The sequence below is a fragment of the Tripterygium wilfordii genome, chromosome 13 (genome assembly GCF_013401445.1).
Source record: "Tripterygium wilfordii isolate XIE 37 chromosome 13, ASM1340144v1, whole genome shotgun sequence".
In the NCBI taxonomy this organism is placed as follows: Eukaryota; Viridiplantae; Streptophyta; class Magnoliopsida; order Celastrales; family Celastraceae; genus Tripterygium; species Tripterygium wilfordii.
The window spans coordinates 9692156-9764244 of NC_052244.1; the positions used below are offsets into that span (position 1 = coordinate 9692156).

Genomic DNA, 72089 nt, shown 5'->3' on the forward strand with positions numbered 1-72089 from the left:
AGGGGGACCTATTATAAGGACCCAAATTATGAAATGAACAAAGTAGACGTAAAAGATGATTTAGAATATGAGAAAATTCAGGCAGATGTGTGTCTGTTCGAATTAGTACAAGGAAAGACGTATATGTGCAAGACTTTAATTAAAAAAGAAAATGTAGAGAAAGAAGAAGTGCCAAAAGAAAAGAAAAATAGAATGTTTTATTTTGATTTGTCAAAAGCAGACGAAATATTCGATCAAATGTATAAGGATAAACAAATTAAACTGAGCGATAAACATAAGCTCCCTAGCCTAGAACAAGTTCATGGGAAAAGATATTGCAAATGACATAATGCGTGGTCTCACACTACTAATAGTTGTTTGGTTTTTCATAACATGCTACATGATGCCATTGAGTCTGGACGAATTGTGTTTGACAAAGGAAAAACGAAGGTGGACAAAGACCCTTTCCCAAAGACAAACGGGATAAACATGGTTACGTTGATTTGACCAAATTGAGTCTACCAAAATTTAAACTAGTACTGGATGAAGGAATGGATGAGAAACGTCCTAGCGTTTTGAATAGGATCGAAGCCAAAGGGAAGATGGCCTATGACCCTGATAAAGCGGGAGATTTGTGCATAAGATGTCGAAATAGCATCAGGTATTTAGGTTGATATAGAAGTTGGATGATGAAATGCGACGAGAAGAGGAGTATGCTAGAAGCGGGCAGCCACTTGATTGGCAACCGAAGATGCTGGAGGAAGAAAGCTATATGCGAAGGAAACAGCCGTACACGTGGGATCCAAGAAGTTACTCACCAAGATTCTATGGAGAGCATTCGAACTTAGTCCAGAACGTCAAAACTTTTTGGCCCAACTACACAAGGCCGACACATGGCATTCCTACAATGCCCAAATACGAAAGTCAATTCCCTTTGACGAGATGACACGCACTCAACATAGGAGGTATTAGAGAAATTATGGTCAAATGATGAGAAAAAAGTATGGCCATGTTCGCTCTAAAGTTAGTAGTGAGATGGATCGCTTAGGAACGGATAGTGGAGTATTCACTAATACCACTAATATCACTGCTGAGAATCAAGAAGATGAGACTAACATGGAAATAGATATTCCCCAGAAGTCAACCAGTAGTGGAAAGTCTAAGTTCGAATAGAAAGAGGGATGATGAAAGTGAAGACACCACACCTCCAATCCCCATATGCTTTGGGACAATGCCACCGATAATGGCCAATAACTACCTTTTGTCTAACAAGTTTAAAAAGGCAACACCCTTAGATGAGGAAGACAATAATGGAGAAAATGAGCAAGAAAGATGTGAAGAAGCGACAACAGCTTTTGTTATAGATCAACTCGAAGAAGAGGATGAAGGGATGACTGATGTCGAAGAAGAAATCGACATTGTAGTAGAAGCTCAGAAGAGGAAAATTTCATTAGACCGTTTGCTAAAAGAGTTGTACAAAGAGGGAAATCCTGCTATAGGACCTTTGGAGAATCAGGGTATGAATTCCTCATTTTGTATAACACACCAAAAGTTACAAGGCGAGTGCCACGAGCTATTGAAAGGAAGGCCGAAACATCCACTGGCCAGCCAGAACCTACGGGATGGGAAGAAACCAAAGATGACTCTGGTTATCCAGAATCCTTAGACGTCATGGAGATTGAAGCAAAGAGAAAAAGCAATAAGCATGTAGAGGAAGAAAGGAAGATAGAAATCAATGAAGCTAAAAAGGTGGTGCTTAGTAAACCGTCCAGGAAGTTGACCAAGCACTTGCGCCCTCTTTATGTACGAGCTACAGTCAATGGGGTTCCAGTGACTAGACTACTGGTGGACAATGGGGCAGCCATCAATACCATCCCGTATGGCATGCTTAAGAAATTCGCTAAGTCAAAGGTAGATATGATCCCGATCGAAGTAGTGTTGACCAGTTTTAGTGGGGGAGCTTCGTCGACCAAGGGAGTAGTGCCGCTGGATATAACTATCGGAAGTGCAACCAGGACTATCATTTTCTTCTTCATTGATGGACCAACTAATTACAATGTGCTGCTGGGAAGGTATTGGATACACGGCAGTCGGTGTATTCCCTCATCATTACACTAGTGTCTGATCTTCTGGAATCAGAAAGATGAAGCCGAGGTAGTCTAGGCAGACAACAAGCTTTTCACAGCTGAGGCAAACCTAGCTGAGTATCATATGTATGAGGGGAATTATGGGCCGGTTAGATTAATCTAGGATGGAGAGAATTCCACAATAACGACCATAAATAAAGATTGCTCTATTGAGCAACTGATCGATTTTTTCAACTCCATGAGGCCAAACCTAGTGGCCTCTGAAGAGCCAACAAATGGCCCACACGCTGGTAACATTTTCCAATGATAGACGACTAAACAGTGAAGCAGGCTGCAATAACGACCACCAAAGCCAAACTAATGGCTTACTATCAAGAACATGAAGAAGAAGCACGAGCTGCACAAGAAAGACGGCTTGCTATGCAAGGTTTAGAGCCAGACTCATAGACTGTTTGAAGGAAGGCAACATCATGGATGAAATAAACTTGGGGGGTACCATGGATGAGGCAGAAAAGCAAGGATTCGCCAAAGCCTAAGACCCATTGATAGAAGTGGAACTAGGACAAGAGGGAGGTCATTGGCCAACCTTCATCAGCAAATTGCTCGGCACAAAGGTTAGAGTTAAACTTCTTGTTTTACTTAAAGAATATATTGATTGTTTTGCTTGGGAATATGATGAAATGCCTCGGTTAGACAGACAGTTAGTAAAGCATAAGTTACCAACTAGGCCGAATTTTAAGCCTCACAAACAGCCTCCTAGGAGGTTTGCCTTTAATGTTGTTCCAGATATAAAGAAAGAAATTGAACGATTATTAAAAGCCAAATTTAACAGAACTGCTAGATATGTAGAATAGCTGTCTAATATAGTCTGTGTGATGAAGAAGAATGGAAAATTAACAGTATGTATAGACTTCAGAAATTTAAATTTGGCTACGCCCAAATATGAGTACCCAATGCCTACAGTAGATTCTTTGATAGATACAACTGCAGCATATGAAATTTATTCTTTTATGGACGAATACTCTGGGCATAATCAAATTTTTATCGATGAAAATGATGTGTATAAAACTGCCTTTAGATGTCTGGGATCGTTGGGGTGTTTTGAGTGGGTGGTCATGCCATGCGATTTGAAAAATGCCAGGGCCATATACCAAAAGGCCATGAATTTAATTTTTCACGATATGATTAGTCAACATGTTGAGGTTTATGTAGACGACATAGTGGCCAAATCGGTCAAAATTAATGACCCTTTCGGCCAGTTGCGAGAATTATTTGAACGGATGAGAATTTATAAGTTAAAACTAAATCCACTCAAAGTGCCTTCGGTGTAAGTGTTGGTAACTTTCTAGGATTCCTAGTGCATCAAAGAGGAATCGAAAACTGGAGGCCCAACCACCCAATAACAAAAAAGAATTACAACGATTCCTAGGGCGAGTGAATTTTTTAAGACAATTTATTTCTAATTGCGTAGGATGAACAAAAGTGTTCTCCACCTCACTGAAGTTGAGAAGCCAAGATGAATTTGTTTGGAATGGAGATCCTCAAAAGGCTTCTAAAAGCCTGAAGGACTATCTATCACAGCCACCAGTTATGGTCTCACCTGTGCGAGGAAAATCATTAAAGTTGTACATATCGGCTGAATATCAATCTATAGCAGGGCTGCTTGCGCAAGACAACACCCAAGGCGAGGAAAGAGTCATTTATTACCTGAGTTGACAATTACTGAAATATGAATGTAATTATTCTCCACTAGAGAAGGTATCTTTGGCTTTTATTTTTTACATGTACTAAATTAACGACTTATATAAGGCCTATGACAGTGTATTTGATTTCTAAAGTAAATTTAATAAAGTACATGTTTTCTCGCCCAATTATACATCAAAGGGTAGGGTATTGGGCATTAGTCATGTCCGAATTGACATTCAATACATACCTCAGAAAGTGGTAAAAAATCAAGCTTTGGCTGATTTCTTGGCCGATCATCCATGTTTAAGTACCACCAAAGAATTAGAACAAGATTTATATGTGGTGGACGTCAGCCCATGGGTTATGCATTTTGACGGATCAAAAATGTCAAAAGGAGTAGGAGTGAGAATTGTTATCATAACACCGGTAGGTCAAACACATCAATTTTATTTCACATTAGATGAGGGGTGCACGAATAACCAAGCCGAGTACGAAGCATTGATCATCGGTTTGGAGATTTTAATTGAGATGGGTGTAAAAAATATAAAAATTAAAGGAGATTCCCAACTCGTTATTTGCCAGATAACAAGAAATTTTAAGTGCCAAAGCCATTCACTATTTGCGTTGCACGAGATGGTACAAAATTTGTTGGATGAATTCAACCAAACTGAGGTGCAATTCATCCCAAGAATGTATAATGATATGGCAAATGAGTTAGCACAAGTAACATCGGGATTTACGGTAGTTAGCATGCTGACCCATGACGTTACTAAATTCGGCCAAATTGAGTAGGAATCATGCAGAAGTCTTGAGTATAGAATGTCACGACGAATTAGACTAGAGAATGGAAATACTCACATTTTTAAACAACCCGAGTATAATGGTAACTAGGAAAACAAAGTTGAAAGTTTTGAATTTCCTATTAATAGAGGATACATTTTACAAAAAACGTCTAGATGGGGTCCTACTAAAATGTGTTAGTATGCAAGAGGCCAAAACAATAATGGCTGAAGTCCAGGAAGGGATATGTGGAGCCCATCAAGCTGGTATAAAAATGAGATGGTTGATAATCGAAAATGGGTATTTTTGACAGAAAATGGGAGAAATGTGTGCTCGGTATGGTAAGGGCTGTCAGGCTTGCCAAAGACATGGATCCATTTAAAGAGCACTTGCCAAAGAGATGGCACCTATCATCAAACCACGACCGTTCAGAGGTTGGGCCATAGTTTTGATAGGAAAAATACACCAGTCATTGTCTAAGCACCATACCTTTATTATAGTGGCCAAAGACTTCTTCACCAAATGGGTTGAGGCCATACCTTTGAAGGAAATAACTTAGGAGAATGTAATCGAATTCATAAAAAACCACATTATATGTAGGTTCGGAACTCCCTAAACTATAATGGTTGACTACGGCACATCGCTTAATGTGGAAAGGGTAAGGAGCTTTCTGGACGAATTTGACATTCAGTTAGTTAATTTACCTCCTCCCTACACTCAATCTAATGGACAGGCTAAATCATCCAACAGAGCCTTAAAGAATATTATAAAAAAAATGATTGAACAAAATATCAGGCAGTAGCACGAAACTCTAGCACAAGCATTATGGGCACATAGGACGAGTCCTCATTTAGCTACCAATGTTACACCTTTTCAATTAGTGTATGGACAGGAAGCGATTCTGCATGAGGAAATAAATGTTCAATCAATGCGGATAACCTTGCTGAACAACTTAAGTAAAGAAGATTACACCGAGGCTATGATGCAAAATTTGTTAGAATTGGACGAAGTCAGGTTAGATGCGTTAAATAGAATTGAAGTACAAAAGGCTAAAGTAGCCAGGTGTTACAATAAAAAGGTAGTAGCGAAGTTCTTTGAACCAGGAGAGTTAGGATGGAAAGCCAGACTACCCCTCGATCTCAAAGACCCAAAATATGGGAAATGGTCTCCCAATTGGGAAGGACCATACCAAGTGGAGTCTGTGTTACCTAACGGTACTTATCACCTAAAGGACCTGGATGGGGATATGCACATTCGTGTTATTAATGGTAAATATTTGAAAAAATACATTCCATCTGTTTGGGAACATGAAAATCTGTAAAAGGGGCGAACACGTCCAAAATATATTTTCTAGAAATTATTATTATTCAAGGTAAAATATAACAAGGCTAGGCAAATAGATTGGCCCTTCCATAAGCAAAGACTCATGCAAAATGACTCCCTAGAACACAGAGCCTTATGCAAGATGAATTCCCGGACAAGGCCCCAAGTGGCAATGAGAATGTGGAGTCGGAAGCACCATCGGTAGTATTAAGAGCTAAACGATTGGCAGACGTCACGATTGAAAAGAGGGAAGGGATCTCAGAATCGTTAGACTAACCAAGCTGCCCCTTTTTCGAACCGTGGCCTATGTGAACCAGTTAGCAAGAGAACCTTGAGAAGATTATCAATGGATGAAGCTTGATAAGTCAACATGGTATATAGCTACAAACGTCTAAGAAAGTCATATGCATTTAGACATTTGCAAGCTATATACCATGTAAACTAGCTATCCTCTAGAAAAAATTATGGCCTCCAAGAAAACTTGAAGAAGATTTGGAGGAATTTAAAAGAGAATAAGGTGAAAGAACAAGAGACCCCATTTTATAGAAAGTCCAAAAGGGGGGTAGGTTAGAAAGAAATAAAGATTACATTTATGAGCAAAAGGTATGGCGTGGATAACTATAAGAAGTTGAAATGCCAAAAGACAATGCTATCATTATATAAGGATAAATACGTTGGAAAATGGTGCTTATCGTAAATGCAAGAGAAGCTAGTTCATTTAAGGAAGGGACGGAAACGTCCATCTTACGCATAAAAAAAAATTAATGGCCTAGGGACAGCTGAAGATTCAAAATATCAGCACGAAGTGTCTGCCAGTCACTAAGAATCACACCATTATCAACAGCTGGTTCGGCCGAAGTACTGGCCTCCCTTAGAGTCGTAAATTCTTCAGTCAATCGTAACACTGCCTCTAACTCTGTGGCCAAAACTTGTTGAAAGTCGCCCCTCTCTCGCTGAATTCTATCGACTTCATGATAAACATTGATATGTTGAACTCTAAGAAGCTCTAGAGTGGTCTCCTTCATAGCAAGAGTGTCCAACAATTTCAAAATAGTTTCTTGTTTGGTGTTGATTGCATTAGACAGGCTCGACCTCTAAGTAGTGAGCGTCGCAGTTGAATGGGATTGGCGATGTCTTTCAACAATGGCACGAATCTCTTGTACGCTGTGGATTATCAAGAGTCGTGCACTCAGAAGAAGAGCATTAAGGATGGTAGTAGGAGGCATAGAAGCTTCTATTAAGCCAAGACGCATGTCATTTTCGGGCAGTGAAGCCTGGTCGAGACTTAATTCAAGATAAGCGACAAGCATGAATACCACGTCACGGGCCCCTTCTAAGCTAACAGCCTCATCCGGGGTTGGACAAACGTTAGGAGAATCAAGCTGCAACTTAGCCTAGGACAATATCCAGCCCCAAGCACGATCTTTCAAGTAAGCTTCACCCTGCCAAGAGAAAAAGGTCAACTTTATTTATAAGAAAATAAATTCATACATGCATAATATTACTTGTGGGCCAGAAGAGGAAGCAACAGAGTGTGTCCTCAATTTTTGCAAGGCACAAATGACAATTACCATCTATCAAATATCAGTCATAAATAGTACAAGGGATAAATAGGTACCTTGCGACGAGCAAAGCTGGCCGAATCATCTATAGGTCGTGTTCTCTTTCGTGAAGGTCCCATTAAATTGGCCAATGGATGATCAGGAGACAAGGTCCTCGAAAGACCAAGCTTAGAGGCCAGACAAAGATGGCTGACAACATAAAGAAATAAACGTTGCCTAACTTCAGGCCAAAAATTCCTAAACATAAAGTGAGGAGATGAAACGCTAAACAAAGGAGGTAGAATGGGGAAGGAAGAGAGAAGAATTTCAAATTCAGAAGAAATGACGGTAAAGTCATTAATGGTCAAACAAGAAAATTGTTCAGAAGATCGCAAGTTATGGTTATAAAACAATGGAACAGGCCAAGCCGAGAAAGCCCAAATTGGCCTACAACAAAGTTAGGAGAATAAATCTCCACACCCCTTCTACCGTCTACAAAGTCATAAAAATGTTCACGCCTAACCAAAAATCGGCATCAACTTTGAACGAGCAACTCGTAATCCATAGAGGAAGGATCAGTAGGAGGAAAAAGAAAAGAAGGATAGTTGGAGCTAGTGAAAGGGAAAGGTGGTAAGAGCTCCAGAGTGAAGAAATGAAGAAAAACATCCTGTAATGAAAGATTGACAGGAGGTAAATGGCTAAAAATACTGGCAGAAAACTCAATGTTCCCGGGTATGGGGCCAAAGAAAGGAAAATAGGCTCTTAGCCAGAGCTGAACGAGCTAAAGAGGGCCCGATCCAGCTAAATCACGACCAGAACGTAATAAGATCAAGTCAAAGAATGTCTAGAATTGAATACGGCCTAATTAAAGAAAGTTTAATCAGGCCGTATTGGGGGTAATTGTTGCACATAAAAATACACCAATACCACGTGGCACAACGATGTCATTTGATTTGTTGAACGAAGGCTGAGTAAACGGCCAGGTTTGAACAAAAGTTGATTAAGTGGCCGAGCCTGAGCGAAGAATGGAGTTTGAGCGAAGATAGATCTATCAGTTAACTATTAAATGACTGAAATGCACAAGAGCAGTTATCCAGGTATTTCAACGTGTAGAACGAGGTGGGCAGCACAAAAGTAACTGTTTAGTAGAAGTCTTGCAACAATAGGACGTGGGAGACACATGTAAATTAGAAAGAAGGCGGTTACTCCCCACTACTCCATAACTGAAGAAAACGTGGGACATGTGGCAGTAATCCAACGGATCCAACTGTAAATATTAGTGTTTACAGTTTTGTAGAGCATGTATATAAGCCTAGATTTTATATTTTACAAGGTTTGATCAATCAAAGACTCAAATCGAGCATGTAATTTTCAATTCATAGCGTTTAATCGAATTCCCTGTTTTTTCATTTCCTTACTAGTGTGCTTGTGCCCCTTGGAGGCCAATCTCTTTCTCATTTTTGTGGCCCATTTTGGGACTTTGTTCCAAGAGGTTTGTTCCTGCACACATCGTCTGATCTTATTTGTTCGCAACACTCAAATTCCGTCACGAACACAATTATTTGACAATAGCATATTTGGTTAGTTCTCTGAATTTAAGGTATACATACGATGATCGAGATTGGGAGTTTGAACCAACTAACAATGATATTTTCTTATAGAATCGTGGCTATGTGGGCTTGTCCCACTTTCGGATCTCTAACCACATGAGTGTCGATCTAGTCTTACCTGTGACCACATAGTGCAGGTAGGGCTGTTATTGGTACGGTTACCGTTACCAAACACAGAATACCGTTACCATACCAATTCTTTCAGTAATTCAAAAAATGTTACCATTACCGTTACCGGAAGAGTCGGTATACCGATCGATCGGTAATGGTAAGTCGGTAATTGGTAAATTTACCAATTCTTAAAACCTATTTAAAAAAGAGAAGAAAAAAAATGCATCAAGTAGCATTGTGCTTAATAGTCATTATATGAGACTACAACACTTTCATCTTGCCTACAATACCAATAATAAAAATGATAGATTAATGAGAAGGATCATTGTGGTACATGTGAATAAGAGAAAATACCTATCAATCGGAGAAAAAAAGAAAGGAGAATTCACATAACATTATTCCAACAATCTATAACGGAAAATCTTTCATTTCATTAATTTCTAATATTTTTAGTATCCGAAGTGTTTTAAACTCCATAGCAGGAAAGCTAGAAGAAACAAGATAAATAAAGATAAAAGATCATAATGGAAAGGGAGAAGAAAAGCATGTAATCAATACCAACAAAACATTTTGTTATGTAACAAATACTGCTTTAAAGTTAATGAAATTGCTACGAGTGATATATAAATGATAATCCTAAAAATAATCAATGGTCTAGATTAAATTAGATCAATCTAATGGTCATAATTAAATAAAACTAAAACTAAAAATAATATTAATATATATTTAATATATATGTCGGTAATCGGGAAATTTACCGGTTTTGAACTTTGTTTACCGTTACCGTTACCGAAATCATCGGTAAATTTACCGTACCGAACAATTGGTAACGGTATACCAATCTTCTGCTATTTTCGGTAACCAATTCGTCGGTAATGGTATACCAATGAATAATTTACCATACCAGTAACAGCCCTAGGTGTAGGCTTCGCTTTTTTGCCGACATGATGTTTACGTTAACTTAATTATGGGAAGGACGAGCTAGACTAGATGGTTCTTCGGTTATCCAAAAATGATTAATACTCTCCTTTTAAAATTTTTTTTCCTTGAATGACTGTGATCACTCAGAGTAAGCCCAATTAATTATGAATTGATGGCATCATGTGCTTGGTCTTTATCGCATACTATTCCTTGTTGTGCCGGCATGAGTAGAGAATAGTTGAAGGAACATGACAATGAAATGGTTTTTTTTAAAATATATTTAATTAGATAATAATTAATGATGGGTTTTCCAAGTAATAAGACAACATGGCATTCATCTGGGAGAATCTTAATGTATATTTAATGAATCTTGTTGACTTCAGTTTGAACCGATACTCATACTTGTTTATATTTGAGTTTTTCCTTAATCATTAATTAATTCGTGATATTGGCTAACAAGACCAGATCAGTTTAATTAATTAAATGGGGTATGATACCTTATATTCCCTGAAGTTAAATAATTTATAAGTTCGTTCATACAACATTTCTGATTGGACGGACTAGTTGAAAGGCATCCAATTACGGTTTAATTGTTTTGGATTAGGACAAACTTGTTTCAATTCAATTTTCTTTATTAATTTGTGATCATGTATAATCGTGCGGATTCTTGCATCAACAAACTTGATGACGTTTAAAACTAGCTTTGGTCTTAATTAAGTATAGGACTGATGCTAGAAGTTATCCTCGGTGCTGATGAGGATGACATGTACAGGAGAACACATACATTTAAGTCAATAACTATAAACGAGAATGTTAGGAGCTCTCTCTTAAATAGCTAGAATAATGCAAGAGTGCAAAAGTTGAGATTGTTTGCCTGTAGTGGGATTCCCTTTTATATGAGTCATATGAATTCTAATTTTGATAGGAATATGATTTCATCTCCATGATCTTATGCGGATTTACAGGAATGTGAATCCAATCATGATTCCTTTACTACATGGAGTCAATATCTCTTTGGATTCTTGATTTTCATATGGTGTTTGGTCATCATTGAATACCGAAGAGGCATGCTCGGTATTACACCTAGAGGGACCTCTCAGTCTTGTCGAGATGCTCTCTCCTAGGACACTGCGCCTTATATTGACTTTTCTGATGCTGCTTCCTTGGTTGTTGTCGGCTAGTCGTCAACAATTAACCAACGCACAGGGCAAATTGAGGCAAATTAATTTTGATTTGTTCCTATAGGAGCTAATATCATCCTAATAAAATCTAGTGCAAATTAAACAATTGTAGGCTCCTTTGTTTTCTCAGGAAAAACGTTTGGCCTACTGAGGATAGAAAACTATATTACACCTAGAGGAACCTCTCAGTCTTGTCGAGATGCTCTCTCCTAGGACATTGCGCCTTATATTGACTTTCTGATGCTGCTTCCTTGGTTGTTGTTGTCGGTTAGTCGTCCACAATCAACCAACGCACAGGCCAAATTGAGGCAAACTAATTTTGATTTGTTCCCGCAGGAGCTAATATCATCTTAATAATATATAGTGCATATTAAACAACTGCAGGCTCCTTTGTTTTCCCAGGAAAAATGTTTGGTTTACTGATGATAGAAAACTATATCTATCTATACTATATATAAAAGTAAAGACTCTAACCAATTGTTCTCTTTATTTGACACTTGGACAACCTATTTGTAAGATTAGTTGCCACGTAAATTCATAAGAATTCTCTATTTCTCATCTTTCAAAAAAGCTCTATATACATTAATTGTCATAGTCAAATTGATTTTTTTTAAAAAAAGATTTATTTGCACATTCAATTACAAAACCGTTCAAAACCAATAATATAAATTGCTCTTTAATTACACTATAAGTATGAAATATGTAGAGTTATATTTATATAATTTTATAAATATGCATATTATAAAATTTTAAAAAAATATTTTTTAATCTCATTTAAAAAAAAGAATAACAATTTTGGTATGAATACTTTTAACATTTTATTTTAATGTAAAATGGAATCAACACTAGCTTCTTTATAGAACAACAATAAAAATGTAAAATATAATAGAATCAATAAAAACCAAGAGACATATATTGAAATGCTATAACTTTTGGCCAACTAAAGACAAAAAAATGACAATGAAATGTGATTAAAAATATCAAACACTCAAAGAGGATTTAATAAAAAAAAAACAAATTTTTAAAAATAGTACCGTCTATAACGGACAACTGGATGACTTCAATTATATTTGATACAATTTTTCATAAATAATTACTAAAAATCAAATCGACAATCAAAATAATTACTCTCTCTTATAAAAAAACTTGAGTAAAGAAATTGAAACAAAACATAAAATATGAAATGCAACATCCAAAAAATATGAGTTAAACAAAAAAAACCGCGCATCGCGTGGGATTTCAACCCTTCAACTAGTTTATTATGAAGCATAAGGTAGTTAATGGTGGCACTAGTGACGGTAGCCCATTAGTGATAGTAGGCGTGTTTATGTGGGGATTTTGGACTGATGGTGAACCTCCTAGATCCTGCAAGAATATGAAACAACGGCTCTTCTTGGTTTGGGAATACTCCGATGCTCAAGTCAGTGTCTTTCGCAAGAATAGGTTTAAGACTCTAAGTATCAAATGTCTCGGTTGTAAGACCATACCCAAGATGAGTATGGTCATCCTTTTTTTATATTTATAGGGGTTGAAAGATCCCGTCTTTTACAACGTTAATTGGGTGTATTTAATAAAATGTGGGATGTAAATACTGTTTTTTTTCCAGATTTTTACAAAGTTAAAAGCACGCATTTATCTCGTTTATGAAAAAAAAAACAAACCCTTATGCTGTGCGTATCCCAACTGCAAAAACTGGAATTTACCCTTATATAAGATTTTTTGGGGACATTTAATAGATTTATGTGGTCGTATACATCAGTGATTTTGTGAAATGTCGTGTTTTTTTAGTATCCATTGTGTCCAACACTGTAAAAATCTGGAATCTCGGGAAATAAAATTGGGTGGGGACCACAATGTTCTGATAGAGAATCTGTGACAACGTGGCAGAATCACATGGTCATGATCGGGGCAAGGGTGCCGGGGCTCTGCTGTAAAAAAATTACAGCAGACCCCGCTGTAATCACAATTTGGGATGAAAAAAAATTTTATTTTATTTTGAAAAAATTATAGATGTGTAGTTTATGATCTAACGAATCCAACGATATATTTTTTGTTCAAAACAAAAATCATATGCTATATGAAAAATGCTTAACAATTTTAGACCGTCGGATATAAACACAAAACATTCGGTGTCTGGATCAAGATGAATTTGATTTTTGTTTCGAACAAAAAATATATCGTTGGATTCGTTAGATCATAAACTACACATCTATAATTTTTTCAAAATAAAATAAAAATTTTTTGCGACCCAAATTACCTACAGCGGGATCTGCTGTAGTTTTTACTACAGCAGACCCCTGCCACCCTCGGGGCAAGAGTTGAAGCTGTCTCAGTGCCCTCTGCTTTCTTTATTTCCTATACAAAATTTAATTTATTTTTTCCTTAAAAAAGGAAAAGAAAAAAAGGCCCACAACAACGTCACCTGAGGTTGACGTCTCCGTTACCCGAAACCCGCAAACTCACACGCCACTCCGCACTCGGTGGACTGTCACTCCCAAACGCCTTTAAATTTTGTGGTGGTCCTACCATCGATGTTGACGTCTGAATCCCCCACCCCCGTCTCTCTCTGGTTTTTTTTTTAATAAAATGCTATAATTTCGAGTGGGATCAGACTTGGCAAAAATCGGACGGTCATGATGATGTGCTTGATCTTCTTCTCTAACAACTCACAAGCCACATAGAAGTGCGTGACGTCACGTGGTTCTAATTGTGTCAACACTCAACACAGGTTTCCGTAAAGCCACTAAGCTTTGTGCGATTGATGTTTGTTTTCTCTCTCACTTGCCGTGACGAAGCGTTCCATCTTAAATTTGACCACCGCAGGCGCAGATGATCAGAACTCCATCAGCTCCTCTCGTCTTGGGTAGTGGAAATCACAAATCTCACTCACTCTCTCTAACCGAAAGAGAAATCCGCGTGACATTCAATCGCCTCCTACCCTCTTTTTACAATTTGACACTACGAGTGTGGAAAAGACGCGCTGATAAAGGCAAGCATTCACATGCTGACCTGGACCCCACATTTCATTCAGAGTCCCAAAACCCTCGATTGATTAAGAAAGCGGTAGGCCCACCTGATTTTATGTTCTTGGGGACTATGCACTATTTTTAATATTTATTGTTAAATCTGTAACCAAAAAAAAATAAAAATAAATCAATAACAGCATCTTTTTTAGCATTGCGGTGCTGCTACTTCTGTTTGATGCTTTTAAGTAGTTGCCGAATTTGATATTTTATTAATTATATATACATACCATAAATTAAAAATACATTTTCCAAAATAAATAAATAAATAAAAGTGGCCTCCATTATCTCTTCCATTCCCACTCTATCCTGTTCCTCCATTGGACCTTCCCATTCCTCCTTTCTTATCAAATTTTTTTCTTTCTTTTTTAAAAATAAAACCCAACGATTCTCTGCCTTAGTGCCGTCCATGTCCGATTAAATCTAGTATCCATCAACAAGAAGGAAGAGAAGATAAAACTCCACGATGAAGAGAGATCACCCAGACCCAGACCCAGACCCAGACCCAGACAGTTATGGTAGTACGAGCTATGGCAGTTGTGTCAAGGGTAAGATGTGGGAGGAAGACCAAGATGCAGGTGCTGTCGATGAGTTGTTGGCGGTTTTGGGTTACAAGGTTCGCTCCTCCGACATGGCTGACGTCGCACAGAACCTTGAACGCCTCGAGATGGTCATGGGTTCAGCTCAAGAAGATGGGATTTCTCATCTTGCTTCTGATACTATTCACTATAACCCCTCCGATCTCTGCGGATGGGTACAGACCATGCTCTCCGAGCTCAACACTACGAATCTTGATCCAGGCTTGGATCCTCTGCTTGGTCAAATCAGTTCCTCCAATTATCAACAGCAACATCGGTCTCGCGTTTATACGGATGATTCCGATCTTAGAGCAATCCCTGGTCCGGTCGTTCTCTCCCAGCCCGATTCAGAAATTGAAAATGGCAGGAAGCGTATGAGAACTTCAATTGGGTCTGATTCTGCGGCGCTGGTAGTACCGCAATCATCATGCGCTGCAACAATTGCCGTCCCCGGTGGCAATGATTCGTCCGAATCAGCCCGACCAGTGGTGCTAGTTGACTCTCAGGAGACGGGGGTCCGGCTGGTCCACACTCTCATGGCTTGTGCAGAGGCGGTTCAGCAGGAAAATTTGAAGCTCGCGGATGCATTGGTGAAGCACGTCGGGATCCTAGCAGCTTCACAAGCCGGCGCGATGAAGAAAGTCGCCACCTATTTCGCCGAAGCCTTGGCTCGCAGAATTTACAAGATTTACCCTCAAGACTCCCTCGATCCCTCCTGTAATGATATTCTCCAGATGCACTTCTACGAGAGCTGTCCGTACCTCAAATTCGCACACTTCACAGCCAATCATGCCATTCTCGAAGCTTTTGCAACGACAAACAGAGTCCACGTCATCGATTTCGGGCTGAAACAGGGAATGCAGTGGCCGGCACTTATGCAAGCACTAGCATTACGGCCTGGCGGCCCACCGGCTTTCAGATTGACAGGGATCGGCCCACCACAGCCGGATAACACCGACGCGTTACAGCAAGTCGGGTGGAAATTGGCCCAACTCGCTGGAACAATTGGGGTTGAATTCGAATTTCGTGGATTCGTCGCGAATAGCTTGGCGGATCTGGAACCGGATATGCTCGAGATCCGACCCGCGGAGGTAGAGGCGGTGGCGATTAACTCCGTATTCGAGCTTCACAGCCTACTCACTCGTCCTGGTGGGATTGAGAAAGTCCTTTCGTCTATCAAAGCCATGAAACCGAAAATCGTAACCGTAGTCGAACAAGAAGCCAACCATAACGGTCCGGTTTTCGTAGACCGGTTCACGGAGGCATTACATTATTACTCGAGCTTGTTTGACTCGTTGGAGGGTTCGTCAGGGTTGGCGCCGCCGAGTCAAGACCAGATTATGTCCGAGTTATATTTAGGAAGACAGATATGCAACGTGGTGGCATGTGAAGGAGCTGAGCGAGTTGAGCGTCACGAGACATTAACTCAGTGGCGGAGTCGGATGGAATCGGGTGGGTTCGAGGCGGTTCATCTGGGATCGAACGCTTTCAAGCAAGCAAGCATGTTATTGGCTCTGTTTGGTGGCGGAGATGGGTACAGAGTGGAAGAGAATAATGGTTGTTTAATGCTGGGGTGGCACACACGGCCGCTAATCGCCACCTCAGCCTGGCAACTCAATAATCATCCGAGTTGAGAACCAAGTCAAATTTGTGTAATTCTAGTCAACTCCTGTTTAATTTTTAAAAAGCAAATTTAATAACTGAATTTCATTTCTTTAAATTATTATGGTGTTAATTTGGATGATGAAGGCATTTGATGCGGTTTTGTCATACAATTTGTTGTTTTTCTCTTCCAAGTTGTTGTGCAGTTACAGAAACAAATTGAGATGACGATTATGGATTGTCATATATGATGTCCGAACCACCCGTATGAGTCAGTAAGGGATGAATGAAGCTTTCACGTGGCTGTTTCTTCACGAAAATGTGAAAAGATAATCTCGTAGTCACGTGTTAGGGTTTGATTCAGTTTATCTTATAGTCAGATAAGAAGTTTTTTCATACACGGATTTGATGGTCTGAATTTAGGTTTATATCGAATATCAAAATGAACGAGTGAGATTTTCCTTGTTATTTCTGCTAATTATCGTAGTTGATGGGATGATATGGGTAGTCATTATAAGGTAAACAAAGAGAAATTATGGAACGGCCTTGCCTCACTAACCTTGAAATCTACCTAACCCTAAATACTATTAATTCAAGAGTGGACAATTAGAATATAGCCATCTATATATACAGCAAATTAAGATATATGGTAGGCATAATAACTGTTCTCAATCAATGTATCTGTATACTCTTTGTTCTATAAATGGTACATGACTTTTTAAGTATTCACATATCACTGCATGACTTCAAACGCTTAATTTAAGACCCAATCAATTTTTGCAGTTGAAAGATTATATATCACAATATATGCCTAAAATTAAAGTGTGTAGATTTTCGGCTGAGTTTGAGACTTGCAGTGGTCGGCCTAGGCAAGTTGTGCAGCGTAATGGAGGAACTAGTAGTGCTTGGTCTGGCCCAGGTTCAAGTATGATCAAATTAAATATTGATGGAGCTGTTTTCTTGGAGAATGATGCTATTGGAGTGGGTGCCATTTTGAGAGACCATCATGGTAGTCCTTCATTATGCTTTTCTGAGAAAGTTGCTGGGCTAGTTGATCCCACCTTTGTGGAATTGCTGGCTGTTAATCGAACCCTTGCCTGCATCGAAGAAAGAGGCTACCGTGATTTTATCCTAGAGCTGGATTCGTCCAATATTGTTCAGGCTTTAGGTACTGATGACTGATTGGACTCTCGTATGGGTCATTTTGTGGAGTTGTCAAGTGTCGACATGTTTGTCTATCGAATAATGAGGTTGCTCATACGTTAGCAAGAATGGCTAAGTTTATGCATGAGAGTTCCATCTGGGTTACTTTTTGTTCAATGAAAATTGTCCCTTTTGTTAGGAAGGATATTTCCCTCCTGTGTAATGTTGTTGATTGTTAATGAAGTGTTTTTCCTCAAAAAAAGAGAGTACAATTTAATAACCAATTCACTTAATCACAATATCAATATATATGTATGCCTATGTATGATAATGTGGCCAAACAACAAAAGTTTTGTTTATGCGTTTTATCTTTTGAATATTCGATATGGGTCTAAACTTGAACTATGAGACTCGCACGTACATAAAATTCTCACATAATGTTACTACATTCCTACAATGTAGTCGTGTGTGTGTGAAGTAAACTAGTAAAGTGTGGGATAATAATCATGGTAAGCTTGGTGTGAAAGACTTTGATTGACCCCATAATCATTGAATTAGCGTTGATGGCAAACAATGATAAGTAGATGCTTTTCAACATGGCAACCTCCTGTTTTCCTTTTAGCCAATCTAATACTCCTACAGTAGCAGTCACCCATTGGGTTGGGTGTCAGTATCTGTTCAATGAATTAGTAAACAACTTTTTCCCAAATAATTGATTAATGTTGGCAGTGACTAGTGAGTGTGAGTTCCATTTCGATGACAAGTACGAGTGTAACTTTATACACTCCTCCACTATTGGAAAAAGCCTTGCAATCATTTCAGAGAAGAATTAGTTTGAGTCGGTGTTCCCTTTGCAAGGAAGTGGAGGTTTGGTCAACTACAACTCTCATATTGACTGTTGACATGAATCAATAATGGCTTTCGTGAGTGTGTGTGCGTGTGTTTTTTTTTTCCTTTTTTTTATATGAGGATAATTATGAACCTTGAATCAAGCAAGGGTTGCCACGCATGTATGTACGTGTCACCACGCCGCATGTCGCATGTACGTCTGTGTTGCCACGTCATGCAAGCTTTAATAAGCACGGTTGTCATCCATGTTGACGGTTTGACCGCCAGTATGGTATGATTTTTAAAACTATTAGATATCAACTTCTTTATCTCAAAAACAGGGTGAGAGGGGAGAATGGAAGCTCACAAGGAGAGAAGAGAGCAGGTGGAGAAAGATGAGAGAGATGGCAAGATGATCAAGGATCATGATAATAAAGAAACCGGTCTCGATCCAATGGCTAAGAATATCATACGTGAATCTGTCATCACTACTACTACTACTACTACTACTTCTAGAGGTGAAGATAATAACAAGGAGGAGGTTGTAGGAGCAGCTAATGATCCTGACGACCTTCTTGTCTTCTTCCGGTCAGTACACAAGATAGACTCTTCACTTGAGTGAAACTATCTATGCATATATACACACACATACATGCATATCAAATATCAAATATCCTACATGTATTGTAATGTGATGTAATGATGCTTCCATTAGTGAATTTTAGTTTGGAATGTTGAGAAAATAACAAAGATTTGATCCACTAAAGACACAGCTTTTATGATTTTCTCGTCATAAAAAAAGGGAAAATAAAGCTTCCCCGGATTACTATTCACCAGACGAAAGGGAAAAAAATTAATCTGATAAGAGTAAAATATCAGAGAAGGTAGTCCAGGAAAGTAGAGAATTATACACAGATCTGCTCAACATATAACGATATGGGAAATGAAACCTGGAGTTACTCAACTATGATAAAGTTATTCTCTGTTAATCCTTCACCAACAGTGGGGAATTCTGGAGACAGTTGCCACTCTCCGTCTACCAAGAACTTGATTTCATACCTTTCAACACATGAAAACTAATTAAGAATGATGAGAAAGAGATGAAATTAGGAGAATAAGAAACTCAATAGATTGATAGTTGATACCTTCCAGGTCTAAGCATCAATGTTGTGGAGAACTTGGTGAATGAACCATCATATTCTGGAGATAAGTACTCCCCTTGACTCCAACCGTCGAAGGAACCCATCACTTGTACACTCTGTACATGAATACCAGTACAAAAATTATGCCAGAATACATCGTATGAAAGAATGATATAAAGTCATTTAAGAATGTATCATCATCATTAAATGAGCCTTTATCGAAAATCAGCGAGTCACCCCAAAAGTTTAGGTTCGACTGCACGAGTCTACGTATTCGTTTCCGCGATTCATGCCATGTATTTCTATTTAGGATGACTCCATTTTGCATGTGTATAGAAAAGAAAGATTGAGGTACATGAAGCAAATATGTTGCAAGCTTACCTCTGCCATTCCACTCCAGAATAACTTAACACCCTTGGACCGTGCAGCCTCCACATCCTTTATCTGCTCTTCCAATTTCTCATGTAGAACTTTACAAAAACAAATGATTGTTTGTCAGGCAGAAAAAAATCTCATTAATTAACAGAAAGCAGGTTAGACTCTATAAATAAGTTAATTTCTTAGACATATGTTGCATTTATTCGTTATGATAAAATTCGCAAAAGTTGGAAAAAGAAAATTGGCCTACCTCCTAGGCGTGAAAGAAGGTGAGATTGAATGTATTTCCCGTTTATCTTCCTTGAACCTTCTGGAATGCTACCTTTAGCTATTTCCTCAGCCAGTGTGGCTAAAGCCTGCTCATTTGATACAAATGCAAAAAACTTCGACGTTGAAAATGTCACTCTATTATAAGATGCAAACGACAAAAGCATTAACAGAGCTCCCCAAGAATGAAAGAACCCATGAAGATACGTTCAAGGGAGAGATGGAGACGGCTTTCTCTAGAGAGGACAGAGGAGGCTCTAGCAAGTTGCTAAAATGGCTACAGTTTTTCCATGTCGCTTTAACATAATGCCAGTCAAATCAATCATTGTTTTAGTGAAAATGATCGAGAATCCGTATTATTTGCGACTTCACAATGTTTAATTTTGCATAGAATCACCATCTCCGTAAGATTTAGAGACTTGATTGAACAATTACGAAGTTCAAGGAATAAATTAAGCATAGTCCCTACTTTCAGGGATAAAAAAATGTCAAACGATCCGTAACATCACAAATGGTCCTTCAAAGTCAGGACAAGATCCAACGTAATTATTTATTTTTTAAGAAAATTAGACAAACATGGAAGGCGAAATGTTGATATTTCTGGAGAATCAGGGACAAAGCAAATATTGATACATTCTTCACTAATTTAGAGTAAGTATGATGAGGCCAGAAAGAATGTATTATTACATTAGAAAAAGATATTGATGCTGGAGAGAGAGAGAGAGTAGGCAATTACCTGAACTTCAAGTTCCATCACAGCAAGTTCACTTTTAAAGTTAACCAAAGTCGCCTCCTGGTCCTGCAGCTGTTGGGAACATGGATAAACAGGATGTTAGTTCAAGCGCCTTTTCCAGGAGAAAAATCCTCGTAAATAACTTGGATTCGAAAGTCTGTTGTTTGAATATGAAAAACTGAGCTTATTAACCCTGTTAGAAGTTGAGGCAAATTTCAGCATTATATCAAGCTGCATTCTATCATTAATCATAGACTTTTATCATTACTTTGAAAGAAAAGAAAATTGTGACGCATAACTACTCAAAAGGGTAAGCTATGAGAACAGAGAAATAAGAGCGACCATGAAGATGATATCTTTAACTATTAAAATCATACAATTAAAGTATATTACTACAAGGAGGTTTGGAAACCCAAACTTGGCTCTAATAGCCTAAACTACTTGAACAAGAGAATTCATGTGCACATTCGACAAAAGGAAAAATATTTGAAACTAGGCACTAATCATTCAGTTAGCATCAATATAATTAAATATATTTAACACTTGCAACATCGCTGAGACAAGTACACATCATTGATAGAGCCAACTTAATGGAAACTTTATTTTCAAAAATTTCAGGGCAATAACCAGACAAAATATTTCTTATAGGAAGTAAGTGTTCTAACAAAAAGGGTTAAACTATACACAGCTGTTTTTATGAAGGAAAAGAAAATAAAACAATAAATAAATTATAAATGTCAATGCATACAAACCTGGCGTTTGAGGATACGATTTTGTTGATTGGCTTCACTTAATTTGCTTACCAACCTCGCTCTTTCAGAATCAACCAGCAGCGTCTTCAACTGTCAAACAATTAGGAAATACGGCAAGTACCAATGCTGATGAAAATAAGCACAAAATTTATCCAGGAATATATTTAAATTCTTGCATCGACAACAATTTATCTGATATTATCAGAATAATCTGACAGTTAATGATGCCGCATTGTTTGGCAGTCGTAGTTAATCTCAGGTCACAGCATCAAAATAGCTAGGTATGAGTGTCTTTTCCACCCCACCTCTAGTGAATGATCATTAATTAGGTCAGCAGAGTGATCAAGCGAAGCATAACTCTAAGAGGAAGTATTAGAAACGAGGGAAATAAACGGGGCAAAAATGCATGTAATATACCATTTATTTTGCCAATACATAAAATCAGGAGAATAATGTACTTGAGCTAAATATGACACATGTAAAGTAACTATCATCTCCACAGCCCCTCCCACAACAAACTTCATAATGCCACACTCAATTTATCAAGTTAATTCTGGCCGACGACATGAGCACAACTAGTTGAAAAAAATTTGTGGCACCTAGCAAGTGATAAAATCTGTTCACATGGATGCAGTACATATAGCTCTAGCTACAAGAATAATTCGAGGAACCATTTCCCTTTCGCTTCTAGTGTAGGGAAGAGAAAACAAAGATTAATGATCAAGTTATCAAACAACAAAGTTAATGATGATAAATAAAAAGTAAAAAAGAGAATGAAAGTAAGAGCCAGATAAACTGAAGAATAAGATGTGAACTTCACAAAAAAGAAGATAAAAGAAATGCTTAAATAATGTCATCTATAAAAGGAAACAAAAAAAACATATATTCTACGCGTGTTTATGCAGTCCTACTTGAAATTTTTAGAGGTAAAAGGAGGATGGGCATGCTTGCCATCAAAACAACCTTGATGATGATGGTAAATAATCCTAGTTTAACAGTGGAAAAGAAAGCCCACTTAATCATTTGACATAATTAATATATCAAGTTCAATTCGAGAGAAAAAAAAGCTTTTGCAACAATTCTTGTTTAAAGGTCCGCCATGACTGCAATGTGGCAGAAGAAAGCTCAATACATGCTCTTCCTATTTGCAGAATTTAAAGCACATCTCACGTATAACAGTGAAGACATTTATTCATCTCTGAAGTCCAAGCACAATTACTTTCGCTACACCTTCTTCTACCCCAAACATTTTTCAGTCCTCTATAAATAAACCCAACAATATGTCATCCTTGATCTAAGCTACACATCTCCGACTCCTACCTTAAATTTAAAATATGGTGCTAATGATGGAAGTCAACAAATGGATCCCTTTTTTTCCCTCGTTGTTTATCTCCATGATAAAATCTCTTTGAGCAAGATACAGACCCTCTTGAAAAACCAATACATGACTGTGAACTCCAGAAATGTATCTGGTAACAAGTACTTAAAACGTCTATTCGTCTAACAAAAATGTTGAGAGTGACCAGATTTAAATTATAAATATATGATTCTTACAGAGACACATATACAAATTTGTTTTCAGAATGACGTAGAAGCATAAGCCCCATATCCCATGTCAAAAAAAGAAAAAAAAATAAAAAGAGAAAGATGACTAATTAATAAAAACAAAAGGAAACAAAGTCAATGACACAAAATACCAGAAGTTTGTTCACTGACTGCAGAGCAGAGGTGCCATAAATTTGCAAAAGTGGCAAAACGAAGATAAAAGAGACCATGTATTTTCTATATAGCCTGCAAAGAGAAAACTATAAGAACACAATTTTAATTCACCTCATCACTGCTCAATGGTTGAGCAAGAAGCTCTGCCGGCGAGTCCTTAGAATTAGATGCATCATCATCCGAATAATCTTCTGACTGCAGCGATGAAGATTGCTCCATATCAACAGGCAAGGAGTCTGTTATTGGGAATATGTGGCTCGGTCTATCCTTCCCGGTTGAAGCAAGACGCGAGTGAGTAAGGTTTGGATAATTAGTCCGGCAATTTTGGGCACTAACTGTAAATGGAAGTTTATGAATAGCTGTCCAATCCAAGATTTGTGAATTCCATGAAAACTGTGGAACTTTTTTGTCAAGACCAAACCTAACAAGTCCAAAACACGAAAAAAAGAGAGCGAGAGGGGTCATGAGAAAGTACCTAATCAGATGCTAAAAGCAACGAAGAAGATTCAAGGGGAAAAGAGAAGGAAGGGGAGAGATAAGGAGGAACCAAATTCTGCATATTGGTATTGCAATGAGTGATTTAGTTGACTGTTCATTGGTAATAACAACTTCCACCACCACTAAGTGCTTTTCTAATGGACAAAAATGGTGACAACAAACGAGTAATTGATAAAATACAAGTATATAAACACATACACACACGGTAATGATCGTCAATAATTCTCACCTTCTAATGCCTATCTCCATGTTGAAAAAACCCTTTTTGCAAGATATGGATAGCAGACGCTAATGGAAAGACTCTTGGTCAAGCAGCAGCAGTCCTAACAATTAACAAAAGCATAGGAGGTCAGAAGAAAACCTGGATCTCTGACAAAGAGGATCACTTTCACTGTTACTGATAGGCACTGGAGAACAGACTTACATCTTGATTCATAGTACCGAGCATAAACTAATAACGTACTAGCCATAATGAAGATAACACATTTAGTCACTTTTCATAAAAGAAGTGTACACAACTAACAAATAAATGTTTTCAACATCTCAAACTGCTTTGCCTCATCAACTATAGACATTCAAGTTAAGGCCTTGATTGGCGGTTCCACAGACTTCTAAATTATCGAATTGCTTCGTGAATTGAAAAATGTTTTTGTACTTCGTAAGCACATCAGTGCCACTTCAAAGATTATTTTAACTGATTCAAACAATTGCGTTTGTCAAATACGGCTCCCATAGTCACATTACATGAATATTGAATTGAAGGCTCATATTCCGACTCTATCAATCAATGAATCATTTTGTCAAACACATTCAATGCAACCACGATGCAGAAAGCACTTCAACAGTTAAACACTTCACCCAAATGGGTTTCTCATAAACACAAACATAAACGTTTAACAAAAATAATTGAGCACTCTAATGAATCCACTCAAATTTGGTTTAAGAACTCACCAATTTAAACGGTGTGGAGTCGGGAAGTTAGCCGTGCAGAGCCTGAATCTGGTTTATGCGTTTTCCTGGCATATTTGTGCACAGGGACGAACTGAGAACTAAACGGAGAAGTCCAAGTGCACACGATACGACAAAGCAAAGCCACGTGACCATTCGAATGTGGTGGAGTTTTTTTCTTCTTTTCTCCAGAAAAGGGTATTTTTGTCTCTCAACTATTCCAAATTTCATTTTCTTCTTCTCAGATCTTTTTGCTCCCTAAACTCTAAACTCTAATCAAACAAAAACCAAGCTCAAGAACGTCACTGTCTTTGACTCTTTTTGAAGCACCATGTTCCTGTTGGGTTTTCTTATTTTTTTCTCCTTTAGATCTTGAACTGTTACTGATGGCCACGAGATGATTACAATCACGGAGAGCATCGGCATCCTATTCATTGGAAACTTTTTGCGCGATCCATTTGTCTTTATGTAATAATCATTACTTGTAATGCCTGTTACTCTGTCTACCCTGTATTTTGAAATCTCAATGGTGCTTGTATATGCTGTAACGAATGAATCTCTTGATTCCTGGTCATTGCTCACTTTTCCTACTACATTCCAAATTATTGTATAGGCCAAAAATCGTTCAACCCGAAATATTTGAACATATGTTGAAAGGCCCATCGATGCCCTGGTTAGATCGATCCAAATATGCATTCGAAGGCATATTTGGCCCAAGTCCAAGCGAAGCCCAAGGCCGATGTCAGGAATGTGTGCAAGAATAGGCGTCTAAAGGCCCAAGACTTATAATGCCAAATAAGTCCCAAATTGGGCCACAAGCCCAACCATGGCCCGACTAAGAAGCCCGTTCAAACAAGTGCTGACCATGTGCCTTGAAACACTATAAATAAAGGAGGACCCCTCCTCATTTACTCTCTCAACTACCTGATATCTCTCTCTCTAAAGGCCATTCACTTCTCTCACAAAAATATTTCCCACCGTTGATTGACTTGACCGTCGGAGCTCCTTCGGTCGGCACCACACCGGTGACCTAGCTTCACGGTCGACCCTACCTTTGATTTTGCATGATTTTCATAGGCCTCAATTATAAGTTGATTGCAGATTTTAGGATCTATAATTATTTCATGATATCAGAGGTAGTTGATTCTTGACCGAAGAAGTGCTTTCAGCTGCGTTGTCACTGACCGTCTATGTTTTTGAGGGTGGCAACAACACCGTTGTGTATTTATTCTGTTGTGTGGTCTCCTCTTCATCTTTCACTTGATCTCACTCGACCTAGTCGAGCTACGTCTTGGCTGGGTAGTTATCATGTATTCGTGTGTTCTTTTCTCGATTCAAGATCATTCGAGCAAAAGAATTGGTATCAAAAGGAATGATTGGAGTCGTCGGGGGTGGAGTTCAAGCCCTCTCGAGTGTCGGAGAAGTCAAATTGGAAGAGAAATATTCAATTTTTTTAATGTGGAGATAACATGGCGAAAGTTATTGCAGCTAGTCCTTGTAATGATTGTTAATTGTAATGCTCGTTTATTAAGTGGTTCAAGTGAGGTAATATTAATTTGTTTATAAATTACATATGAATTTTCTTGATGATAATCCTTGTAATTCATGCCTATGTATTTTATTTTTTAGGATGGTTCGTTTACAAAAAAAACACGAAATTAACAACCCTTTAGAAAGGAATAATCAATTAAAAGTCTATTACACAGATCAATTTAATACAAATACAGTATGTTGTTGATAAAATTTTTTAATTTATAGTTTATAAAAATAGTAATATAATGCATATTAACATTTCTATTCTATCCAAGTATTTATTTGCCATGAAAACTTGATTGAATGGGTGCGATCTACTGGACAAGCTCTCAGATTTGTTTTAACTATTTTTAGTTCATGGCAGGGTGGATTAGATAGACAACCTAAATTGCTTATGCAATGTGAGCGAAGTGGAGAATATCGATTCAGTAAACCTTCATCGAAATTGACAAGCAATAAAAAATGCAATTGTCCACTCTGTTTAAAAGGAATGAAGTTGAAAACTAGGCATGACTTAATGTTAAGGGTTACTTGTAGAGTTCATGATCATCCTGCTACAAACTATATGGAGGGACATTCATATGTTGGTAGATTATCACAAGAAGAAACTAGTATATTGGTAGATATGTCTAAAAGCCTGGTTCAACCTCGTGATATATTGTCTACGTTAAAGGAGAAGGATCCACAAAATCTGTCGACGTTGAAGACAATTTACAATGCTCGTCAAAGATATTGGGTTGCAGAAAAAGCTGGGAGATCTCAACTACAACAACTTATGGTTGAGATTAGCCAACATGACTACATATGGTGGCATAAAAGTGATAATGAGTCGATTGAACTTCAAGAGTTATTTTTTCTTCATCCTCGTTCGCTAGATTTGCTACGTGCCTTTCTTTTCGTTTTGATTATGGACTCAACCTATAAGACCAACATATTTCGTATGCCTTTGTTTGAAATTGTTGGCATATTTGGGAAGAATGTATTGATGGACCTAGGTTACACAAGAGGGGGGGGTGAATTGTGTCCCCAAATTCCGAATAGGAATCCCCTTATATCAATTTCGCAAATCAAGCACCACACCAAGCACACAAAGTGAGTCTTACTAATACAATTTCCCTAATTTATTTCCAAGCAAACTTGTAACTTAAGTGTATAATGTGTCTAGATGCAAAATCCTATGAATTTAATTAATGGCAAAGTATAGTTGCACACAAATGAACCTATATGAGCAATATGAATAAATTGCACAATAGGAACTAATTGAAGCAAAGCTTCTAACAAGATAAGCACTAGAAAGTACTTAACTTGCAATTTTACAGAACAATAGCAATATGAACAGAATAAACAATAATGTAAAGTAAATAAAATAAAACAAGTTATGTTAAATTAGAAGAGTTAATGAAAGCTGTAAAAGTAAAGCAAGTAAAGAACACACAAGTAATTTATAGTAGTTCGGAGACCCTTCTCCTACGTCTACTACCTAGGTTCACCACCTAGGATTTTCAAACCTCCACTAAGGTGTGGCTTTTCAAGAGCTCCACAAAACTCTTACACAAGGGTTTCAAAATTACCCTAACTCTTCCAAAATCTCACAAATATAGTACCCGGTTTGGGTTTTACAAAGATAGGCTCAATGATTCACTCACTCAGTGTTTGCACTCAACAAACTAGAAGGAACTCTCAAGAGATTTTAAAGTGAGGCTCACGAATAGAAAATCGGATTTGAGTTTAGAAGAGCTCACAAGAAGAGAAGATTCTTCACACCTGGAATTGCAATAGCAATCGGTGAAGATGAACAATGAAGATTTAGTTCTTCACACCTGTGTTTGCACTAAGCAAACGGTGAAGTAAGATAGAAGAATATTATATGAGCTTGGGTGAGAAATTGAGAGCAAGTAGCTTTGATAATTCTAACTCTTTCTTGTGTGTTTTCTCTTGTGCTAAGGAGCTGCTTATATAGGCCAATAAAAATCATGTTCCCACGATTTTAGCTCTTGAGATAATCATCCATAAAGTCAGCAATAATGTCTTGATTCTTCTCTTTCAATTATGAGATTTTGCCTTGTAAAAGTCTTCGGAACATGTGATAGAACCAACTTCTTTTGACTTGTATAAAAAGCTCCATGATTTTCTCTCAATTAGACGCATTAATTTGACACGTCAAACTATGTATTCAGCTTTGAATTTTGCACTTGTAACATAATCAACTTCAAATGTCAAAGTCTTCCCTCCAATTTTGAAAACATCCTTGAATTTTCCCCTTCTTTATTCATAGAAGAATCAGCTGCAAGATCTTCTCAATTTATTGTGATTTTGGGAAGTCAAAAAGAGAACTCCTTGATTTGATTTCCTTCTCCATAATTCATGGCTTAATGGCTTCAATCAAATATGGTAAGTCTTTCTTTATTTGAAATCAAATGCCAGCCAACTCTCTCTCCAAATATCTTTGCATAGATAGGCTAATGTGTATGTAAGTTTCCAGCTCAAATAAATATCATATAGTCATATAATAAGTCACATAAATCAATTGAATAATAACATTTCGTAGCAATTTCAAACAGATATTTGGGCAACGATTTTGAGTAAGAAGAAGTCAACATTTCTTAGTCATGTCTTCATGAAAAATGTTTATTATGATGTAAATAATGTCTCTACCAAATTTCAGATTAATCCGAATTCATTTGATATAAAAATGATCAGTGAGTTCACAAGTAGGTTTAAACCTTATCAATAAAAACCAATTTCAAATTCAATCTTAAATTCATTACATAGTGCATGTAATCAAATAACACAATAATATTGAATCATCAAAATTAAAATGTAGGACCTTTGGTCCAACAGAATGTTCTTACTAGTTACAAGAAATAATTTGAAGACAAAAAGACGTGGGTTGGATTTTACTCGAAGTGGCATGAATTGGTTGACTTTGAATCTCTCGAAGAATATGCTCATAGATTTGAACAATTGAAGGATTATTTCACCAGTATCCCACATGTATCAATTATATAAAGAAGGCATGACTTGACACTTACAATGAGAAATTTATTGCTTCCAAATCTGATAAATGCATGCACTTTGGAAATAAGACGACTAATCGAGCTGAGAGTCAACATTCAAAGTTGAAAAGGTACATGGGAAATTCACAGGAAAATTTTGAGTTTGTATGATCATTCATTCATAACCTACTGGAGAGACAATCTTCTGACATAAAGGTTTCTTTGAAAAAAGTATCAATGTGGTGCAACATGATTTCAAATAAGAGATTCAAATAACTTATAAGTTTTGTTTCATCTGCAAGATTATATCACATTTTAAATGAGTTGCGACATACTGACAACGTTGGCATTGATGCATAAACTTGTGGTCGTAGAATCCGATGCATACAAGGTTTACCATGTGCGCATGAGATATCAGTTTACATTCTGAAATGTCTTCCAATTCCGCTTTCGTGTGTCGATTCTTATTGGAGGAAGCTAGACTTAAAAGGAAGTCTCGATCAGGTAAAATTGGATCGTTAAGGAAACTACTTGAAATTATCAATCCTTCAATCAATTCACTTGTAGAGTCTGAGGTAAAGAAACAAATACGCGGTAGACCGTTCTCAAAGAAAAAGGTTGATACGTTAACTCGAAGAAATCCATCTGCTTTTGAATATGTACTAGTTGAAAATTCTCCAATTGCACCATATAGACATAGTTGTTTGTCAACTTATGTTCCCCCGTCAATAAAAAGCAGAAGAATGTCGTTTCATGAGAAAGAAAGCAATAATATATGGATGGGCTCACGAAGTTATATCAACCAATTTTCAATTCAATTGCGGCCATTTATTAGGTGTCACAGATGCTGTTGCTGACGAAAATTATGGTTTTCATGCAATTGCAAACTTGTTGCAAACTAGTGATTGAAAGGTCCAGGTTCTTCACTTGGAGAGTAAGAATAATGCATGTGCTTATAAATGGGCCCTCAAAAGAAACTCAACATCATTGCTAGCTTGTTCTTCATAATACCAAAAGGGTAAAATCCTCAAATTCAGATGAACGAAAGTCTTTACAGAAAGCACGTGTAAATCCCTCCCATGTAGCTAGGTGTAGTTTGTAAGCAATTCATCCATCCAAACCATTGTAATACTTCATTATCCAAATTAAATGAAACAACTACTACCTTTTGATACTCTGATGTTCCATGGTAGGAAATATATATATATACACCTTCAATATACTTTGGAAAATCGACACATTGCTAGGAGGCCTTGGTTTGTGAACATCGATGCTCAGGTTCATCAAATCGTCGGACAAAACGAATATGCCCTAACTCAAAGTGATCATCTTCTTCAGCGGGTGTAGAATCTTGATCCTTTTGCTTCGATAGTTCTTCGCGAATCAGATCGATGCTAGCGGATTGCGATTCCAAAGAATTCGTGATGATCGTCATCTGTTTGGCAAAAGCCACAGAAAGATTTTCCAGGTTTGTCTCCAAAGATGACACACTATCATGGCGGAAGTGTCACAACCCAAATAAGGCACGTGACCGGCACATGACCCCAATAGACCCGGAGGCACACTGAGATCACGCAAGCCTCAGATCAGATAAACAAAATATACCAAATGCGCAAAAATATTCAAAATATAGAAAAATCTAAATACAGTTAGGACGTATGGCCTTAAAGAGCAAAATATCCTATCTGTAGTTAACGGAGCTTCTAGATCATATGTAGAGTTAAAGTCATGGAAAAGTAATTCTATCTTGCATGGAGTAGGTCCCCCAATCCTATGGCTTGGAGTAGGTCCCCCAATCCTATGGTAATAATGTTGGACCTATGGTCCTATATGTCTAATTTTGATGATATTAAATCAATTATAAATGATAATGAAACATTAAAGCAATATTTGATTTATATGAATTGAATTTAAATGACTATATATTTTTGAGATAGTGCTGGAAATTAAGTTTTGAAAACAAACATACATGAACTAAGTTAGAGCATCAATTTTCCAATTATCATATCTTAACCAACTTAGGTCCAAATGACTTGAAACTTGAACCACATGCACAAGAAGGTTTAATATATGTTCTAGGACTATATTCATGAGAAATTAAGTGCATCACATATATATTTGGTTATATGCTTAAATTCCGCCAAAACTAGGTTTTACCTAATTTTGTGCATATGTGTTCTTTGTGAACGTGGTGAACCAAATGAACTCCGATTTAAATGCAATTTCGTGTGCATCTTAGTTTCATCACTATGAACATATTTGATTTAGTAAAGTTCAAGAGAAAAGGTCATTTACACTGAGTTTGCAAAATGATTTTGAATTTACACTTAGAATTTATCGGTTTTACTATTAGTGATCTAATTGCTTGGTTGAGTGACCAAACGATTTCCGATTGTTATGAAATTTTACATGGACATTCTAATACATATAAAATGATTTATCATCCAGTAATATGAATTTTATGGGTTGTTTTTCTAATGTAATTAACCTATGCGCTCTATATGAAGCTCTTTGAGCTTACATGCAATTGGGGAGTTCTATCTCCTATTTCCTTGTAGGTTAATCATCATTGTGGTCTCATATGGCTCAGAATTTAGTATGTTCAAGAGTGGTCGAAGTCCTGTTTCTAAGAATGAGCTTGGAGCTCTAGGAAACAATGAAAAATCCTATATTTGCCAACTTTCCACTAAGGCATTTAATCAAGTTGAATGAATCAAACATTGAGGCTATTGGTTGTGGTCTTCATGGAGATACAACTCTTTTCAAACATGTGGGACAAACCTTGTCCTCTCTATCATTAGTGATATATTCTTGTTTGACATTTTCACTCAAGACATGTGCTACCAAGAAAGTTAGATTGGTGCAATCAAACAAGATCCTTGACATTTTCACTCAAGACATGTGCTACCAAGAAAGTTAGGATTGGTGCAATCAAACAAGATCCTTGACATTTTCACTCAAGACATGTGCTACCAAGAAAGTTAGGTTGGTGCAATCAAACAAGATCCTTGACTAAGGGATCACTTTTGAAGTCTTTGATTCAAAATGAAGGGACAAGATGGCATAGTACAATTTACATCCATGGTTGAGAATTAAAGAGAGTTTGAATGGTCAAGATTTGAAGACGTACATTGATCAAAGGGTTGTGCTTGTGACAACACTTATGGAAGAAAGGTACAACTTGACTTCTCTCAAGCTTCCAACGTCTATATGCTCTATGGTGGAGATTTGTTTGCTCAAATCATCAATGAGCAAGATTAGGAGCTGCAATGGATGGTAGAGATCAACTCTTGAAGTTTGATCCAATGGCTGCAAGCATAGGAGAGAATTGCCTTTAAAAGAGGATCTTCCCTTTCATTCCAACTTGGAGAAGCAAATTGAAAATTATCCTTGAGAGAAACCTCTTGCTATCAAGTTCATCAATCATCAAGCTTTCTTGCTATTTGCTACAACAATCTTCTCCAATACAAGCCTCTACAATCAAGGACTTCTCACTACTCTTGCTTTTGTAAAAGGGAAGTTCCTATATCCTTTAGGCTTTGTTTACTTACAATCTAAACCTCTCTTGTTCTTAAAATCCTATCTTTGAGAGTGTTGCTGTAATCTTGAGAGTTCCACACCAAATACCTTTGAGGTAACCTGTGAGAACCTTGGCTGAAAATCCCATTGAGAAATTCCCTTTGTTAGGGGAAATTGTAAACATTGAAGTTTGAGGGAGTTCTTAGAAACCCTTGGTGTAAGGAGTTTTGTGGGTCTCTTAAAACCACACCTTAGTGGAGTTGGGAAAATGCTAGGTTGGTGAATCTAGGTAGTAGACGTAGGAGAAGGGTCTCCGAACTACTATAAATCGCTGTGTTGATTTCTTTGTTTACTTGTTTATATTTACTACTTGTTTCAAACTGCAGGATTTTCAAAACCCTAATCTGTCCGAGATTAGCAGACTGCCTTAAACTTTGAATTTTGATCTGAAATTTTGATATAGTGTTTATTAAGGTGTTTTGACATTGCATATAAAATTTCGTTGCATTTTGACATCATTTGATAGGTAAAATCTGAGTTGAAAAATCTGTGTGCAGTGTGTTGCTTGAAATTCTGTTTTGTGCAATTCTTGATTATTTGATATTTGGTCATTCACTATATTGTATCACATCTTGCATTGGATTGAATATTGATTAGGAAAATCATTAGAGTCCAAATTTGTGTGCTACTTGTTAATTGCCATTAATTTGTTTAAATTGAAAAACGGATTCCAATTGGAATTTGGGGACACAATTCACCCCCCCCTCTTGTGTTAAACTCGATCCGTCAATTGGTATCGGAGCAGGTTAGCTAAAACTAGGAGTTATATCCTATTTGGCATATTTATGGCAAATATTAATTCTTATGGTGAGGCCGAAGGCCTATCCATGAATAGACCACCATTTTTCAATGGCTTGCAATACGGTTTTTGGAAAAATAGGATGAAAATTTTTATAAATTCCATTGATTATGATTTGTGGGAAGTTGTAGAGAATGGTCCTTATGTTCATAGGAAACTTTTGGGTGATGAGATGGTAGATAAGGAAAAGAGTGAGTTTACTAAGGAAGATAAGAGATTACTTAGCCTAAATAATAAGGCAATCAACACTTTGCACATTGCACTTATTAGGAGTGAATTTGATTACATAGCTCAATGTAAGAGTGCAAAGGAGATTTGGGATATGTTAGAATTGAAGCATGAAGGAACAAGTCAAGTGAAGGACTCTAAGATAAACGTGCTAGTCACCGAGTTTGAGAGCTTTAGGATGAAGAAGGGTGAGAGCATTAGGGAGATGTTTTCTAGACTTACTTGCATATGTAATGAATTAGAAGCTTTGAACAAACCATATGAGGAAGTTGATAAGGTCCAAAAGATCCTTAGGAGTTTACCTAGGATTTGGAAAGATAAGGTAGTAGCCATTAAAGAGGCTAAAGACCTTAGGAAGCTTAAGATAGAGGAATTAATAGGAAGTCTAATGACACATGAGTTGGAGATGTCAAGATTAGATGAGGAAGATGCACCACCTAAGAAAAATGGCTTAGCTCTTAGGATCAATAGTGACACTAGTTCGGATTCTAGTGATGATGATAGTGAAATAGGGGCAGCCCTATTAGCTAAGCATTTCAAGAAGTTCTTGAAGATGAACAAACGTGGAGGATTCAAGAATAGAAAGGCTTTTAAAGAAAAGAGAGAGGAGAAAGAGAAAGAAAAGAGTACTTGCTTTAAGTGTGGCAAAGTAGGTCACTTTATGGCCGATTGCCCTAAGCTTCAAAAGAAGAAGAAGGAAAAAGGGAAGAAGGAGAAGAAGGCATTCAAGGCCACTTGGGATGATTCTTCATCATCATCTTCAAGTGATAGTGAAGAGGAACTCCAAGCCAACTTGTGTCTCATGGCAAATGAGGAAGAGGAAGTGTCCTCATCAAATTAGGATGAGATGGTAACATCTTCTAAACCTTCTTATGATGAGCTCTCTTGTGTTTATGATGAACTTTATATTGCTTATGAGAAATTGATGCATAAACACAAGCATGCCAAGAAAGAAGTTAGTAGACTTTCTAAAGTAGAAAAAATGCATCTAAATGAGTGTTGTGATTTGAAATCTAAATATGATGATGTATGTTTTTCACTTGATGCATTAGTTCAAGAAAATGAGGATTTAAAAAATCAATTGAAAACATGTGTTAATTCTAGTAACATTGCATCATCTAGCAATTCACATGACTTAGATGCTTTGCATGCTAGAATTCATGAGCTAGAAGGTGAGTTGGATACATGGGATGATCATGAGTGCATTATTATGCCTAACTCTTCTTCTCTACAAAAAGAGCTTGATATGGCCAATGAGAAATACAATATGCTTGAAAAACAATTTTCAAAATTTTCTATGAGTTCTTCTAAATTGGATGAACTTCTTGCATCTCAAAGACATTATCTTGACAAGAGTGGATTAGGATATGATCCTATGAAACTTAAGGACACCCTAGAGGCTAAGGAGGCCACGGTCAACGTGAACAAAAATGGTACCTACCCCAAGGGTAAGGCTAATGTTCCTAAGGGAACTACACCTAGGAAGAGAAAAGTTTATGTGAAGAAGGTTTGGGTGCCTAAAGGGTTGAATGACTTTGAAAAGAAAGCATATGTGATGAGAACTTTCAAAATTGATGCATATGCCTTTATTGCTACTAACCCCAAAGGATCCAAAGTTTGGATACCTAAGGTATATTAAACATGTGTTTATCTAGGTGTGCTTAAAATCCAAATCCGAGTCATGCAAATGGTATTTGGATAGTGGTTGTTCTAGACACATGACGGGAGATGCTTCATTATTCACATCCTTTGAAGCAAAGAAGAATGGAGGATTTGTGACCTTTGGAGACAAGGTCAAAGGTAAGATCCTAGGCTTGGGATCCATAGGTAACTCTTCTTTCTCCCTTAGTGAAGTAAGATTGGTTGAAAATTTATCTTTTAATTTATTGAGTGTTAGTCATTTAGCCGATAAAGGCTTTGATATTCTTTTCAAAAATGATAAATGTTATGTGTTTGATGTTTATGGTAATGTTGTGAAATTAGGAAGTAGAAGTGGTGATATGTATGTAATGCATTTTGATGCTATGAAAAATTCTAAAATATCTTGCTTGCTTGCTAAGAATGATGATGCTTTGCATTGGCATAGAAGATTAGGTCATATCGGAATGTCTACATTGAAAAAGTTGTGTGCCAATGAACTTATTAGAGGATTGCCTAAGTTAAATTTCAATGTTGAACATGTTTGTGATGTTTGTGTTAGGGGTAAACAAACTAAAGAGTCTTTTAAGCCTAAACTTGATATTAGTACTTCTAGGCCTCTAGAATTGTTACATATGGATTTATTTGGTCCTAGTAGAGTTAGGAGTCTAGGTGGAAAATACTATGCATTTGTTATTGTGGATGATTATACTAGATTTACATGGTGTTTGTTTCTTGTGCATAAAAGTGATGCATTGCATGCTTTTGAAAACTTACTTAGGAGATTGAAAAATGAACATAACTTAAAGGTTTCAAAAATTAGAAGTGACCATGGAGGTGAATTTGAAAATGCTAATTTTGATTCTTTGTGTGCTTCTTTTGGTATTAAACACGAGTTTAGTGCTCCTAGGACACCTCAACAAAATGAGATTGTAGAAAGGAAGAATAGAACTTTACAAGAACTAGGAAGAACCATGCTTCTAGAATATAATCTTCCTAAATATTTTTGGGCCGAAGCTACTAGTAATGCATGTTATGTGAGTAATAGACTTAGCATTAGAAAAGGATTAAAGAAAACTCCTTACGAACTCTTGTTTGGCAAGAAACCTAAAGTAGATTACTTTAAGGTTTTTGGTGCTAAATGTTTCATTTTAAATACCAAAGACAATTTGGATAAATTTGATGCAAAGAGTGACATTGGAATATTTTTAGGATATTCATCATCATCTAAAGCATATAGAGTATTTAACTCTAGAACTAAAATTGTGGAAGAAAGTGTAAATGTTAAATTCGATGATATGACCACACTTGCTCCAAATGTGCGTGTAGAAAATAAATTTTCAGATTTGGAACATCCTTTGAAGCACAAAAATGAAGGTACACATGGAGTACAATTGCTAGAAGAAGATGAAGATGATGTCCCTTTGGTGGAGAACTTAAGGGAGATGAATATCTCAAATGAAGAAACACCACCAAATGAAGAAAGTGAAGGTGAACCCAAGGGAAATGAAGAACAAAATGAAGCTGAAAATGCTATGGAACAACCGGGTGTTCACAAATACAAGGTGATGAAGTCTCATCCAAAAGAACTAATTATTGGAGACTTGCATCAAGGAAGGCAACTAAGAGCCAAAAGGGACTCTACGGTCAATTCTAATCCTTTAAACTCTTTTGCCATGCTTTCTTTAGTAGAGCCTAAAAATGTACGTGATGCTTTGCATGATGATGATTGGGTGTATGCCATGCAAGAGGAGTTAGAACAATTTGAGAGAAGTAAGGTTTGGACTCTTTGTCCTAAACCTAAAGACCACACCATTATAGGAACAAAATGGGTCTATAGGAATAAGATGGATGAAAATGGTAATGTAACTAGGAACAAAGCTAGATTAGTGGCCCAAGGATATTGCCAAGAAGAGGGCATTGACTTTGATGAAACCTTTGCACCGGTTGCAAGGTTAGAGGCTATTAGATTATTGCTTGCATTTGCATGTTACAAAAATATCAAACTTTTTCAAATGGATGTGAAAAGTGCATTTTTAAATGGTGTGATAAATGAGGAAGTTTATGTTAAACAACCTCCCGGATTTGAAAGTAATAAATTTCCAAACCATGTTTACAAACTAGACAATGCTTTATATGGTTTAAAACAAGCTCCTAGAGCTTGGTATGAAAGATTGTCTAAGTTCTTGCTTGAAAATGGTTTTCAATGTGGTAGTATTGATGATACTTTGTTTATTAAATACAAAGGTCTTGATATGCTAATTGTGCAAATATATGTTGATGATATTGTGTTTGGTGCTACATTAGAATCTATGTGTGAAGATTTTGCATTATGCATGAAGAATGAATTTGAAATGAGTATGATGGGTGAGTTGACTTACTTTCTAGGTTTACAAATTAAACAAACCCCACTTGGCACTCACATTAGTCAAACTAAGTATACAAATGAGATATTAAAAAGGTTTGGCATGGATATTTCTAAAGGTTCATCCACACCTATGGGAGTGGGAACCAAATTAGAACCCGACCTAGATGGTAATGATGTTGATCAAAAGAGATATAGGTCAATGATTGGTAGTTTACTTTACTTGACCGCATCTAGGCCCGATATTATGTTTAGTGTTTGCATGTGTGCAAGATTTCAATCTAATCCTAAGCAAACACATCTCATGGCCATAAAGAAGATTCTTAGGTACTTAAAGGACACACCTTCCCTAGGGTTGTGGTATGATAAGAAATCTTCATTTGACTTGCATTCATTTGTAGATGCCGACTTTGCGGGTTGCAAAATAAATAGGAAAAGTACTAGTGGTACTTGTCAATACCTAGGAAATATGCTCATATCTTGGTTCTCCAAGAAGCAAACATGTGTTGCTTTGAGCACTACCGAAGCCGAATATATGGCTATTGGTAGTTGTACTTGCCAATTGCTTTGGATTAAACAACAAATGCTTGATTTTAATATGGAATTTTCAAACATTCCAATTCTTTGTGATAACATAAGTGCCATACATTTGTCTAAGAATCCTAGATATCATGGTAAAGCTAAGCATATAGACATTAGACATCATTTCATTAGAGATCATGTTGCTAAAAAGAACATTGTGCTTGAACATGTAGAAGGGGAACATAATATTGCCGATTTGTTCACTAAGCCTTTAGCTAAGGATAGATTCATAAAACTAAGAAATGCATTGGGTTTGTGTGAAGCACCTTGAGTGCATATTACTTGAATGCATATCCTTGTTTGATTGATATCCCAAGTTTGAACTTGAATGCTTATTATATTTTCTTGGTGATATGTGCTTATAAGCTAAATGTATAAATTGGTATGCATGATTGAAGGGGGAGTAACCTAGTGTCATTAGAGGCCATGGGTCACTTAGTGTGATAGGCTCCAAATTGGTTCACTTAGGTTCTATTAGTTCAATTGGTGTGTTGCCATGACTATTTGTTGATGAGAACTAGTTTTGGATATTATTTGAAGCATGTTTATGGTCTTAAATCACTTTTGTGATAAAATCTCAAAAATGCTTTTAAATCTTTTACAAAACTTGCATCAACCCCTTAGTTCTCCACTTTTTGAATTATTACAAAAAGGGGGAGAGACATGATGATAAATTGCATTAAAATCATTTGCCAAAATACATATATAGGCATAACTTAAGGGGGAGTGTATATGCCATGATTGGGAGAGAATAGATGTTAAAGTAAGGGGGAGCTAAGCTTACTTAACTAAAGTTGTATATGAGTTTCAAAATTGTTTTAAATTGATATCATTAAACTTTTTAATGCACTTTGAATTGATATTAAATTCAATTACAATCAAATAGACATTTATATCATGCATGTTTTGTAATCATCAAAAAGGGGGAGATTGTTGGACCTATGGTCCTATATGTCTAATTTTGATGATATTAAATCAATTATAAATGATAATGAAACATTAAAGCAATATTTGATTTATATGAATTGAATTTAAATGACTATATATTTTTGAGATAGTGCTGGAAATTAAGTTTTGAAAACAAACATACATGAACTAAGTTAGAGCATCAATTTTCCAATTATCATATCTTAACCAACTTAGGTCCAAATGACTTGAAACTTGAACCACATGCACAAGAAGGTTTAATATATGTTCTAGGACTATATTCATGAGAAATTAAGTGCATCACATATATATTTGGTTATATGCTTAAATTCCGCCAAAACTATGTTTTACCTAATTTTGTGCATATGTGTTCTTTGTGAACGTGGTGAACCAAATGAACTCCGATTTAAATGCAATTTCGTGTGCATCTTAGTTTCATCACTATGAACATATTTGATTTAGTAAAGTTCAAGAGAAAAGGTCATTTACACTGAGTTTGCAAAATGATTTTGAATTTACACTTAGAATTTATCGGTTTCACTATTAGTGATCTAATTGCTTGGTTGAGTGACCAAACGATTTCCGATTGTTATGAAATTTTACATGGACATTCTAATACATATAAAATGATTTATCATCCAGTAATATGAATTTTCTGGGTTGTTTTTCTAATGTAATTAACCTATGCGCTCTATATGAAGCTCTTTGAGCTTACATGCAATTGGGGAGTTCTATCTCCTATTTCCTTGTAGGTTAATCATCATTGTGGTCTCATATGGCTCAGAATTTAGTATGTTCAAGAGTGGTCGAAGTCCTGTTTCTAAGAATGAGCTTGGAGCTCTAGGAAACAATGAAAAATCCTATATTTGCCAACTTTCCACTAAGGCATTTAATCAAGTTGAATGAATCAAACATTGAGGCTATTGGTTGTGGTCTTCATGGAGATACAACTCTTTTCAAACATGTGGGACAAACCTTGTCCTCTCTATCATTAGTGATATATTCTTGTTTGACATTTTCACTCAAGACATGTGCTACCAAGAAAGTTAGGTTGGTGCAATCAAACAAGATCCTTGACATTTTCACTCAAGACATGTGCTACCAAGAAAGTTAGGATTGGTGCAATCAAACAAGATCCTTGACATTTTCACTCAAGACATGTGCTACCAAGAAAGTTAGGATTGGTGCAATCAAACAAGATCCTTGACATTTTCACTCAAGACATGTGCTACCAAGAAAGTTAGGTTGGTGCAATCAAACAAGATCCTTGACTAAGGGATCACTTTTGAAGTCTTTGATTCAAAATGAAGGGACAAGATGGCATAGTACAATTTACATCCATGGTTGAGAATTAAAGAGAGTTTGAATGGTCAAGATTTGAAGACGTACATTGATCAAAGGGTTGTGCTTGTGACAACACTTATGGAAGAAAGGTACAACTTGACTTCTCTCAAGCTTCCAACGTCTATATGCTCTATGGTGGAGATTTGTTTGCTCAAATCATCAATGACCAAGATTAGGAGCTGCAATGGATGGTAGAGATCAACTCTTGAAGTTTGATCCAATGGCTGCAAGCATAGGAGAGAATTGCCTTTAAAAGAGGATCTTCCCTTTCATTCCAACTTGGAGAAGCAAATTGAAAATTATCCTTGAGAGAAACCTCTTGCTATCAAGTTCATCAATCATCAAGCTTTCTTGCTATTTGCTACAACAATCTTCTCCAATACAAGCCTCTACAATCAAGGACTTCTCACTACTCTTGCTTTTGCAAAAGGGAAGTTCCTATATCCTTTAGGCTTTGTTTACTTACAATCTAAACCTCTCTTGTTCTTAAAATCCTATCTTTGAGAGTGTTGCTGTAATCTTGAGAGTTCCACACCAAATACCTTTGAGGTAACCTGTGAGAACCTTGGCTGAAAATCCCATTGAGAAATTCCCTTTGTTAGGGGAAATTGTAAACATTGAAGTTTGAGGGAGTTCTTAGAAACCCTTGGTGTAAGGAGTTTTGTGGGTCTCTTAAAACCACACCTTAGTGGAGTTGGGAAAATCCTAGGTTGGTGAATCTAGGTAGTAGACGTAGGAGAAGGGTCTCCGAACTACTATAAATCGCTGTGTTGATTTCTTTGTTTACTTGTTTATATTTACTACTTGTTTCAAACTGCAGGATTTTCAAAACCCTAATCTGTCCGAGATTAGCAGACTGCCTTAAACTTTGAATTTTGATCTGAAATTTTGATATAGTGTTTATTAAGGTGTTGTGACATTGCATATAAAATTTCGTTGCATTTTGACATCATTTGATAGGTAAAATCTGAGTTGAAAAATCTGTGTGCAGTGTGTTGCTTGAAATTCTGTTTTGTGCAATTCTTGATTATTTGATATTTGGTCATTCACTATATTGTATCACATCTTGCATTGGATTGAATATTGATTAGGAAAATCATTAGAGTCCAAATTTGTGTGCTACTTGTTAATTGCCATTAATTTGTTTAAATTGAAAAACGGATTCCAATTGGAATTTGGGGACACAATTCACCCCCCCCTCTTGTGTTAAACTCGATCCGTCAAATAAGTCATGGCTTGAAGCTCATATGTGCAACTCTTGATAGTGAGCTTGATGGCATTATGGGTATGTGATGTAACGCGAGATTAATGAATATAGAAATCCAAACACGCAAATAGGAATCAACTCTTCTATAGCTCTAACTTAGAACACAAGCAAGAATTATAGGTAATAGCTCACGCACTTTGGCAGCCGTTATTTCATATAATAGATCAATTGTCTTGTAACGAAATAGAGCAACAAACAAATAGGGTCACGTAGGAACCCTAAACCAAACTTAAAAGACAAATAAACCCATAGTTATAATAAGTAGGTATAACTAAAAAGTAATTAAAAGAAATAATAGATAATAAAGGCGCACGGCCCATGCTCCAATAAAACACTTCCTTCACTTCTTGCCACCACTTATGTTCAAATGCCTCCATGTAACGCAAGGCACAGGCATCAACATCATCACCCTAACCATCCTCATTAATCGTGAAGCTGTCTACATCATCCCCGCGGGGTTGGAAAGATGGCGACCACGTTGTTGAAGGCACAATAAGGGCCGAAACATCACCAGAAAAAGGGACAGGATGGCGGACATTAAAAACATAATGAGTTTTAAGGGTGGGCGGTAGTTTCAACCGGTATGCATTGGAGTTAATTTTGACAAGTACTTCTAGGGGACCAACCTTACAGGCAGCTAACTTACTGTCTTCTCCCGGAGAAAAATGATCCTTTGTCAAAACAGCCCAAACAAGGTCACCCACAACAAATTCCACATGCCGCCGCCGAAGATCTGACGTGGCCTTGTACCTAGAAGTAGACTCACGCAAATGTTTGAGAGCAGCTCCATGAGTGTTACAAATTTGAGCTATTAATTCTTCAACCTTGACATTGGGACGAGACAAATCTGGAAGAGTAGCCAAATCTAAAGGGGCTCAACGGTTATAGCCAAAAATAATCTGGAAAGGGCTAAATCCCGTGCTGCGATTGGTAGACCGATTATATGCAAACTATGCCTAATAAAGCCGCTGATTCCACAATTTCAGATGCTCACCAACCAAACAAGGCAAAAGAAAACCCAAAGACCAATTGACAACCTCAGCCTGGCCATCCGTCTGTGAATGGAAGGCGCCACTGAAGTCCAATTTAGCGCTAGAGAGGCGCCAAGAGTAACTGAGGAATCGGGTGTCACGGTCAGAAACAATAGAGAGTGGCAAACCATGACAGTGATAAACCTCGCGAAAGAACAATTGAGCTACATGCACCGCATTCGAAGTTTTCTTGCAGGCGATAAAGTGTGCCATATTGGAAAAGCGATCTATGACCACAAAAATAGAATCGTTGCCACGTTGGGTTCGAGGTAAACCCAATACAAAATCCATACTAATGCTGGACCATGGACCATGGACCATTCGGGATAGGCAAAGGCATATAAAGGCCAGCGTTAGTAGTACTCCCCTTTGCAACTTGACAAACTCTGCAACACTCGACAAAACGTGCCACCTCCTTGCGTATTTTTGGCCAAAAATACCGTTTGACAATTAACTTTAGCGTCTTATCGCGGCCCATATGGCCCTCATTGTGGAGTTCCTGAATGATTTTCAATACCAGGCTGCCTTCGGGCACACATAGCTGATTGCCCTTAAAGAGGAACCCATCGTGGAGCACAAAATTGGCCTTAGATCCTGCTTGTAAATCTCCCATAATGGGACTAAAATAGGGGTCAGCATATAACAAATCTTTGAACATATCAAAACCCAATACCTGGGTCCTCATTGTTGTCAATAAGGATGACTTTCGACTGAGTGCATCCGCCACCTTATTGGCACAACCAGGCTTATGTTTAATGGAGAATGAAAATTGCTGAGTGTAGGCGGCCCAACGAGCATATCAGGAAGAAAATTTATCCTGACTTTGGAGATGCTTCAACGCTTCATGGTCCAAAAATAATATAAATTCATTGTAAGCCAAATAAGAACTCCAGTGTTTCAAAGCTTTTACTAACGCATAGAATTCCAGATCATACGTGCAGTAGTTGAGTTTGAGACCACTAAACTTCTTGCTAAAGAACGCCACGGGCCTACCTTGTTGGCTCAGTACCATGCCAATACCCACCCCTGATGCATCACAATGTAACTTAAAAGGTACTGAGAAATCTGTTAGTACCAAGACAGGTGCCGAAGTCAACTTATGATTGATCAATTCAAATGCACGGGTTGCACTATCGGTCCACTCCAGTTTTCCACTTTCATACAATCTATAATAGGTGCCAAGATGGTGCTAAAGTTGCGAATAAAACGGCGGTAAAAAGATAATAACCCGTGAAAGCTGCGAATCTCCTGCACTGTGGTTGGAACCGGCCAGTCACGCATTGCTATCACCTTTGATTCATCAACGGCCAGGCCATCTTTAGATACCACATATCGCAAAAATAACACTGAGTCTATCATAAAAGAGAATTTACCTAGGGCTGCAAAGAATTTCTCATTGCACAATACCATCAGAACCTCTCATAAATGTTCTAGATGTGCCTCTACCGTGGTACTGTATATCAAAATGTCGTCAAAATAGACGACGAGGAGTTTGCCAATAAATGGTCGAAAAAACTTGATTCATAACTCGCATGAACGTACTGGGGGACTATATAACCCAAAGGGCATTACCAACCATTCATATAAGCCCTCCTGTGTTTTAAATGTTGTCTTTCATTCATCCCCTGGACGGACGCTAATCTGATGGTACCCACTCTTCAAATCTAACTTCGTGAATACTATGGCACCACTTAGTTGATCCAACAAGTCATCTAATCGAGGTATGGGAAATCAATACCTCATCGTAATTTTGTGAATGGCCCTACCATCCACGCATATCTGCCAAGACCCATCTTTATTCTGAGTGAGTAAAGTTGGCACTGTGCACGCGCTGAGGCTTTCTCGGATATGACCTTTTTTCAATAATGCCTCAACTTGTCACTGTAATTCCTCGTGCTCCTTCGGGCTCATTCTATAATGATGTCTATTTGGTATTGCTACCATGCTCAACTTCTTTCCCCACTAGCACGAATATCATCATTGTATCCTTAGATTCTATTAAGAATTCCCGTTTTGCCAATAAACTTGGGCTTGCATCACACGGCCGTGGGGTTTTCCTATCTTTAAGTGGGTATAAATCAATCTTCACACTAGTAAATATAAATGTATAAGTATTCTGCTTACCATCATGCATGACACTGCGATCATACTGCCACGGTCTTGCTAAAAGGAGATGACACATATACATTTCTACCACATCACACCAAACTTTATCCACGTAACGTGTACCCATCGAAAAAGGCACCAAACAACTCTTGGAAACTGACACAACAAAGCATTTCCTTAACAACAATAATTTGTATGGCGTTGGATGCTTCTCTGTAATCAATCCTATCTTCTTAACAACTTCTTCGGCCACTATGTTTTCAAAACTACCAGAATCAATAATGAGCTGGCATACCTTACCACTGATTGTGCAGGTGGAATTAAAAATATTGTTGCGCAACCACTCGTCTCTTGTCTCTTCCCAAGGTGATAGAAATACGTGCGTCATCAGCAGCAAAGGTTTGTCATCACCATGGACATGCTCTTCTTCACTTTGTTATTCCTCATCAAAAATAGAGGCTTGGTCAAGATTCACCCTAGCACCCATTGGTGCATTTTCTGTCTCGACAAACATACCTTTTCCATACCTCTCACCCTTCCTACAGTCAGCCATTCGATGTCCAGTTTCATCACACTTAAAGCAACGAGTCCCGGTTCCTGCCCCCCGACTTTGCTGCGTGCCCGTAGGGCCTTTATTCTAACTGGCTGTGCCCCCGTGCTTGGTAAGGATGTGACTGGTGTGTTGCCAACATGCTTACCAGTATTTCCCCCATCTATGACCCATGTTCTCCTACTCATAGCTTTCTCTAAGTGTAGTCCCTTTTGATGCACTTCACTTACTGACATAATGTCGAGAAAGTTTAGTGAATCTTGAAATGGTTGCCGCAACCCACCTATGTATTGAGAAACCAACATGTCTTCCGTTTGATTCACATCAACTATTGTGATCAATTTGTAAAGCTCAATGGTGTATTCATCGACGGTTTTGAACCCTTGTCGAAGGTTTTGGAGTTGTTGATATAGAGTCCTAACATAATTGTATGGTAAGAACGTGTTTCTCATGTGCTTCACTAATTTGGTCCAACTGACAAGCTTAGGTTTTCCTCTACGCACTCTGCTTTGTTTCAGTTGTTGCCACCACGCGGTAGTCCTTCCCCTGAACTTGGCAGCCACTAGAGGAACGCATCGATGGTTTGGTACCCCTTTAAACTCCAGAATTTCTTCAACCGCGACAATCCAATCTAGCAGTTCCTCAGGCTGTAGGCAACCTTCGAACTCAGGTATGTCGAGTTTAAATCCTTCTTCCCACTGGGTGTTATCACGTTGTTCAAGGCGTTTAACTCGGTTGTCTCCAATGACAAACGGATCTTTCATACTCCCCTTATCACTTTCATAGTTCTCAGAATCGGCAACCTGAGGATTTTGAGGTTGTCGAGGAGCCCGACCTACGGACAAAATGGCTAACTGTTCGGTGATAGTCTCCAACCGTTCATCCAACAAATCCCACCGTTCTTCCATCTTCCTTACCCGATTTCCTAGTTGCTCCTTTTGTGTTGTTTCATAGCGCGCATAAATCTCCTCCAACATCACACGTCTACCATGGCCTCTTCCTCGAACCATGGCTCTGATACCAACTGATGTCGCGCGAGATTAATGAACATAGAAATCCAAACACGCAAATAGGAATCAACTCTTCTATAGCTCTAGCTTAGAACACAAACAAGAATTATAGATAATAGCTCACGCACTTTGACGGCCGTTATTTCATATAATAGATCAACTGTCTTGTAACGAAATAGAGCAACAAATAAATAGGGTCACGTAGGAACCCTAAACCAAACTTAAAAGACAAATAAACCCATAGTTATAATAAGTAGGTATAACTAAAAAGTAATTAAAAGAAATAATAGATAATAAAGGCGCATGGCCCATGCTCTAGTAAAGCACTTCCTTCACTTCTTGCCACCACGCTTATGTTCAAAGGCCTCCATGTAACGCAAGGCACAGGTATCAACATCATCACCATAACAATCCTCATTACTCGTGAAGCTGTCTGCATCAGTATGTTTCCTCTATCTCTAAAGTTTTCCATTTTTGAAACACTACAATGGGACCCTGGTGGAGCCAGTTGTATAAATTCGACAAAGTAGAATTCAATTTGGAGCGAGGGAATGATGCAGAATAGGAGTTGTAATAGAAGTTTTTATGGGTCCAAGTCAAAAGCCCATGAAGCTTCGCCCAAGCCGGCCCAAGCTACAACCAAAGTAGCAATATATGCAACCCGTATCTCTACGATAGGACACTTTTGATGATGAATGATTTTACTTTCTTTCAGTACTGTCCAGTTTCTTTAGCTTCTTAGTTTGAGAGTGATTCTCTAGTGTTGTGTATTGAGAGTGATTCTCATTCTTCTGAGAGTGAATCTCACTTAGTGTTTGTACTGGGATCCTTGTGATAAGGTTCCCCCAAATCTACATATTTATATCTATATCAGTTGCTGTTGAAGTTAGATCCTTGTGTAGTTGGATTTCCTGTTGTTGCTTGCATTAATTTTGGTATTGGAGCTAGGTTCTTCACACGTGATCACTAGTTATTGAAGGGTCCAGGCTCTTCACTTGGAGAGTAAGAATAGTGCATGTGCTTATAAATGGGCCTTCAAAAGAAAGACTCAACATCATTGATAGCTTGTTCTTCATAATACCAAAAGGGTCCGAGTTAAAGTCATGGAAAAATAGTTCTATCCAATGTTTTAAAAACCGGATTTCGGATCGTGCCGGTTGGCCACTGAAAACCGATTTAACCGGTTCAACCGGTTTGATCGGTTGACCGGTTTTATTTGATTAATTAAATTTGTAATAATTAATAAAAAATTATAAAAAACTTGTAAAAATACTAGAAAAATTAGAAAAATACTATAAATTAAAATGCATCCAAATAAATGATAACCACATAATAACACTCTCAATTTCAAATTAAACATAATATTACCAAATGTAATTTTCAATTAACAAACATTCTTATAAAAAATACAACATAACTATATAAATTATAAAAGTTCAAGTCTAACATAATCATTTAAATCTCAATTAGGTTCAACTTTTACTCTTTTTAAAAAAAATTACTTATTTTTTTATACATTTTTATTTTTTTTTATCAAAAAATTCTAAATTTTGAATTTTTCAAACCGGAGAACCGGTATTTATACCGAAAACCGGCTGGTTGAACCGGTATTTGACCAAACCGGTATTTTACCGATATTTTATTAAATCGTACCGGTGACCCCTCCGGTTTCCGGTTCAACCGGTTGAACCGGTATTTTAAAACACTGGTTCTATCTTGCATGGAGTAGGTCCCCCAATCCTATTGTAATAAGTTCCATCCCAAATAATATATACTCCAACAAGAATGCTTTTGTAAAGCTTATGCCGCCAATCACCATTCACAAGCTCCACCATTGTCATTAAGTGCATCCTCTCATTCTCTGCTTCTTCAAGTAAAGCCTTAATCCAACCACCACTCTTCTGGAACTTGTGCAGTGACCTTAGGTGCAGCAACATCCCTCCCACCATTCTTGGTACTGCTGCCATTGTTTCTAACATTATTGCAAGACATCCGTATCGCCTATGAAAAAATACATCTGTTGGAATTCTAAGGATTTTTACTGTCCTGTATGTAAATTTATCCAGGAAAGTCTTTGGAACATGGTGTTTCTTTCCTCTTCTGTTCTTTCGTCAATGAATGCTCCTTCTTGTTCTTCTCCTTCTCCGTAAAGCTCATCATCCCCCTCCAGTAAAACACACGGAACGACATACCATTTTGGTCCCCCAACTCAGTGTGTTGATGACTACCTATGCTACTGCTGATTGTAGTTTCTCTCCCTGGCAAAGCAAGAAATACAACAATCTTGTCAAGAATTGAGGTAACAACATCCCCCATCTTCTTAGGTACAACAACATCAACTCCTTCCCCAATCTTTGCAAAACACAAATCATAAGAGAAAGTAAAAATCCCACTATTGTCGAAGCTTACAAATTTCCCAACAAGAGACAATGACTTCGTAGTTAATTCTCCACCAAAGATAGCAAAATTGAAAAAAAGAAATGCCTCAAACTTGGAAAGTGAGGGCCACAGGTGAGAATTAGTTGCCCAAGATATTGTGTTAGCCTGCACCGAAAAATTAACACACCCATGAGTACCTGACTCAACATATGCAGACATGCCATCAACCTCTTTCTCACTATGACCAAGGCCAAGACCAATGCACAGGGTACCCCATAATAGCAACCTCCTAGCCTCCCATTTGCATAGAAGCCCAATGATGCAAGGCAGCGTGCAGAGGAACAAGCCTTGAAGTTTATGGACAAATGGGAGTCGTGTTAACTGGTTGTTTTATTTCTTATTGTCTTTGTTGGGCTTTCTTTTGGGCCTATTGTTAAGCTTTTGTCTTGTATCTGTGAGCTAGCCCAGCCCATGTTTTGGTTCTTACATATTGTAAACTTTCGAAGTGTAAGAATTTTTGAATGAAAAAGGTTTCGACCTAATTTCCCAAAATCGATGTTCTTGACGAACGACGAGCTTGGCTGCCTATTTCTCCTGGGGATTCTGTGACTAAACAGGGATATAGAAGACTATCCTCTCTGGCATTCAGTGTGAATCAACAGGTTGGTAGTAATTTGAGTCTTGTTGTGGCATTAGCTACATTAGTTGGTATCAGAGGATATGGCACCTAGGAGGCAGCAACAACAACGCGTCGATGACATCTATGAGCGAGACAATCTGGTACGATTTGATCAACGGTTCGAACGCATCGAACAAATGGTTGGCCAGTTGGCGGTAGGCATGGATGCACTCATGAGGACCCATGTAGATACGCCTTCACGCGAAGGGGTGCAACAAACACGATCCGACGGGGATTCCAGTGAAGGGGAAGACGGATCCTATGCGGAGCCACCACGTCAACAGCGACGGGCCCCTATCGGGGATGATAGACGGCAGTGGGAGATGGGGATGTGCACCGAAATTCCTGAGTTCCACGGCAGTCTCCAACCGGAGGAATTCATTGACTGGTTAGCTACTGTTGAAGAGATCTTAGAGTTTAAAGGAGTGCCTGAAGATAAACGGGTGTCGCTGGTTGCGACCCGCTTTCGGAATAGGGCAACTGCATGGTGGCAGCAATTGAAGCTTACTCGAAGCAGGTTGGGTAAGTCTAAGATTAACACTTGGGAGAAGATGACCAAACACCTACGTGCTGCTTTTCTACCTTACAATTTTCAGCGCGTGTTATACCAGAAATTACAGAGTTTGCGGCAAGGAACTGGATCGGTGGATGATTATACTGCTGATTTTTACCAACTACTTGCTCGTAATGACATACACGAAACTGAGGATCAACTGGTGGCACGTTATATTGGAGGCTTGAAGGTTCAAATTCGAGACACAGTTAATCTGTTAGATCCCGTGTCTGTCTCTGCAGCCCATTAGAGGGCTAAGCAAATTGAACAGCAAGCACGTCGATCAATTGTTTTTAGTAATCCTTTCAGTGGGGGAACTTCTAGTAAGTCTGTGGGCAGTGGTGGTGACCAGAATAATAAGAATACTACTGTTGTGGGTTCTTCCAGTAGACCCCGTGCTATTGGCATGAAATGTTTTAATTGTGGTGAGACGGGCCATCGACAGTCTGAATGTAAGAGTAGAGCTGGGAAAAAGGCATTATTCATGGATCCTGATTTTTGTGATGATGAATTTGCTGGTATAACTGGCGAACCAGCTTATGATACGGACGCGATCGATGAAGAAATTGTGGCGGGTGATAAAGGAACTGCTCTGGTCATTCGACGAAATTGTCTCACGCCTAAAGTAGATGCTAATGACTGGTTGCGGAGTAATATATTTCAGTCAACCTGTACCATTTTGGGAAAGGTCTGTCGCTTCGTTATTGATGCCGGTAGTTGTGAGAATATTGTTTCTGGGGAGGTTGTGCAGAAGTTGGGACTCAAAACAGAGAAACATCCCAAACCGTACAAGTTAGCATGGTTCAAGCAGGGTGGCGAGGTCGCTGTATCCCAGCGGGCATTAGTTTCCTTTTCAATTGGTGTGAAATACAAGGATGCGGTGTGGTGTGATGTGGTTATGATGGATGTGTGCCATTTGCTACTTGGGAGGCCTTGGCAATATGACCGAAGTGTGACTCATGATGGTCGCACCAATACTTATAGTTTCCTGTTCCAGGGTGTGAGAATTGTGTTGTTACCCAGTCCACCATCAGTCCCTTCTAATGTGGCAGGGGACGGTATTAATCTACTATCTTTGTCTCGTTTTGAAGAAGAACTACTAGAGTCCGAAGCAGTCTATATACTAATAGGAAAGGAAACTACTGGTTCTGTGCCACTTCCAGATTCTGTTTCCTCCATGGTGTCGGAGTTCAGTGACGTCTTTCCTGGAGAGTTACCCGAGGGTTTACCCCCTTTGCGTGACATTCAACATCACATTGATCTCGAACCTGGTGCAATGTTACCTAATCGGCCCCATTACAGAATGAGCCCCTGTGAACATGAAGAATTGCGTAGACAGGTGAGGCCTTATTGGCCAAAGGGCATGTGCGCGAAAGTTTGAGTCCATGTGTAGTTCTCGCTCTATTAATACCTAAGAAAGATGGTTCGTGGCGTATGTGCGTTGACAGTCGCGCCGTAAATAAAATCACCATACGATACAGGTTTCCTATACCTCTACTTGATGATCTGCTTGATCAGATTAGTGGTGCTACTGTCTTCACTAAACTAGATTTGAAGAGTGGTTACCATCAAATCCGAATTCGGCCGGGCGATGAATGGAAAACGGCGTTTAAAACGCGGGAAGGATTGTATGAGTGGCTTGTAATGCCTTTTGGCTTGTCTAACGCCCCTAGTACATTTATGCGTGTGATGAACCAAGCCCTGCGGCCGTTTATCGGTAAATTTGTGGTTGTGTATTTCGATGATATTCTCATTTATAGTGTTATGCCTGAGTTGCACCTTCAGCATTTGCGCGAGGTTTTAACTGTGCTTCGCAGGGAACAGTTTTTTGCGGCCATCCAGAAATGTGTGTTCATGGCCCCTCGAGTATTATTTTTGGGTTATGTCATCTCCGGTGATGGCCTACAAGTAGATGATTCTAAGGTTGAGGCTGTGAAGCACTGGCCGCGGCCGCGTACCCTCACCGATGTCCGAAGTTTCCACGGACTTGCTTCGTTCTATCGACGTTTTATCCCTCACTTTAGTAGTATCATGGCTCCTATCACTGACTGTATGAGGGGTGGCAAATTTTCCTGGACCGATGATGCTGAGGTTGCTTTTCAGCGTATCAAGGTATGCCTAACTACTGCTCCAGTTTTATTGCTTCCAGATTTTACGCAGCCATTTGATCTCCACAGTGACGCCTCTAAGAAAGGTATTGGGGCGGTCTTGAGCCAACATGGTCGACCTGTTGCATATTTTAGTGAGAAGTTGTCGGGTGGCAAACTCAGTTACAGCACCTATGATGTGGAATTCTATGCCGTGGTGCAAGCAGTGAAACATTGGCGCCACTATTTGTTTCACAGAGAATTTGTCCTATACACTGATCATGAGGCTTTGAAACACCTGCACCGACAAGATAAAGTGTCCCCTAGACATGCAAATTGGGTCTCTTATCTCCAGCGCTTTACTTTTGTCGTTAAGCATAAGTCTGGTATTACCAATCGGGTTGCTGATGCTTTAAGTCGGCGAACTAGCCTACTGACCACGATGACTATTGAGGTCCCTGGTTTTACTTCTTTTCGTGACTTACTTGACACAAATCTTTTTTTTGCTCCTGTCATGGCTAAGGTGCGGGCTGGGGATACTTCTGACTTTCTATTATATGATGGTTTCTTGTTCCGCGGTACCCAATTATGTATTCCCGATTGTAGCCTACAACTTCGAATTATTCAAGAACTTCACGGAGAGGGTCATGTGGGGAGGGATCGCACTCTGCAATTAGTACAAGCTTCCTACTTTTGGCCAACCAGTCGCAAAGAGGTGGAACGCTATGTGCAGCGTTGTCGTATTTGTCAAGTATCTAAAGGTACCGCCACTAATGTCGGTCTGTACATGCCTCTCCCTATTCCTTCTCAGCCATGGGTGGATGTTAGTATGGATTTCATGCTCGGACTTCCGCGCACGCAACGAGGTAATGACTCCATTTTTGTGGTTGTCGATCGCTTTTCTAAAATGGTGCATTTTATCCCTTGCAAGAAAACGACGGATGCTGTAAATGTTGCTCAGTTATATTTTCGTCAGGTTTATCGCCTACATGGTCTTCCCACTTCCATTGTCTCCGATCGTGACACTCGTTTCCTTAGTCACTTTTGGCGTAGCTTGTGGAAATTAATGAATACTCAGTTGAATTTCAGCAGCGCCTATCATCCCCAAACTGATGGGCAAACGGAAGTTGTTAATCGCTCCTTGGGCAATTTGCTTCGGTGTTTGGTGGGTGATCATGTGAAGGGTTGGGATTTGAAGTTATGTCAAGCCGAATTTGCTCATAACCATGCTGTTAATAGGAGCTCCGGTTTTAGTCCATTTCAGGTGGTCTATTCTCTTGTTCCTCGGGGTCCTCTAGATCTCATGCCTTTCCCCACCAAGACTAAAATTCATGGCAAGGCCGCTGATTTTGTCGCTGGCCTATCTGATATACATAAGGCAGTCTCTGACAACTTGTCACAAAAATATTCTAAGTATAAGCTTGATGCCGATCAGAAGCGACGACATGTTGTCTTTGAGGTGGGAGATTTCGTTTGGGCTGTTCTCACTAAGGACCGCTTTCCAGCTGGTGCGTATAATAAGTTGTCTGCCAAGAAGATCGGTCCATTGGAAATTTTGGAGAAGATTAATTCTAACGCCTACCGCCTCAAATTGCCAAGCCACATTCGAACTGCTGATGTTTTTAATGTTAAGCATTTACTACCTTTTCATGGTGACTCTGATGATGATGACGCCCCTTCTAATTCGCGGACGAATTTTGTTTCTCCTGGGGAGAATGATGCAAGGCAGTGTGCAGAGGAACAAGCCTTGAAGTTTATGGACAAATGGGAGTCGTGTTAACTGGTTGTTTTATTTCTTATTGTCTTTGTTGGGCTTTCTTTTGGGCCTATTGTTAAGCTTTTGTCTTGTATCTGTGAGCTAGCCCAACCTATGTTTTGGTTCTTACATATTGTAAACTTTCGAAGTGTAAGAGAAGAATTTTTGAATGAAAAAGGTTTCGACCTAATTTCCCAAAATCGATGTTCTTGACGAACGACGAGCTTGGCTGCCTATTTCTCCTGGGGATTCTGTGACTAAACAGGGATATAGAAGACTATCCTCTCTGGCATTCAGTGTGAATCAACAGGTTGGTAGTAATTTGAGTCTTGTTGTGGCATTAGCTACATTACCCAAGCACCGTAATATGTAGCCAGCTCTCCATTGTAGACCTGTATTCAAACTGAATCATTTTGGCCCTCGCATCTGTCACAACTAGTCTCCTAAGAACCTCTTGACTCATCACCATGCTTGTCCCCTCGCATGTCATGAAGTTTGTAAGAAGCCAAACAATGACTCTCAACTTGAAGTTGGTATCTAAGTTCATATCCCTTAAAAGGGGAAGTACGTCAAACACCATATAACTTTATTGTTTTTTCGCTGTAAACCCATATGAGTTTTGCTTCAACTGGTGTTGGAAAAGTTCACCTAAATTGACTTTCTCCCCAACATTACAGTTGCATAAAAACTGTGGTAATTCCGTTGGCAAGAAACCTTGAAAACTAGTTAAAGAATTGGCCAGAGTGTGTTCACCAGGATCAAAAGTGAGGATATACAAGAAGAAAATTTTACAAAGTTCCATACCTCGTTGAGGCCGTTCATCAAATACCATGTGTGCACTTGGAAGCAGCTCAAAATGTGACTTTAAACATTCAAACCTTTTACCACGATCTATTGTTAGGATGGTATCTCGTTTGTGTGCAGCTTCCGAACGGTCTTTCTCACCGTCAACAAAAGGTATGATGAACCCCTCATTTGGAGACGAAAACGCATCCTCAACGCTGCCCCCTTTGAGTCTAGCGGAGGACTCATCCTCAACATCTTCATGGAGCAATGAACCTTGAACACTAGAGGCGGAAGGGAAAGTCTGCTCCCATAAAATGTCCAACTTGTTCAACACCAGGTTCATTCGTCGGATTAAGGCTTCAAGGCGCTGCTCAATTTGCGAGTTGTTGGTGTCGTATGACTAGCTGTGGCTTGTGGTAGTCATGGCAAGCACACGCTAATGCTCCGATACAAAAATTGATGCAAGCAACAACAGGAAATCCAACTACACAAGGATCGTAACTTCAACAACATTTGATATTGATATAAATATGTAGATATGCACATCTGGAGGAACTTTATCACAAGGATCCCAATACAAACGCTAACTGAGATTCACTCTCAGAAGAACGAGAATCACTCTCAATACACAACACTAGAGAATCACTCTCAAACTAGGAAGCTAAGGAAACTAGACAATACTGAAAGAAAGTAAAATCATTCATCATCAAAAGTGCCCTATCGTAGAGATACGGGTTGCATATATTGCTACTTTGATTGTAGCTTTGGCCGGGTTGGGCTTGGCTTACAGAGTTACATAGACAAGCTTCATGGCCTTTTGCCTTGGACCCATTAAAACTCCTATTACGACTCCTATTCTATATTACTTCATTATCGTGATTTAGTTTCCACGTTTGTTAAGGAAACTCATCACACATACATGTATATATGACTGGTTCATACAATGAATACAAATCACTCAAGATTTTATACGAACTATAGAATTGTTCATGGTATCCTCTTCCGTTGGTAAGCATTATAGAGATGATATAATTTGTGATGTAATTGAGATGGATGCTTGCCACATATTATTAGGACGACCATGGCAGTTTGATGTAAATGTGATGCATAAAGGGCATGATAGTGCTTTTTTTTTACATGGAAGTCACACAAAATTGCTATGACCCCTTTAATTGATTCTGGACAACAACCGAATGGAGAAAAGGGGCAGAACTCGAGTTTCTTGACCCCGACTAATGATGAGTAGGAGTTCAATGAGGCAGCAAAGGATTCATAATTTTTTGTATACAGTTGTAATGAAGGGATTGTTGTCTTCAACTAAAGAAGAGGCAATAATTCCGAATGAAGTTCAGAAAATTTTGGGAGTGGATTTTGCATTCGTGGTGGTAGATCAGTTCTCCAAAATGGCGCATGTAGGTGCCAAAAATGGTATGGCCCCACCTGGCCCCACCTGGTCCCACATCGACAAGATGAGCTGGATTGTCTAGGCCCCCCAGGTTAACTATCGCAGTTAGGCCCGAAACTAGAAGCCAATCTTTGGGTCCATATACAATCTTTACATTACTTGCTACGTAATATAAACAGTATTCTGACACCACTACTGTCATATTCTCTGATACTTATCTACAGGATCTTTATAGCTTTATAGACTGGTCACTTTATTATGATCCTTCCTTAGCATGATGGAACTAGGTGTCAAAGCATCCGCAGGTGTTGGCGACCCAGTACAGTCGCCAGAACATAGTAATGGCGACACCATCTATAAGCGCCATTACTCGGACTACATCACTCATAAAGCAGTTCTTGTCAGTCTAATCTACAGCCGATATTTACAGGTGTGACTGGCTCACATCCTTAGGTATGGCTTTCCTTCATATACGTATCTATTCATTAAATACCGCCTACAAAACTTCCATACTATCATCGACACCTGTCTTAATTATGACATATTGTTACTTTACCGCTTACCCTGACACAACCGGGATAGTGGACTTCTTGTACACTTCCTTCGTACAATTTGGTCCAATAGTATACCTGGAATGGACACACAATTCCCGAGGTCGATCCTCATTCTCTATAAAGACCCCTCTATTTTCATATGAGGGGGGAGAACATTTTTTCTAAACAAACTAGACAACACAACAGAAACATTTTCTACCAATTCCAGAGAAAACCTATTCAGACAAAACACCTAAGACTATAGCTGGTCTTCCATCTCCGACAAGTACTAACTTGATCGTCGGAGCCTCCACGACCGGCACCCCCCAAGCCGGTTAAGGAGCTTTCACGGTTTGCCTTGTTGTGAAGCTTGCAGGATCCAAGGCTGCAAACGGACCCCACAGGAAGAAAGATTGACCTTTCAACTATTGTAGAAATCGGCTCCTACAGCGCATTTCATTGTTTGTAAGAAGACGGTCGATGCGTTAAACATAGCCAAGTTGTTTTTCAGGGAGGTGATTCGTTTGCATGGAGTACCCAAATCTATCATATCAGATTGTGATACAAAGTTCTTGAGTCATTTCTAAAATAATTTGTGGAAGATAACCGAAGGGTGTGGAAGACTGATTCTTTCCCACTCAAACATATTAGATCTAATTCATCAGCCACTATTCCGCGATCCTTAATTATTGATGTCCACCAATTAGAGAATCCATGCATGGATTGGTCTTGGAGTATAAGATTCGCCTTTTTTTAAAAAAATTTTATTGCTCAGAATAAGAGAGAATTTTCCATATCATCATTTTTGTTTTTGCATATCCAACAAATCTTGAGTCATTTGAAAGAGCTTACAATCCCCATGAACTAGTTGAAACCTAGGTCGAGAGATACGTTGGGCTAAGTAATGGTCCATCTCATAAATTACAATAATAGAAACACCCATCACCCATGAGACTTGAATTCGTACACGTACTCGATCTCAAACTTTTTTTTCTTCTAAAATTATTAAAAGAGTAGCTTTTTAGATGTACGTAATTTTTTTTGCTTCTCTATACATCAACAAAATTCATGCATGTACTTACTTCGAGGATTGAGGGCATGACCTACGCAATATGCACCAAATTCTTTTTGATAATTTTTAAAAAAATCATAAATGTTTAATATATAACAATTAGCATAACGAATCCAACAATATGAATCTGCAGCGTCCTGGGATTGTCGAAGCATGTGAGCACCAATGAATTTTATTTGGATTGGGATGGTCAAAGCTTTGAACCATGTGCACTAAAAAGAACACAGTGATTTTATTTTTTCTTATTATACGTCATGTAATAAGTTTCAGGTAAAATTTTTAAAAGTCCAGTATCTTTTTTTATTAAAAAATTTAGGATTTAATAAGAGTTATCAAAGGATCTGTAAACCAAATATAAAGGCTACTTAAGACTATGTAGTTTTGTTGAATTATAATAAAATCTGAGAGTTTTCTCTAACCTTACATTTGCTCAATTTTTGATCGATTGAAACTAGTAGAAACTGTTTCGTTAATTTCCCTTTTGTGAACCTCGCTATACGTCATAGTGTCTATTTTTATTGTTTCGTTTTTACATGAATATTTGAGGTATTACTCTCTTTAATAAAAAAATCGATATTGACGATGCATGAGTTTCTCCTTATTTCTTATCTTCTCTAAATTTGAGGGAGAGATTTTGTGTATAAAAAACCGTATGTGTCACTTTTAAAGGCATTTTGAGATGTGTCTTTTAACAAAAATAAAAAAAGAAAAAAGGAAAAAGAAATCTATTATAATTGTAGAGTAATTCTCGTATTACAATTTTAGAAACTTTTTTCTTATTACAACTCGAATTTATTATAATTGCGACTTTTTTCGGTATAATAACCCTTCAAAATAATTAAGAAAATAGTACTACTAAAGACTAAAAAATAATAAAAGATAGTTATTTTTCAGTTTTAGAATAAGTTACTCAAATTTTAGAATAATTGACACATTTAAAAGTGTAGAGTAAAGATTTGGCATATAGTTACATATATGATTCCAAACTCCACACTCTCATACGACACACACACACACACACACACACACACATATATATGTAAATAGTATACAACTTTCAACCCGAGAGACCTTATTCTTCAAATATTACCGGAAGACACAAAGATGCTCAGCTTGCATTAGTATTTTGCTTGTTGAATTTTTTTTTTTTTTATCTTCTCTTCATCTTTTTCTTCAAGGCTGATACAGCAGCGGCTATAGGCCACGCTACGAATGCAGCAGCGGCTAGTACAACACGAACATCAGCACCAGTTGAAACATTATGTTGGATGTAAAACCAGTAGACTGGAATAATCCCTGCAAGTGAATATTCACAAGAACAACAACAAGTAGTAATGCTCACAGATTTGATTGTATTTCATCAAGAAAGATATCAGAGTTGTTAGGTGCAGAGCTCTCTTTCACAATTTAGCTTCTCCAATATTTTTCACACTAAGCTTTACAGCGGCACACACTAATTGAAGACAAAACAACCCTAGAAGGAGAAAAGACCAAATTGGACATAAGGAAAAAGACTAAACAGTACAGATAAAACAAAATACTTAAATAGATAAATGCACAGAAGCCAATTCTAGCCAACACTCCCCCTGAATTGCTTCTGTGAGATCACCCAAGACTGAGGTTTCACCAGACTATCAACAATACTCTTCCAACGAAACAATGATATGCGCAAAGTGACTAGCTTTCCATTAACCTTCTGCATATCAAGCTGAGGAGACAGAACATGAAATGCAGTGTCAAAGATGTACTCCATGGTACCCATGACTTCCTTCACTTGCACAAAATCTTTACTAACAAATATGGAATCAGCTCCATCCCTATTAATTTCTTCACTTTTCTTGGCAGGGAAGGATTTAATAACAGAGATAGTGAGCTCAAAAACCTTGCCAAGTTTCACAGTAACATGATTATGAACACTATACTGTAAATTCATAGCCAAATTATCAACAAACCTTCCCAACACAACCTTCCAAAAAACTGTCATTCTTGTTTTCAGGACAAAATCTAGATGCATAAAATGCTTATGTTTACTTAAATGCGCTACTTCAACTTCCTCAAATCCTTCAGAAATTATAATAGAGGGAGGTTGTGTAACATTCACAACCTGAGCTATGAGCACATCCTCTTTAGCCATCATTTTTCTGCTTTCAAGACGGTATTCAGAATTGCAGCTATAGTCAATCAATATTTCCATTTGAATTATCTTCAACAACCAATTCACAGAATGTTGCTTCATCTTTGCCATGAGATTGAGACTAGCTCTTTTTGTTGCTATCTGAGGCTGTTGATTATCATGAACCATTGCACTCAACCCTATCCTTCCATTCATGATGGAGTTATCACCCATTGTAGATCCAAGTCCATTGACCATGGCAAACTGACCAAGTCCACCACCCATGGTGTTGTATCCAGCACTTCCCATACCAGAATTGTCCACTATTCCATGACCCACCAAGCTATTGGCACCATTCAGACCTGCGTTGTTATTTGTTGGTATGATCCCATTGACATTTTTTACATCATTCCCCAATAAAGTAGCAACAACAATACCACCACCGGTTATACTAAGTTGGCTTGACATCTCAGATGAAATTTCTGCAAGACTAACACTGGTTTGAGACACTTCCATAATAGACTTCCCCTTTTCAGCATTCTCCTCTTCGGTATTCTTCAATTTTTTGATCTCTTCATTCTTCAAATTTTTAATCTCTTCCTCCATAACAAAGTCCTTTTTCACTTCTAATTTTTCTGGTTCACTCATAGCAGCAAAATTGCAGAATTCATACACTTCCCGACCAATATGTTGTTCTATGTGAGCTCCCCCATTAGCAGAAATAGCTGAACTCCCTTTACACTTAAATTCAATCTGAAAATTTCTGTGACTCCCCATTGGTATAAACATTACTTCCTTATTTCCATTCTTCTTATCAAAGATCATACATCCACCATCTCCAAACATAAGCTTATAGCCGTTTTCAATCATTTGTCCTATACTCAGTAAATTTTCACTGAGAGCAGGCACATATAACACATTACAAATAACTTTCATACCATCATTAGTACCAATTCTTACTCTACCCTTTCCTTTAGCCTCCATCACAGAGCCATTCCCCAAACGAATTTTTGTTGTTTTTGTGTAATCTATAACATCAAATAGTGTCTTGTTTCCAGACATGTGATTACTGGAACCACTATCTAAATGCCATACATTAGGACTACTGATTGAGACCACTTGAGTTGCATAAAACAGATTTTCTTCTGTTTCAGGGAAAAACTCAACAAAGTTTGCCCTATTTTCTGGTTTGAGATAACAATTTCTCTGAATATGTCTAAATTTTTTACAATGATGGCATTGGGGTTTTCCCTTATGCCAACATTCAGAAGCAGAATGACCTATTCTTTGACAAATATCACATTGACGCTTAGAATTATTTTCTGAACTCATACCTTTCTCAGCATTCCTCCAGCTGGATTGATTGCCCTTACCTACATCGTCTCTCATAGATAGTTTGGCTTGGAAGGATGAATCTAAAGTCTGAGTATACTCTCCACGTCTCTGCCTTCTCTGCTCATGGGCCTCCAAAGATCCAATCAACTCTTCAGGTTTCAACACTGTCAAATCCTTGGATTCTTCTATGGCAGCAACCACCACGTCATATCGCTCAGGTAAACTAATCAAGATCTTTTGGACAATCTTGGTGTCAACAATTTCCTCACCCAAAATCCTCATCTGATTCACCACATCGATAAGCTTCTTATAGAACTCCTTTACTCTTTCTGCTTCATTCATCCGTAAGTTCTCGAACTCTCTGCGTAAATTTTGAAGTTTGATGATGATTGTCTTGCCATCCCCCTGAAATTCCTTTGCCAGAATATCCCAAGCATCTTTTGCCTGAGTAGCCATAATAATTCGAGGAAATATGGTTGCGTCGACGCCATTCTGAAGCCCGGATAGTGCTTTGGCGTTGATCATTCTATTAGCTTCAAGCTCTTTCTTTACTGTCGTAGTCAGAGAACTCTCATCGTCGGGTTCGTCATACCCATCTGCCACCATTTTCCAAAGGCCCTCAGACATGAGATAAGTGCGCATCGGGACCTTCCACGATCGGTAATCATCTCCGTTGAAGATCGGAATATGATTACGCTCAATACTTGATGAAGACGCCATTCCCCAAATTGTTTTCAGTCTCCGTTCTCGATCGACTGCTCTGATACCACTGTTGGATGTAAAACCAGTAGACTGGAATAATCCCTGCAAGTGAATATTCACAAGAACAACAACAAGTAGTAATCCTCACAGATTTGATTGTATTTCATCAAGAAAGATATCAGAGTTGCTAGTTGCAGAGCTCTCTTTCACAATTTAGCTTCTCCAATATTTTTCACACTAAGCTTTACAGTGGCACACACTAATTGAAGACAAAACAACCTTAGAAGGAGAAAAGACCAAATTGGACATAAGGAAAAAGACTAAACAGTACAGATAAAACAAAATACTTAAATAGATAAATGCACAGAAGCCAATTCTAGCCAACACATTAGTCACCTGTGAGCTCTCTCCTTTGCCAGTGGAACATTCTGTCGCGAACGTTTCACAATTATATAAAACAAGGTTGTATGGCCTAGTTTTTGCTCTGGTTAGATTTTCATAGGCAGTCTCCACAATTTCCTCGAGTGGCTTCGCCGGTGCACAGCTGCAACTCCCTGGAAAACTATGACGCTTCCTCATAAAAGAAACACCATATTCGTACAGAAACAACTTTGTTCCTCCCAGTGGACAGCACATGAAGCAATTCAGGCAGGTCTTCACAAATCCAACATCGGCGTTCTCGTAGTTGCAGTCTTCGCACCTCTGCGAGTTAGTTGATGAGCCCTTTTTTGTGGCGTTGAGCAAGTGGATCACGTAGTGAACGTAACTCTTGTTTGAATCTCTGCCCACGTATATTCCTGATACATATATATAGTTGAAAACAGGATTTTGTTAAAAAGAATACTTCATTTGGAGTTATTAAATGTAAATATTGAAGACGTAGTACAAAAGAGAGAATCACATAAATCCTAAGCTACCATTTGAGTTGATTTCACTACTAATCAGAAACTCAAGTTACCTCATGCATGTAATACATGAACATAAATCCTCAGCTTGTCACAAAATCAATCAAAAGGCACGTAGAAAGATGTAAGGTATTGACCTTATTGATATCCTCAAATTATGGAACCTTTGTTCCATAATTTGCTCCTCAAATTATGGAACAAATTATGGAACCTTTGTCCCATAATTTGCTCCTCAAATTATGGAACCTTTGTTCCATAATTTGCTCCTCAAATTGTGGAACCTTTGTCCCATAAGTTGCTACTCAAATTATGGAACATTTGTCTTAGGGTGTAATGTTTGATCCCTATATATATGAGGTTGTAATTGTAATGTTTGATCAATATACATACACACCAAATATTGCCTCTATTCTCTACAATTGCTTCTATTTTTTCTACATTGTGTCGGAGCAGGTTTTTTGTCCTGTTTAAGTTCTTGTTTGCTCAACAATTATGGCAAACGACGATTCTATCTTCTCTGGCGCAAAGTCGTCTTCTACAGGTGCTGCAAGTGCTCCTGAGTTAGAGTCCAATCCAAATCAACGGTTGTGCTCTGTGCTTCTTAATGAGTTTAATTATCTTCCATGGTCCAGATCTATTACACTGGCTCTTGGTGGAAGATCTAAACTCGATTTTATTGATGAAAAGATTCCTTCTCCTGATGAAAAGTCTCCAGATTATGGAGCATGGTTATCAAAAGACCAATTGGTGCGGTCATGGATTCTTAATTCCATGGATTCTTCTCTTGCAGAGATCTTTAGTTACTCAGAGTCTGCTTCTATCTTGTGGTCGGCAATTCGTGATATGTATGGCCAACAAAATAATTCTGCCAGAATTTTTGAACTTCAGCGAGATATTGTGAATCTTCAAGAAGCAGGAAAACCTTTTGTTCAACTGCTTAGCAGTCATAAAAAGATGTGGAACGAACTTGAGTTGTATCGTCCTCACACAGTTGATGCCACGATTCTTCGCAATCGTGTAATGGAGGACAAAATATTTCAGTTGTTAGCAAGTCTTGGACCTGAATATGAAGATCTCCGCAGCCGAGTTCTCATGTCTCCAGAACTTCCATCGCTTGCTTCTGTCATCTCCATGATTCAGAGAGAAGAATTAAGAAGGAAAGTCATGAATGTGGAAGCTAGGCCTAACCTCTCTGAGTCTCGTGCTTATGCATCATACAAAGGCAAGCGACCGGATTTAAAATGCCAACATTGTCATCATCTGGGACATCTAGTTGAACGGTGTTGGGTTCTCCATCCAGAATTGAAACCAAAGTTTGCTAAGGATAAGGGACTTTCTAAACCAAGAGTCCATGTTGCAAAAACATTACATGGAGATATGGTAAATTACACCTCAAATCCAATTTCTCTTATAAATGAGTTTGCAACCTATCTTCAGGAGAAGGGAGGACATGGAGGTTCTGGTACAGAACACTCGAATTTCACAGCCCTTCTTGGTAAGTTTGCTGGGTTCTTAGCAGACTCGGGACATCAATTCAATGACAACTTTGAAGGTATTTTCAGTGCACTCTCTACTGCTATAGAATTTAATACTGTGCATGATTTTTGGATTGTTGATTCTGGTGCCACCCATCATATGACAAATAAATTAACAAATTTGTCTGACTTCAAAAAATTTTCTACTCCACCTCATGTGTCAATTGCCAATGGAAAAGGTGTTCCTGTTCTTGGTGAAGGTAAACTTAAATTGTTATCTAAAGATGTGACTTCAATAGCTTTATATGTTCCATCCTTTCCAGTCAAGTTACTTTCGGTTAGCAAACTCACTTTGGATTTAAATTGTTGTGCTATATTTCTTCCTCATTCGGTACTTTTTCAGGACATTGTCACCAAGAAGATCATTGGTAGAGGTTTTTTTCTGAAAGGCCTCTACTACATCTCAGGAAATTTTCAACCTAGCAAAAGTACTCAAGTCTCGTTTTTTCCTTCTTTCTCGGAAGATCATGTTCTCTGGCATCAACCTTTAGCACATCCTTCAGATAATATTCTCACTAAATTGTTGCCAAATGTTGATACCAATTATTTTTCTTGTGATATTTGCCATTTGTCAAAATCTACTAGATTACCTTTTGTGTCTTCTTCTTCTAGAACTACTAGAATGTTTGAACTTGTTCACTCCGATGTTTGGGGACCTACTCTTGAATCAATTGATGGTTTTAAATATTTTGTTACATTTATTGATGATTTCTCACGTGTTACTTGGGTGTACTTGTTGAGATCAAAAAGTGAAGTTATGAATATCTTCAAAGATTTTCATATGCTTGTTCAAACTCAATTTTCCTCTAAAATTCAAACACTTCGTTCTGATAATGGCACAGAATTCATGTCTAAAAATATGACACAATATTTATATTCTCATGGCATTGTGCATCAGACTAGTTGTGTTGGTACTCCTCAACAAAACGGAGTAGCCGAACGTAAAAATAGAGACTTGTTGGAAAAAACTCGTGCTTTGATGCTTCACATGCATGTTCCAAAATTTTTTTGGTCTTATGGAGTATTAGCAACAGTTTATATCATCAATCGGCTTCCGAGCCGAGGGTTGTCTTTTAAATCTCCCCTTGAAGTTTTGCAGGAGAAAACTATTGATGTGTCTCACTTAAAAGTATTTGGTTGCACTTGCTTTGTGCATATACAAGCAGCTCATCGTGATAAGCTTGATGCCCGAGCTGCTAAGTGTATTTTTCTGGGGTATTCTTCGACCCAAATGGGGTATAAATGTTATCATCCTGATTCACGAAGATTATTTGTCTGCAGAGATGTTGTGTTTGAAGAAGCAACACCTTATTATACAAATTCTCAAGATGATTTAGAGGACGTGTTTCCCTTGCCTATATCCGAGATTATTTCTGAAGGGGTTCCTCACAAGCCTAATATTGTTGAGTTTGTTCCACACCAGGCCGAGTATCCTCCAGATATGCAGACTGAAAATCCTCCAACTGGACAGGCTGAACTCCTTCCAAATGTGCTAGCTGAAAATCTGGTTGAGAATCCTCCAGCCGAACAACCCGGGAGTCTCCAAGATGTGCATGTGCTTGCTTCCACTAATAATCCTGAGGTTTCACCGTCATTGGTTCGACGGAATCCTACTCGAAACCGCGTTCCTCCAACAAAACTTCAAGATTACGTAACTTTTTCTGCTTGTCATCCTCTCTCCAAGTATGTCACTTATCATCGTCTTTCCTCAGCTCATGTGGCATTTCTCACCGCCATTTATAATGTTCATGAACCTAAGAATTTCAAGGAAGCAAATTCTCAGGAAATATGGCGACAAGCTATGGGTGAAGAGCTTCAAGCTCTTGTTGAAAATCAGACTTGGAGTGTTGTTAAACTTCCTCCTGGAAAACAACCAGTGGGGAGCCGCTGGGTATATAAAACTAAATTTCACTCGGATGGTACCATTGACAGGCATAAAGCTCGCCTTGTGGCCCAGGGATTTACTCAAACCTTTGGTGTGGATTACAAAGAGACATTTGCTCCTGTTGCTAAGATGAATACAGTGCGTACTCTCCTCTCAGTTGCCGTAAATTGTGGATGGTCTATGAGTCAAATGGACCTCAAAAATGCTTTCCTTCATGGGGATCTTGAAGAAGAAGTCTATATGAAACTACCTCCAGGACATCCACAGAGTTCGGATTCTTCTTTGGTTTGTCACCTACACAAATCAATCTATGGGTTGAAACAATCTCCGCGTGCATGGCACGCCAAGTTAAGTACTGTTCTTCAAGAGTTTGGTTTCTCTTGCAGTACAACTGATTCTTCTTTGTTCATTCGCCGTTCTTCCAATGCTATAGTGGTGATCCTAATTTATGTTGATGATCTTATAATTGTTGGGAATCGTATTGAGGATATTTCTCAACTCAAAACCACTTTTCAATCTCGATTTCCTATTAAGGATCTTGGTTCCTTAAATTGTTTTCTTGGCATTGAAATGGCAGTTTCGAGCAAACGTTTATTTCTAAATCAAAGGAAGTATATTCTTGATTTGCTAGAGGAGACCGAAATGATGAATTCAAAACCAGCATCTACTCCGCTGGATAGCAAATTAAATCTTGATACAGCCAGTGAACCTTTACAAGGAGTTAGTGATTACCAACGGTTGGTTGGTAAGCTCATTTATCTCACTATTACTCGGCCTGACATTGCTTATGGCGTAAGTCTTGTTAGCCAGTTCATGCATGCTCCTACTCTTTTCCATTTGGGCATTGTCAAACGAATCTTACGTTACCTCAAGGGCTCTATTGGTCGTGGCATAGTTCTAGCTAAGCACGGTCACCTACGGATTACAGGATATAGTGATTCTGATTGGGCTGGAAATGCTCTTGATCGAAAGTCCACTACTGGCTATTGTACGTTTGTTGGTGGAAATCTTGTTTCTTGGCGTAGCAAAAAACAACATGTGATTGCTCGTTCTAGTGCTGAAGCTGAATATCGTGCAATGGCATCCGGTGCATGTGAACTAATATGGCTTAAGGCTTTGCTCGCAGATTTGGGTTTTCCAAGTAGTCTTCCTATGACTCTTTTTTGTGATAATCAGGCTGCTATGCATATTGCTACTAATCCCGTGTATCATTAACGCACAAAACATATTGAAGTTGACTGTCATTTTATTCGTCATCAAGTTCAGAATCACATTATTCAAACAGTTTACACTCCAAGTCATGATCAACTTGCTGATGTGTATACAAAGGTTTTGTCTTCTGGTCATTTTCACCGATTATTGTCCAAGCTTGGCTCAATCAATCCCCTTGATCCAGCTTGAGGGGGAGTATTGACCTTATTGATATCCTCAAATTATGGAACCTTTGTTCCATAATTTGCTCCTCAAATTATGGAACCTTTGTCCCATAAATTGCTCCTCAAATTATGGAACATTTGTCTTAGAGTGTAATGTTTGATCCCTATATATATGAGGTTGTAATTGTAATGTTTGATCAATATACATACACACCAAATATTGCCTCTATTCTCTACAATTACTTCTATTTTTTCTACATAAGGGAAAATCTACAAGTAGAGATGAGAGAGTACGTACCATGATGAGTATAGAAGCCTACAGCCCTTTGAACAAAGATATGCTGACCCGGTACGAGATTAAATGGAACCTTTGTCCCATAATTTGCTACTCAAATTATGGAACCTTTGTCTTAGGGTGTAATGTTTGATCCCTATATATATGAGGTTGTAATTGTAATGTTAAATCAATATACATACACACCAAATATTGCCTCTATTCTTCTCTACAATTGCTCCTATTTTTCTACATGGTATCGGAGCAGGTCATGTTGTAGAAACATTACAGGGAGATATGGTAAATTACACCTCAAATCCAATTTCCCTTATAAATGAGTTTGCAACCTATCTTCAGGAGAAGAGAAGAGTAAATTACACCTCAAATTCAATACATGGAGCTTCTGGTATAGGACACTCTAATTCCACAACCCTCCTTGGTAAGTTTGCTGGGTTCTTATCAGACTCGGGACATCAATCCAATGACAACCTTGAAGGTATTTTCAGTGCATTCTCTACTGCTATAGAATTTAATACCGTGCATGATTTTTGGATTGTTGATTCTGGTGCCACCGATCATATGACAAATAAATTAACCAATTTGTCTGACTTCAAAAAATTTTCTACTCTATCCCATGTGTCAATTGCCAATGGGAATGGTGTTCCTGTTCTTGGTGAAGGTAAACTTAAATTGTTGTCTAAAGATGTGACTTCAATGGCTTTATATGTTCCATCTTTTCCAGTCAAGTTACTTTCGGTTAGAAAACTCACTCAAGCTTTAAATTGTTGTGTTATATTTCTTCCTCATGAGGTACTTTTTCAAGATCTTGTCACCAAGAAGATCATTGGTAGAGGATTTTTTCTACAAGGTCTCTACTACATCTCAGGAAATTTTCAACCTAGCAAAAGTACTCAAGTCTCGTTTTTTCCTTCTTCCTCGGCAAATCATGTTCTCTGGCATCAACGTTTAGCACATCCTTCAGATAATATTCTCACTAAATTGTTGCCAAATGTTGATACCAATTATTTTTCTTGTGAAATTTGCCATTTGTCAAAATCTACTAGATTACCTTTTGTGTCTTCTTCTTCTAGAACTACTAGAATGTTTGAACTTGTTCACTCCGATGTTTGGGGACCTACTCTTGAATCAATTGATGGTTTTAAATACTTTGTTACATTTATTGATGATTTCTCACGTGTTACTTGGGTGGACTTGTTGAGATCAAAAGGTGAAGTTATGAATATCTTCAAAGATTTTCATATGCTTGTTCAGACTCAATTTTCCTCTAAAATTCAAACACTTCGTTCTGATAATGGCACATAATTCATGTCTAAAAATATGACACAGTATTTATATTCTCATGGCATTGTGCATCAGACTAGTTGTGTTGGTACTCCTCAACAGAACGGAGTAGCAGAACGCAAAAATAGAGACTTGTTGGAAAAAACTCGTGCTTTGATGCTTCACATGCATGTTCCAAAAGTTTTTTGGTCTTATGGAGTATTAGCAGCAGTTTATATCATTAATCGGCTTCCGAGCCGAGTGTTGTCTTTTAAATCTCCCCTTGAAGTTTTGCAGGAGAAAACTATTGATGTGTCTCACTTGAAAGTATTTGGTTGCACTTGCTTTGTGCATATACAAGCAGCTCATCGTGATAAGCTTGATGCCCGAGCTGCTAAGTGTATTTTTCTGGGGTATTCTTCGACCCAGAAAGGGTATAAATGCTATCATCCTGATTCTCGAAGATTATTTGTCTCCAGAGATGTTATGTTTGAAGAAGCAACACCTTATTATACAAATTCTCAAGATGATTTAGAGGACGTATTTCCCTTGCCTATATCCGAGATTATTTCTGAAGGGGTTCCTCACAAGCCTAATATTGCTGAGTTTGTTCCGCACCAGGCAGCTGAAAATCCTCCAACTGGACAGGCTGAACTCCTTCCAAATGTGCTAGCTGAAAATTTGGTTGAAAATGCTCCAGCCGAACAGCCCGAGAATCTCCAAGATGTGCATGTGCTTGCTTCCACTAATAATCATGAGGTGCTTGCTTCCATTAATAATCATGAGGTTTCACCGTCATTGGTTCGACGGAATCCTACTCGAAACCGCGTCCCTCCAACAAAACTTCAAGATTACGTCACTTTTTCTGCTTGTCATCAACTCTCCAAGTATGTCACTTATCATCGTCTTTCCTCAGCTCATGTGGCATTTCTTACCGCTATTTCTACTGTTCATGAACCTAAGAATTTCAAGGAAGCAAATTCTCAGGAAATATGGCGACAAGCTATGGGTGAAGAGCTTCAAGCTCTTGCTGAAAATCAGACTTGGAGTGTTGTTAAAATTCCTCCTGGAAAACAACCAGTGGGGAGCCGCTAGGTATATAAAACTAAATTTCACTCGGATGGCACCATTGACAGGCATAAAGCTCGCCTTGTGGCCCAGGGATTTACTCAAACCTTTGGTGTGGATTACAAAGAGACGTTTGCTCCTGTTGCTAAGATGAATACAGTGCGTACTCTCCTCTCAGTTGCTGTAAATTGTGGATGGTCTATGAGTCAAATGGACGTCAAAAATGCTTTCCTTCATGGGGATCTTGAAGAAGAAGTCTATATGAAACTACCTCCAGGACATCCACAGAGTTCGGATTCTTCTTTGGTTTGTCACCTACACAAATCAATCTATGGGTTGAAACAATCTCCGCGTGCATGGCACGCCAAGTTAAGTACCGTTCTTCAAGAGGTTGGTTTCTCTCGCAGTACAGCTGATTCTTCTTTGTTCATTCGTCATTCTTCCAATACTATAGTGGTGGTCCTAATTTATGTTGATGATCTTATTATTGCTGGGAATAGTATTGATGCTATTTCTCAACTCAAAACCACTCTTCAATCTCGATTTCCTATTAAGGATCTTGGTTCCTTAAATTACTTTCTTGGCATTGAAATGGCAGTTTCCAGCAAAGGTTTATTTCTAAATCAAAGGAAGTATATTCTTGATTTGCTAGAGGAAACCGAAATGATGAATTCAAAACCAGCATCCACTCCACTGGATAGCAAATTAAATCTTGATACAGCCAGTAAACCTTTACAAGGAGTTAGTGATTACCAACGGTTGGTTGGTAAGCTCATTTATCTCACTATTACTCGACCTGACATTGCTTATGGTGTAAGTCTTGTTAGCCAGTTCATGCACGCTCCTACTCTTTTCCATTTGGGCATTGTCAAACGAATCTTACGTTATCTCAAGGGTTCTATTGGTCGTGGCATAGTTCTAGCTAAGCACGGTCACTTATGGATTACAGGATATAGTGATTCTGATTGGGCTGGAAATGCCCTTGATCGAAAGTCCACTTCCGGCTATTATATGTTTGTTGGTGGAAATCTTGTTTCTTGGCGTAGCAAAAAACAACATGTGGTTGCTCGTTCTAGTGCTGAAGCTGAATATCGTGCAATGGCATCCAGTGCATGTGAACTAATATGGCTTAAGAGTTTGCTCGCAGATTTGGGTTTTCCAAGTAGTCTTCCTATGACTCTTTTTTGTGATAATCAGGCTGCTATGCATATTGCTGCTAATCCCGTGTTTCATGAACGTACAAAACATATTGAAGTTGATTGTCATTTTATTCGTCATCAAGTTCAGAATCAAGTTATTCAAACAGTTTACACTCGAAGCCATGATCAACTTGCTGATGTTTTTACAAAGGTTCTGTCTTCTGGTCATTTTCACCGATTATTGTCCAAGCTTGGCTCAATCAATCCTCTTGATCCAGCTTGAGGGGGAGTATTGACATTAAATCCTCAAATTATGGCATAATTTGTTCCTCAAATTATGGCATAATTTGCTCCTCAAATTATGGCATAATTTGCTCCTCAAATTATGGAATAATTTGCTCCTCAAATTATGGAACCTTTGTCCCATAATTTGCTTCTCAA

General features: G+C 38.2%; 2 protein-coding genes across 3 annotated transcripts; one reads left to right on the plus strand and one right to left on the minus strand.

Moving 5' to 3' along the window:
• The first annotated feature begins 14536 nt into the window (after positions 1-14536).
• LOC120013541 (DELLA protein GAI-like) lies at positions 14537-16543 on the plus strand. Its single transcript, XM_038865372.1, has one exon. The coding sequence runs from the start codon at positions 14709-14711 to the stop codon at positions 16452-16454; it is 1746 nt and encodes a 581-aa protein (XP_038721300.1). The 5' UTR covers positions 14537-14708; the 3' UTR covers positions 16455-16543.
• Positions 16544-19136: 2593 nt separating this feature from the next.
• Positions 19137-24988, minus strand: LOC120013956 (protein PTST, chloroplastic). 2 transcript variants are annotated; one of them, XM_038865945.1, is made up of 9 exons: positions 24834-24988; positions 24112-24205; positions 23496-23805; positions 21666-21755; positions 20917-20985; positions 20164-20269; positions 19917-20005; positions 19539-19651; positions 19137-19452 (listed from the first exon to the last, which is right to left on the minus strand). In XM_038865945.1, the coding sequence occupies exons 2-9, from the start codon at positions 24129-24131 to the stop codon at positions 19350-19352; spliced, it is 900 nt and encodes a 299-aa protein (XP_038721873.1). In that variant the 5' UTR covers positions 24132-24205; positions 24834-24988; the 3' UTR covers positions 19137-19349. The 2 variants fall into 2 exon arrangements, with proteins under 2 accessions (XP_038721873.1, XP_038721874.1); XM_038865946.1 differs by having other exon boundaries at positions 23496-23719; positions 24834-24943.
• Between the last annotated feature and the right edge of the window lie 47101 nt (positions 24989-72089).

Bases quoted from the DNA above. Each gene is read 5' to 3' on its own strand.
- LOC120013956 (XM_038865945.1), bottom strand. From the start codon at position 24,131: ATGGAGATAGGCATTAGAAG. The intron at 20,986-21,665 runs GTTTGTATGCAT...TGTTCCCAACAG, and splicing joins ATCGTATCCTCAAACGCCAG to CTGCAGGACCAGGAGGCGAC. The intron at 20,270-20,916 runs GTAATTGCCTAC...TCAAATGAGCAG, and splicing joins TGATGGAACTTGAAGTTCAG to GCTTTAGCCACACTGGCTGA.
- LOC120013541 (XM_038865372.1), top strand. From the start codon at position 14,709: ATGAAGAGAGATCACCCAGACCCAGACCCAGACCCAGACCCAGACAGT.